This window comes from Oryx dammah, unplaced genomic scaffold, assembly GCF_014754425.2.
Source record: "Oryx dammah isolate SB20612 unplaced genomic scaffold, SCBI_Odam_1.1 HiC_scaffold_4, whole genome shotgun sequence".
Taxonomy (NCBI): Eukaryota; Metazoa; Chordata; class Mammalia; order Artiodactyla; family Bovidae; genus Oryx; species Oryx dammah.
In genome coordinates, this window is record NW_024070188.1 from 73,549,343 (window position 1) to 73,621,431 (window position 72,089).

General features: G+C 45.7%; 2 protein-coding genes across 3 annotated transcripts in view; both read right to left on the reverse strand.

The window, feature by feature from the left end:
* Window positions 1–3,379: 3,379 nt before the first annotated feature.
* On the reverse strand, window positions 3,380–27,422 carry ZC3H12D (zinc finger CCCH-type containing 12D). The gene is made up of 5 exons (XM_040238657.1): window positions 27,056–27,422; window positions 14,603–14,742; window positions 10,715–10,949; window positions 7,611–7,717; window positions 3,380–6,135 (listed from the first exon to the last, which is right to left on the reverse strand). Exons 1-5 carry the CDS (start codon window positions 27,358–27,360, stop codon window positions 5,345–5,347), a joined length of 1,578 nt encoding a protein of 525 aa, XP_040094591.1. The 5' UTR covers window positions 27,361–27,422; the 3' UTR covers window positions 3,380–5,344.
* A 26,596-nt stretch (window positions 27,423–54,018) lies between these two features.
* PPIL4 (peptidylprolyl isomerase like 4) overlaps window positions 54,019–72,089 on the reverse strand; it is a 38,198-nt gene continuing 20,127 nt past the window's right edge. For both annotated transcript variants that reach the window (XM_040238658.1, XM_040238659.1), the window contains exons 11-13: window positions 68,804–68,900; window positions 63,106–63,253; window positions 54,019–57,697 (exon numbers count right to left, since the gene is read on the reverse strand). In XM_040238658.1, coding sequence (XP_040094592.1) covers window positions 57,446–57,697; window positions 63,106–63,253; window positions 68,804–68,900 — 497 coding nt within the window. In that variant the 3' untranslated portion in view covers window positions 54,019–57,445. The remainder of the gene's footprint in view (window positions 57,698–63,105; window positions 63,254–68,803; window positions 68,901–72,089) is intronic.

The following is a 72,089-nucleotide window of genomic DNA, read 5'->3' on the forward strand; positions in this document are numbered from 1 at the left end:
CCTTTGACTCTGAGGAGCTGCTTCCTCCCCTGCAGGGGTTCTGGCAGTCTCTCAACTAACTACTCACCTGGCCGCAGTCCCAAGACTGGCAAGACAAACACAATGATACCTCAGGCGCTGTGGTGACAGGCCCTCCCATCTTCTCCCAGAGAAAGCTCTGCTCTGTGCTGTCTGTGGATGTGACTGATGGGGACAGAGAATAAATAGCAGCTTCCTTCTCAGGTAGGGCCATCGTTGAGGGTACTAGAGGGTGAGGCCGTTCTGAGCCCTGAGGCACAGGGACCTTCCTCAGTGCAGACCCAGAGTGTTCGCCATCTCTTGCTTGTAGAAAAATCCCTCATCTCCGAGGCTTCCCTGAGTCCCAAAGAACAGACTCAAAGTAGTTAATGATTGTTGTTGTTGTTTAGTCGCTCTGTTGTCTCTGACTCTTTTGTGACCCCATGGACTGTAGTTCCCCAGGCTCCTCTGTTCATGGAATTCTCCAGGCAAGAATAGTGGAGTGGGTTGCCATTTCCTTCTCCAGGGGATCTTCCCAACCCAAGAGTGGAATCCACATCTTCTGTGTTGCAAGCTCCTTCTTTACCACTGAGTTACTGGAAAAGCAGTCAACTCAAAAAAAAGTAATGATAACCTAAATAATAGATGAGCTGTAAAAGAATCACAAGACTTCTAGTTTTCCTTGCGGGATACAGACAACCTTCGGATCACATTTTTAAGTTGTTTTGACAGAAGCCAGGATCCCATCAGGTGAAAACTGCTGACCACAAACAGGTGGATCCTAGACAAGCTGAACTGGTAGTCTGACAACTGAGATTTTTAGAACACCACACTGTTACCTCATCACCAACCAATCAAAAATTTGTCTAATGTTGCCTTTTAAAACCCTTGCCTGAAAAACCATTGGGGAGTTTGGGTGTTTTGAGCATCAGCTGCCCATTCTCCTTGCTGACACCATCCAATAAAACTGTACTTTCTTTCCCCACGACCCAGTTTCAGTATGGGATTCCCCAGAGGCTCAGTGGTAAAGAATCTGCCTGTAATATAGGAGCTACAGGACACTCGGGTTCGATCCCTAGGTTGGGAAGATCCCCTGGAGAAAGGAATGGCAACCCACTCAAGTATTCTTGCCTGGAGAATCCCATGGACAGAGGAGCCTGGGTTCCAGTCCATAGGGTCACAAAGAGCTGGACACGACTGAAGCGACTTAGCACGCACAGTTTCAGTAGATTGCCTTTGCTGTGCATCAGGTATTTGTTTTGTCTGCCTGGACACTGTCCCCACTTCACTGATGGCAGCTCTCACCAGCTCCATCAACTCCCCGCAAACCATATAGATCCAGGTATGAACTGACAATCAGTGTGCCCCCTCACTCTGCCCACAGGTGGACCTGAGGCCCAGCTGGACCAATGGCAGATCTTCTAGGCAACCAGTTGGGGTGGACATGTGATCTAAGCCTGACCAATCAGAATTCTTCCCAAAAGTTTTCTTAGGCTGCCTCTTGAGTCCTTTAGCCAGAAGGATATGTGCCTGTATGGCAACAGAGTCGGAGAAGGCAATGGCACCCCACTCCAGTACTCTTGCCTGGAAAATCCCATGGACAGAGGAGCCTGGTAGGCTGCAGTCCATGGGGTCGCTAAGAGTCGGACACGACTGAGCGACTTCACTTTCACTTTTCGCTTTCATGCATTGGAGAAAGAAATGGCAACCCACTCCAGTGTTCTTGCCTGGAGAATCCCAGGGACGGGGGAGCCTGGTGGGCTGCTGCCTATGGGGCCGCACAGAGTCGGACACGACTGAAGCAACTTAGCAGCAGCAGCAGCAGCCAACAGAATGGATTTTGTTGTATGCTATGTGCTAAGTCCCTTCAGTCGTGTCCGATTCTTTCTGACCCTACGGACTGTAGCCCACCAGGCTTCTCTGTCCATGGGATTCTCCAGGCAAGAACACTGGAGTGGGTTGCCATTTCCTTCTCCTTCATTGTGTAGGGAAGTCCTCAAATGGGAGAGAATAATCCCACATATGGAAGAAAACAGATGAGAGTGTCCTGATGGGGTTTAAGCCCCTAATTTCAGTCAGCCCCATAGCTGCCCCCATCCTAGCTCCCACCATTATCAGGTTTGTGAGCAGTGCTTGTGAAAAACCACCTCACCTGATACCAATGAGCATGCTTGCAGCCCTGTTAGAGCCACCCCTACCTACATCTTCTACGTACTTGCAAGTGGCCAATCCAGTGTGTGGTTTGCCTAAGCCTCCCGACTTCTCTTCTTCAGCCCCTTGCATCAGAGGTGGGCACTTAGAAGGGCTTGTTTCAATGCTTAGTTGGCACTATCTTGAAATTCTTATATATATAGTATTTATTTACTTATTTATTTATAGCTGTTCCAGGTCCTCGTTGCTACTCGTCGGCTTTCTCTAGTTGCAGCGATTGGGGACTGCTCTCTAGTTGCAGTGTGCAAGCTTCTCATTGTGGTGGCTTCTCTTGTTGCAGAGCACAAGTTCTAGAGCCTGCTGGCTTCAGTAGTTGTGGCACACAGGCTTAGTTACCCTGGAGCACGTGGGACCTCAGTTCCCAGACCAGGGATCGAACCTGTGTCCCCTACATTGGCAGGCAGACCACCAGGGAAGTCCCAATGTCTTGAAATTCTTGGTCACTTTTAAACACGGAGCCCTGCTTTTTGATTTTGTCTATGTCTCACAGGTTAATTTTGCACAGGGTCACACATTCCCTCTTGGTGGGATTTGTGATTCCCCTTCATTGCTCCAGTTCCCAGAGCTCATTCTTCCATCACCCACTCCTTAATGACCCTTCCATTCACCCCCTCCCCTATCCTGCTCTCCCCCACAGGAGACTTTTTTTTCCCAGAGACAGGGAGTCATACCCGTGCCTGCTGGCAGTTGGCTCCTTGCTCCCCGTCCAAGTTCTGTGTAAAATCCTGAGAGCAGGGATTCACTTGATCTAGAACAATGCTGACATGAGTGGCTTCTCTTGCTTCTACTCCTCAACCTCCAGAGTTCTGCAGTTGTGTCTCAAATCACCTCCTAGAGGCTTCTGGGAAAGCTATACCATGTGGTTAAATACGGTCCAGCCCTTGGCGCCTCAGATTCAAGCGATGGAGAACTCTGCAGGTTTCCTTGGCAACAGCCTGCTGAGCATCCAGCAAAGGCCCATCTCACCTTGGGCCATGCTGCGTCTCCTTGAAAATATGAATTCCAGCCCTCTCCCACCTCCTGCAAGGGATAAATAACACTGAATAAAGCAGACATAGCCCCAGCCTTCACACACAGAGTATCTAATGTGAGGAACCAGCCCTGGGCATGGGGGAGGTGGCAAGCTGCCACAAGAGAAACGGATACGCAGTTTGACAATGGAGAGTCCAGGTGTTGGAAAAAAATGATTTATTCTTGGAACACAATAACAGCTATGCAACTAGGAACATTTTATTCCCTCCCATCCCATTCATGTTTTGTGTCACAAAGACATACCAAGACTTTGGAAAAAATTCCAAAGGGGATTACTTTGAAATGTGCTGTTTCTTCACGTATTTTTGTGCTTGTCTTAATCACAGTGAACCAAATAAAATAGCTTTACAGCTTACTAAAACTCAAACCTGTCCTCAAAGGAAGCAGTTTAAACAGTCCTCACTGTATATCAGCAACACAACAATTCCAAGTCAGGACATAGACCCAAGAGACAAAAGCAGCTCTACCAGAAAGCTTGTCTTGTCAAAAAAAACAAACAAACAAACAAAAAAAAAACCACCGTGAGGAAAATCCAGTTTGTCTAGAAAGACTGGGTCTTCTTCAGGACCGTGGTCTCAAAATACTAAGGTACAATTTTGTGTGTTTCCTCTTTGGAAAAAAAGAGGCGAGGAAGAGATCTGACTGAAACCACACTAAGAATCTGGTTTAAAAAGATGAAAGGATTTTCAGGAAATACATCATCTCTGTATCTCTAAAGGCAGCATTGACCACACTGAAGGGCGCAGAAGCAGATTCTCCAGGGACACCCTGGGAGTGCTTGCCAGTCTTCAGTCTTGCCCGGGTCTGGGAGGTGGATTTCCACTGGGAGGTGCCTCACAGTCTTCTCAGGAACAAAGCAGCCAAGATCTGTGAGTCGGACTGGTACCCCAGAGTGAATGGGTGGATGTCACCCGGAGCTGCCAGGGCCCCAGAGGACGCAGGGCCTGGGTCCTGGCAGCACTGCCTCATCTCCCCTCCCCAAACTAAAAGCAGTAGTTAGCTAGGAGAAACAGCATGGCTGAAGTGGCGAGAAACCTCACAGACGGAGAGGCTCGTCCGAGCGCCCCTCAGATCCCCCTGGAGGTTTCTGAGCAAAAGTCCTAACTCACTGGGATTGGGCTCAGCTGTGAGGTGTGGCTCAGAAGGCTTGGCCAGTAGAGGGCCTGGGCTGGAAACTACCATGATGGACGGCTGGCTGAAAAATGAGGACACTTAGCCCTGAGTCAAGTGGGGGGTGTTTGGGTGTAAGGGCCGGGTACCAAGTGACCCGCCACACCTCCACAAACCAGCACAGCCACACAATCTCAGAGTGACAAGCAGGGCCCATACATGGAAGCTAGAACTCTGGGTTCCCCTCAGAGGTTAAAAACAGCTCATATGGCCAACATCTCCACTGGCCAATTGACAACAGATTTCAAATTTGATCTGCTGCAATGAAATCCAAGGCCTTTTACCAGTTTCCCCCCTTTTGCCCATGACCCACATTAAGTTCACATGGCTGTGTGTGTGTGTGTGTGTGTGTGTGTGTGTGTGCGTGCTAAGTTGCTTCAGTCGTGTCCCACTCTATGCGACCCTATGGGCCAGCCAGACTCCTCTGTCCATGGAAGCCAAAAATATATATGGCTACCAAGCACACTGGTAGCTAACAGAAGAATTTCCTACTTAGCCTGTTTAAGTGGGGTATGCTCTGCAATTTCCTATTTCACTCTATTTCAGGTATCACTCACTAAACTGATCTTGTGACCAACTTAGAGCTCCCAGGTGTAGCTAGATAGAAACAGCCATGGAGTGCTCTGGACAAAACCCTGGGGCTGCAGTGGGCCTCCTAGTCTTCAGGCAGGAGAAATAACTCCTGCCACTTAAGGTCAACCTTATTCTGCAGGACATGGACTTTCAGCAGCAGGCCCTGTGTCATCAAGCACCCACCATGGGCACCACAAAAGGTGATGAAGCTGGCTTCCTCCAGGGAACTGATTATCTTTAAAGCAAAAGGGGCTGGCTCCACAGGGTGGGCAGGCCCAGGTGCAGGTTGATGTCTGCCACCAGCCCAGTTAGGGTACAAGTCAAGACTGGGTCATTACACGCGGTGGCTTCCACTAGCTCCTCAGCGCTTCCCCACGGGCGCACTGGACCTTTGGAATCTCTGGATGAGGAGCATGAGCCTGGCCACGTCGGAGAGCTCGGGGAACAGGGCCATGATGCTGTCCACCTCGTGGGGCGGGAAGATACTGCAGAGCGAGGTGCGCGCCCTGGCGCGCGCGTCCACCTCGCCAGCTACAGCGAGGGGCGCGGGCCTCAAGGGCCCCCCGAAGGCACCGTCGTCCCAGTCCGACTCGGCCCAGGCCGAGCGGCCCGGGAGCTGGCCAGCGCCTGGAGGAAGGACCCACGGGTCGCCGGGCTGCTGGCGCGGGGAGCGCCGGTCGCTCTGCGGAGCGCGGGCGCCATACCCACCCCGCAGGCCGGGCGGGCTCAGGAGGCCGGGTGGGGCTGGCAGGGACGACAACGACCCGGGCGCCACCCAATCGGGACCGGGCGGCGCGGGCGCGAGGCCGCAGCCAGGGCCCCGAGGGGGCGCCCTGAGAAGCCCCGGGTCGTCGCTCAGGAAGAGCCGCGAGAAGCTGCTATCGAGAGTCGCCAAGCCCGCCGACCGCCGCGCGGTGGGCAGGCTGCGCGTGCCGGGCTCCCGGGCGCCGGGCCGGGCGGCGGGGGCGTCCCGGGAGCCGCCCTGCTCCGCCAGGCTGGCCGCGCGCGCGCTCCCCCGCCGCTCCTCCTCGCCGCCCGCGCCCCGCCAGGCCCGCGTCTGCGCGCGGAGCTCGTCGGCCACCGCCAGCTGGGCCTGGTGCGGCCTCTCCGGGTGGTAGAACTTGCACTTGATGCCGTAGGTGCATTTCTTGCCTGGAAGGGATAGAGTGGGGGTGGAGGGGGGCGGGGCGCCTGGTGAGACCTCCGGTGAGGACGCCCGTGGGGTCCCGGCAGCCCCGCGCAGCCTTTCTTGTTGGCGATTCCTGGGGGGAAGGCCCCCAGGCCTGTTGCAGCCTTACAAGGTTTGGGGTGAGAGGAGGTGGCGGGCGAGAAGTGCCCTGCGGCGCCGACAGGACGGATGCGGGCGCAGCACCCTGCTCCTCGTGGTACTGGGCGCTGCACACCGTACCCCAGGGTCACCAGCTAAGGCAAGGTCGTGTCTGCAGGCACCATAACCAGAGACTGAGACCAGATCTCTGGGTCCAGTGCCCTTCAGCCTCTACTTCCCCAGGGATCCTGTGGATCCTGCCAACCTCGGAGGTGAAGAGTAGGTGCATATGGATGGGCCTCCACTACTGACTCGGTTTCCTCCCTCCCCCACCCTCCGTATTCCCCCCTGCCTCCGCAATCCACATCCCTTGCCCTATTCCTTATAGACTGTTTTAACAGAGGTGATCGAATAATTTATCATCCAAACCAGGGCCCTTCTGAGAGTGGAAGGGAGAAGGACAGGCCACCAGAATGTGTGTGTGAGCACCTTAATTCTAACAAGAAATGACTTTCAGTATCACTTAAGACGTCCTAAACTTTTATAGGCACAAAGAAACCAGACCTGGGTATATTAAATAACTTGATAAAGCAAGCTAGTGAAAGAGTTGGCTAGAAGGCTGGTGTCCCTGGAGGGCTCTGGGATAGAATCCTCCATTCTTAGTGGACAGCACCAACCAAAGTCTCCTACCAACCAAAGTAGGAGGGTAGGGGAGACTGTGGGGCAGGATAGGGGCACAAGGTGCCAGAGAAAGGGACTGAGAAAGGAGAGCTTGGGGGTGCACACAGACAGCAATCCTGGTTCCTGGACGTGGCTATGCTCTGTGGGTGACCCCTGCATCCAGCCCTCACAAGCCTTATGCAACAGGCGTCTGGGATGGCAGTTCATCGTTACAATGACAATAATTACAGCTTTCTGACTGCCATCCAGAGAGGCTCATTTACCTCCCCAGGGTCACACAGCTGACTAAGGGCAGAACCCGGGCTAACAGTCCACACTGCTGACCATCAAACATCTCATCAGGATGAAACTCTGGTTCTCTATTAGGTATTTGCTTAATTTTACAAATCTTAACAGGCTTATTTTTAGCAACACTACACATCAGATACAATAACAACCTTCTCATCTGTTAGACACATTTGCCAAGACGTGAATTACGGATGAATCATGCGATGTATACATGCAAACAGAGCCTCTGTATTCCTCATCTGCTTATTAATACACATAGGACGTGGCCTATATTACCTTACACCTTTCTAGAAACGTGAAATATTGGAACCCAGGCTAGAACCCATGCTGTTGACCAGCCAGCCAGCACTTCTGACCTGAACAGGGCCCACAAATGTGGGGCGCTACCCACCGTAGGGGCAGTGCTGCCAGGACGGCTCTGGGGGCTTTGGCTTCCTGCTCAGGAAGTTGCTCAAGGTGGGTCCCCGACGGCCCAGCGGGTCATCAGGAGGCATGAACCTAGAAGACAAGCATGGGGGTGGGTGACTGTAAGCCACACAGAAACTCACCGCTGGCACCTGGTGGAGGGGGAGGAGGGTAGCACCAGGCCTGGCTTTGGCCTGGCCTCTTGGTTCGGGGCTCTTTCTCCCACCCAGGAGTTGCAGCGTGTTAGAGACGCCCAGCCTTTGTCCACACTGACTGGCACAGAGCTCAGCAGGGACAGCTCGCAGGACAGCGGCCCCGGGCCTCGTCCAGGTGTTTCTCCTGCTGAGTCAGCAGCGTCAGACTCACTCAGCAGCTCCTTGAAAAAGGCAGGCTCCAGGCCTCACAAGAGAGCTGCTTAAACAGAAACTCGGGCTGTTCAGGAATCTGCATTGTAACAGTTTCCCAGGTGGATTTTAGCCACTAACAATGAAGCAGAAGTGCACCAGGCCTCCCCGGGACTTAGCCTGAAAGTGGTTCCGTGTTGTCGTCCAATGTCCTCGACAGGTGGCTAGAGACCTCCGCGGGGCCACAAATGGCCTCTTGTCCTGTGAACTCCATTTCTCCTGGGTCACCCCACAGCTCTGGGCCTCTCAGGTGCAGGATAAAAAATTTACAGAGTCTAAAAGGCCAGTCAGCAGGTCAGAAAGGCAGAGGATACAGGTGCGGCCTGCACACAGGTATGGCCTGGGCTCCACCCCACAGCCCCGAAAACCTGGGGTCTGGGGAGGGGGAATGTTACTATGTCACTCTCTGACATCACCCTGCCCCCTTCCAGCCCCTTCCCTTCCCCGGCATTAAGGAAGAAGGGAACACAGCCACAGAGCCCAGAGCTCAAGAGGGAAAACATTTCTCAGAAGGAAAACTCCCTCATTTAGCACAATCCATTTTTTTTTCCTATGTGAATACTTTCATTCCCAGGAGACACTCGAAGGTCATACAAAGGTTCCACAAGAGAGGGTGTGGATTCTCATCGGGGGCCTGTTTTTACAGACTGGCTTCCCCCTAAGAGTGGAGGGTCATGCTGGGGTCCCACCCTGCAGACCATGTCCACCAGGCCGGCCCTGAGCTGGGCGATCCCCGGGCGAGGACAGCCTCTGTGGCTGAGATCCCAGCTACACAGCTGGCTTCTCAGAGTTGGGCCCTGACCAAGAATCCGGGGAGCCACCCAGTGCAGTTATTAAAAGTTCCCTGAGGCTTCACCTCCTGCTCTTTCCCGGGCCTCACAGCCGGGAGCTGGGCCAAGATAGCCCTGTGGACATGCCCTGGGTGCGGGGAGGGCGTCCTTGCCCTCAGGCAGGCGGCAGGCTCTGCACTCTGGCAGCTGGGGACCTCCGGGTAGGCCCTGAGCGGAGGCCAGTGCGTCAAGAGGACTTGGCCTGGACCCCGAGCTGTCGGCAGGCCAGAGGCGGCCATGATCCATCAGACCTCAGTGGGGATTTTCTGGATCCCATGATGACCAGCCATGCCAGATTTCCTCCAGGGCGGAGCCAGAGAGAGTGAGCTGCCAGCCTTGAGAATGTGGACATGACTGTGGGGTTACTGCAGGGTAGCTGCTGTGACCATCTGCCCTGGGGCTTAGCAGCTAGCCTCTGCCTCCTTGACTGTGAGCCTGGGGGTAGTGGGGGCACTAGCGCCCTCCTGGAGGCACATGTCCCGGCCTGACCTAAGAGTAACCACAGCCTCTACGGGGTACAGTCCTCTCTGATCCTCCAGATCACCTAAGAGGTAAGAATGACTAATCTGTGCGTGCGTGCTGAGTCGCTTCCGTCATGTCTGGCTCTTTGCGACCACATGGACTGCAGCCCGCCAGGCTCCTCTGTCCATGGGGTTCTCTGGGCAAGAATACTGGAGTGAGTAGCCACTTCCTCCTCCAGGGGATCTTACTGACCCAGGGATAGAACCTGCGTCTCTTATGCTTCCTGCATTGGCAGGTGGGTTATTTACCGCTAGCACCACCTGGGAAGCCCTTTGACTAAACCAAAGTGTGGTAAGTTCAAGGTGAAGAACACTCAGCCCAGTGAGGTTGAGAGTTCGCCCACCGCACGCAGCTGGTAAATGGCAGAGCCTCAGCTTGAAACCTCATCTGCTGCTTCCAGCTCTTTCCACCACACACGCAGCCCCTCAGGTCCCAGGGCCGCATGCAGCGGCCGTGTGGCCTCTCTGTCCCCATCTTCCCTTCCTTAGGGCTACAGCCAGTGACAGTCACTCACTATCTACAACTTATTCCTAGCCATTGGGTGCCCATGTGTGCCAGGCTGGCTGGGGGCTGTGGCAGATAAAACACATACATGCCCTGCCTTCACAGAGCTGAGCAGCTAGCTTGTCCTCGACCACATTCTTAACAGCCAAGGAGAGAGCCAGGAATGAAGACCGAGCTGTCATCCCTGGAACAGAAATTGAGACAGGAGCCAGGTCTCAGTGGCCGTGCCCTCCCCGACCTTGTCCCACCCTGTGACCACGCCCACCCCGCCAGGCTCCTCCCCTTACCCCTCAACAGGCCAGCCGTGGATCAGCCATCACTCCTCCCACCTTAGCTCTGCCAGGAGGCCCTTGTCCTGCACCTGCTATCTGGTCTGTACCTTGTGACCCCGACCGCACCCTCCCCGTCCCACCCACTGCCCTGTCGCTGGTTGGTCCAGGGTGGACCTGACCCAGGGCGGGCAGATGAAATCAATCAGATTCTCTGGAAAATGTTCACCAAGCCCTATTAAGACAGAGTCAGTTCCAAGATCTTAAACAGCTCCAAAGAAAAGAGGATGTTGCCCGTGCCTGGACACCTGTCAGGCAACTGGGTGCTGGGTCAGCCGGATGTGGGCATGGGAACAGAAAAGTCACAGGCAGTGGGGACAAAACAGCCCCAAGGGGAAAGCTGGTCGCGCAAGAGCGGAGAACCGAGAGGGCGACAGAGGTGGTGGAGGGGGGTGTTTTAGAGCCCGTGACTGAGCCCCGCGGGCCCAAGCTAGTTGGAGCGGTTTCTGCCGGTCACCGCCCCTGTCCCACGCACCCTGGGACCCCGTGGGCACCGCTTACCGATCGTTGACGAAGGAGAACATGAGCAGCCTCTGCTCGATGAACCACTTCCACTCGGGGTTCTCACTCTGCAGGTCGCGGTAGTTGTCGTTGGAGACGATGACGCCGTCCAGCTCGTAGGCCACCTTCACAATGTAGCGGTCGTCATAGCACACCACGCGCTTGCCGCTCACCTTGCGGGACGGCGTGTACACCAGCACTGCCTGCCTCTCCAGCTCCTCCAGCACGTGCTGCTCTGCAGACCGCAGAGGGCACCGCATGGAGCATCTTCTCCGGGTAGTGGGACTCCCCACCCCCAGAACCAGCCCCAGACCCGGGGCAGGTCCAGCAACTCCAGGCTCCTCTCCGATGGCCCCCTCCTCCCCGCTTCTTCCCCCTCCCCCCACCTCCATCTACGTCAAGGAGGAGACTCAAGTTTGATCCCTGGGGCGGGAAGATGCCCTGGAGAAGAAAGTGGCAACCCACTCCAGTATTCTTGCCTGGGAAATCCCAGGGACAGAGGAGCCTGGCGGGCTGCAGTCCATGATTGCAGAGTCAGACACGACTGAGTGGCTAACACGTGACACTGGGGTGCTTTGCCCCTCGCTGAACATCCAGTTTTACATTTATAAAATAAGGAAAATGACTCCTGCACCTGCCTCACAGCACCTGCGGGGAGACTGAACCAGTCCATGTATGGCTGGCGAGCCCCCAGGAAACCTGGGAGGACGAAGTATGTCTTAGGTGGTGCAGGCGTTACAAGGTCTCTTAACAGGAGCTAAAATCTGCATACCTGGAAGGTCTACTCTGTGATCTTAGCTTCGAATTTGGAGACAAAAGAAATCCCTTCCACGTGAAACAGTTACTCCCAGGGTGGAAAAATATGAGCATGTTCTTCACAAATCGTTTCTCCCCTCAAGTCTAAGTCCTTTGCTATGTGACATGGTTCCCAGACTTTTAAAAAGTGCATAATGCATATAATGGCACAAAAGTCACTTAAAAAAAATTACATGTGTGCATGATGATCATTTTGTGATGTATACAAACATCAAATCACTGTGCCGTATACCTGAAACTAACGTAACTGTGCTCAGTCATGTCTGACTCTGCGGCCCTGTGGACCGTAGCCCGCCAGGCTGCTCTGTCCATGGGATTCTCTAGGCAAAAATACCGGAGTGGGTTGCCATGCCCTCCTCCAGGGGATCTTCCTGACTCCGGGACTGAACCCACGTCTTCTGCACTGTGGGTGGATTCTTTACCATTAGCACCACCTAGGAAGCCCACTAATATAATACTGTAAGTCAATTATACTTCAATTTAAATTTATAATTAATTCGTTAAATGCCATGTGTGCCTCACTCCCTTTGAGAACAGAGCACAGTTCGTGCTTTGAAGTCCCCATTGCAGCTCCCAGCTCCCTCCACTCCCTTTAAGATGACCCAGTTTTTAGAACTTTGTATTTATAACTCGCTTGCTTTTACTTTTTAGGATGCATACATATGTACCCTTCAAAGGGATTATTTCCAACGTGATTATGAATCTCCAGACTTTACACAAATGGAGTCCTCATGCATACGTATAGCCCATGCAATTTGTTTCTTAGTTGAACATTGTGTGGGGGAGGTCTGGCCATGTCAAGGTTGTCAGTTTTGCACAGAAGTCTCCCTGTACAGGAGACAAGGATTTCTCCAGGGTCTGTCTTAAGAAGTGATATTGCTGAGTTGTAGGGAAAGCTGCCTTACGAGACAATGCTGAATCATTTTCCAAAGTAGTTATATCAAGTTACTACTCAACACAACATCTACGATGAACTTGCCGGCACTTGACATTTGCAGGATTTTAAATTTTTCCCGATCTATATATAGATTGGGGATAGATAGATAGGGTATAAAGTAGCCTCTTGTGGTTTTATTTTGCATTTCTCTGGTCACTAATACAACTGAACACCTCTTCATATGTTTATTTGCCATTTGTGTTTTCCATCAAAGGCTTATTCATGCCTCAGCACATATTTCTATCTGTCCTTTCAGTCTTACTAGCTTGGAGAAGTTCCCTGTAGATTCTGGACTGTGATCCTTCATCAGGAATATGTGATGTGTGGCCTCTCCCAGTCTGAGGCTTGTCTTTTCATTCTCTTGTTTTTGCGGTATCTACTAATGAACAGAAGTTTTTATTTTAGTGTAGGCAAATTTATGACTCTTTCCCATCTCCTGACACTTCTTGTGGCTTGTTTAAAAATTCTTCCCTACCCCAAAGTGAATTCCCTACACTTTACCCATTCTGTGTTGCATAATATATATTGCACAATATTGCACAACTGTTGAAAGCCACCATCCTCCACATTCAGACCATAAAGAGTAATCTGGGATGAGAGGTCCATGATGAACACAAATGTTCATTCCCTGGCTTCTCATAATCTCATTGAAAAAGCAGTGAAAAAGTACAGAAGGGGGAAAAGATCCATAATCACATTTAAAATCACATTAAAAAAAAACACCAGCAAAATCAAATTTTGATAAATTTTAGGAAGACAGAAAGCAGGTAGGACTATACTGATCCTACATTACAGAGGGAGCCATAACCTCCAAATGTGTACAGAGGCTGAAGCAGAGGTGGAGCCTGTTTTCTGCAAAGCCCTGCTTTCCAGCAGGAGTGGAGAGTGGGGAGAAGTCAGATGATTAACTGAAGGGTTACTATGGGGCAGCCCTATCCACCCTTTCCTGTCCCTGACTCTATAAGGGAAGTGAAGATGTAACTACAAAGGAGGAGGCCTTTGACCTCTTACAGTAAAACATCACGCTTGTGGCAATGCCACTTCCAGTTCCAACAGCTGCCTCTTGCCTGTTGCATGCAGGGTGCAATGAAGCAAACTCTGCTGGTCAATATAGTCAAAGGTCAGCCTTGACTTTGGGGAAAAGATCCAAATACCAGGAGAGAAAGTCTATGGAAATTGCACATGTGTATATTTAACCAGTCTGGTTCTTTATTCACAAGTAAACACTAACAAGCAGAGGATCACCAGACTTTTGGGAAGAAGATTTAACAGCAAAGAGAGAAAAAGAGAAGGGAACAAAGAGAATCAGAGAAAAGAAATATGATTCATGGACCTTCAGAGAACTTTTTCAAAGTCTGTGTTAGTATAGGAATATTCAAGAAGATACTATAAAACAAGAATAGCATTTCATTTAAAATAGAATCAGAAAGAGAAGAAGAAGCAATTGGCTAACACTGATAGAACTGAAAACAAAACAAAAAACTTTCAGTTAAAAGACTGGAAGAAAAACTCAATGAAACCTCCCAGGATCACTAGAGGTCAGTCATACCATCGCTAACATTGGCTGACACAACACCAGTAATATCTTGGGATGGGACCTCTTCTTATAAGAAAGTCAGACAAACAAACAAACAACAAAAAACCTGTTTATTTAAATGACCTATTCTGTTCTTTGTAGCTTAAAATATTCCTAGCTGATGTAAGAATTAAAAATAAAGAATTCCGTGGATGCCAATTTCCATTTTTTTTTTTTTTTAATGAAGAGATTGGACTAGATAGTCAGTGGACCAAATGGATGTCTCTTTCATTTCCTATACTCTTTTAGGGGTGGGAAGCAGACCAACTTTTTATGCAGAGTGTTAAAAGTTATAAAATAGTTTTTCAAAACTTAATCTTTCACACTAAAAGAGTAAATATGCCCAATTGCCTGTTCAACAACTATTAGGCACCTATGAGACATGCCAGATATTACACTAGATGCTAGGGTTCTGGTTGTGCTTTCATGGAGCTTAGAGTTCAGCGAGGAAGACAGACACCATCAAACAAACGGTAAGCAGATAGCTGATTGCAACTGTGGGGAGAGCAGCGGAGGAAAGGTGTGCAGTGCGTCTTGAGAGTGCAGCGCTCGAGCATACCTCTAATCGGGGCGTCAGACCTTGGTGGCTCTTTCCTCCAGGAGGGGACAAAAACTTTGATGTAGGTGTGTCCTCTGTCCCTGAACCAGTCCACGGCTAGCTGGATTCCCCGGCAAGAGAAGATTTCTTTATTCCCATGGCTACAATGAGAAAACAAAGGGATCTGTAGAGAAACAGGCAGGGTTTCTCAAGAGTGGTTTTTCCTGGGAATAGCCTGGATCCTAGTCTCATCATCAAAGGGGATCAGGCAAATCTGCATTTTGAAAATAGGTCATTCTTTACACAAAATATATCCCTTAATCGGAACCAATTAGCTTGTGATAACATGCAGGGGGTCTCAGGCTCCTAGGGGAGTACATTCATTCCAAGGATGAAAAGACAAGCTCCTCTTATTAACTGAAGCTTATAAGGTTCAAGAGAGGGTTGTCAATGTGATGGTGGGCTTCCCAAGTCCAAGTAACAAGGTCAACATGCCCCACAAATTCCACTGAAATCATCCATGCAGGCAGAAAGGAGAGAGTGGTGTGAGAGGTTGCTCAAAGTTACTGAAGGTTTGTCTTGCTCCTAAGAGGAATAAGAAGCCATAGAAGGATAAGACTGGGGGTACATATGGTGTGTGGTGGCTTGGAGGTAAAGATGCTGCCTGCCAATGCAGGAGACAAGGATTCAATCCCTGGATTGGGAAGATCACTGGGAGAAGGAAATGGCAACCCACTCCAGTCTTCTTGCCTGGAGAATCCCATGGACAGGGCCAGGTGGGCTATAGTTTATGGACACGATTTAGTGACTGAGCAACAGAGCAGGCATGCTTATGTGATCTGAGCTGATCTGATGTATGTTTCAGAGCTCCACCTGGCAGCACAGAGGACAGTATGTTGGAAGGAGCAAGAATGGAGGGTGGACAGCAGTTAAGAAGCTGCCGGGGTGACTGTCAAGAGCAGAACCTGATGGTGATCTGGCCCCAGCTGGTGGTGATGAAGAGGAGTGAACTTGAGAGACAGATACTCAGGAGGTACTATCTCCAGATGCAGTGATCAGCTGGATACAGGGATGATAGTGAAAAAGACATTGAGGAGCTTCTAGATCTCCAGCTTGTATAAGGGGAATGCAGGGCTCTGAGACAGACCCTGGTCTGGAGGAAGACAGGATTTAGAGAAAAAGATCCTGAGTTTGGTTTTGGACACATGTTGAGATGGGAAAAGCCTTGGTGACCTCTAAATGGAAATATTAAATAAACAGCCAGGGTTCAGAAGACAAGTCTGGGTGATAAAACGTGTGACTCATCTGTTTAAGTACTGGTTGGAGCCACCACGTGGAGAGAATTGCCCGATCACCCAGACAGGGAGTGAGTGGCCGGGGAACTGGGCGTGGAGGAGCTTCGGAGCTCAGCAGCTGGTCGTGGGTAGAGGAGGACAATCAAACAAGAGACAAAAGGTGTCTATCAGAAAAGAAGTGGGAAGGGGACTTCCCTGGCGTTCAGTGGTTAAGGCTCCATGCTTCCAATGCAGGGGACCCAAGTTCAGTCCCTGGTCCAGAACTAAGACAAAAGATATATTAAAAATTAAAAGTAAAGAAAAGAAAGGAAGCGGGTAAAACAAAAGAGACTGCACTGTGGGAGCCTTGAGAAAGAAGCAGTCAAATGTTGCTCTGAGAAGACAGAGCATCCCTTAAAACATCCCTCAGACTCAATAAGTAGAGGTCAGCAGTGTTTTGCTGGAGAGGGAGACAAGGGAATGGATTTGAGATACCGAGAATGCACACTCAATGAATGCAGCTGTGGATGGGCCACAGACCAGCTTAAGGCCAGATTCGCCACCCTCTGCTCACGACTTCCACCCCATCGCAATCCTTCAACCCTTCATCCTGGCCATGCACCTCCCTCCACTCCCACTGCAAGGCCTTTGTACCAACTATTTCCTCCCCTCTTCGCCCAGTCCATTCCTCCCTCTTCTTTCGATCTCAGCTTCATCACCACTTCCTTAGGAAAAGCAGCTCCATCAGATTCCCCTGTTACAAGCCTCACAGCAAGGACACGTCCTTGTCCTTCCTACACTTACCACAGCTGAATGTGCACGTCCACCATGGGATAAATCACCCCTGCCCCCCTTGCTAGATCATGGGCTTCCCAGGTGGTACTAGTGGTAAAGAACCCACTTGCCAAGGCAAGAGACATCCCTGGGTCGGGAAGGTCCCCTGGAGGAGGGCATGGCAACCCACTCCAGTATCGTTGCCTGGAGAATCCCATGGAGAGAGGAATCGTATGGAACCCTACAGTCCAACAGGGTTGCTGAGTCAGACACAACTGAAACGATTTAGCATGCATGCATTTCTAAATCATAGGTTCCTGTTTTTGCCCATCAAAATCCCAGCACCTAGCACAGTGGTGTCTGATCATTGATAAGGATTCAATAAGAACATGTCGAAGGAATGAATGACTGAGAAGAAGCAGGCCTTGTGAGCAGCTGGAGGAGAAGCAGTCCAGGTGCAGGGAAGGGTTGGCTGGAAGGACCCTGATGTAGGTTTGCGTGTCCAGGGACCAAAAAGAGGACAGTGTGGCTGGAACGTGTGGAGTGAGTGAAGGGGAGGTGGGGAGGCGGGAGGGGGCGCAGCTGGGTGCTCAGAGAGCCAAGGTCCCCACGACTCCCGCACCCTCTTCACATCCAAGCAAGGCCAACATATCAAATCCCCACGTCTGTGCTTTCTCTGGTGCGTGGCTCCTTCTGCTGTTTTCTCAGAGAGGGTTAGGAGGGGTCCGGGTTTGTCAAGAGAAAAAGGGAGTCTGGAGACGCTCATCAGTAGTGTTGGAAGCCGGGCTTTGTGGAGATTCAAGAGGACTCTACACCCCAGGGATGTATCAGAAACCAGGCCTTGACCCCTAGGTCCATAGGGTCTTCCAGCTTAGGGCAATAGCCCTTTGGCCGCTGAGGCTAGACTGTGAGGCTTCTGCAAACAGTAAGCAGAAAAATATCAATGGGGCCGTCCATGGAAAAAAGGAAGAGGAAGTGGAAAGCTAGTCCCTTCTGCCCCAGCAGAAATTGAAAAAAGAAAGGAGATGGAGGAAGAACGTGGAGGCCATTCACAGGGTCCTTACCCTGCACCCTCCAGGCATGCCCCACCCACTGAGCCATGAGGGGCTGAAGAGGCTGGAAACACTGGGACGGGTGTGAACAAGAGGCTGAAAGCTTGTCTCTCAGCACAGCCTGGGCGAGTTGCAAGCCTCTCAGAGAAATCCTGGTTTCAGCAGATGTAGCATCCCCCAGGACTGCCGGGCCGTCGTGAACAAAAGTGGTGTCTAGGTGAGCCCGAGGCAACACCCCTGGATTCCCTGCTTCCCCTGGAGGATTGTGTGTGGCCTGGGAGTGGACGAACAGGGGGTGTCCCAAGTGGTGCTAGCAGTAAAGAACCCACCTGCCAATGCAGAAGGCATAAGGGTCACTGGTTTGATCCCCAGGTCGGGAGGATCCCCGGGAGGAGGGCATGGCAACCCACTCCAATGTTCTTGCCTGGAGATTCCCATGGACAGAAGAGCCTGGCGGGCTACAGTCCACGGGGTCGCAAAGAGTCGGACACGACTGAAGTGAATTAGCACAGCACATACACAAGGGGATAGCACTAAAGCCAGTGTGGCTTCCCCAAAGGCCAAACAGGACCAATGTCCCTCTGCTGACCATTCCGGAAGCAAGGCCAGCCTCGTTGCTCTGCAGCAGAGTCCGGTGAGGGTCCCAGACCCCTCTCCCAGGTAGCACCAGGTTTCAGAAGCTTCCAGATGCCATTTGGGAGAGGAGCGGGAGAAGGGAGAGGAAACAGGGAGCTGGAGTCGTCCAGAAGACAGAAGAGGCTGAGGCACCACACATGAGCAAGTGTGAAGCTTGCTCCTTCCTGGTTCCTAGAAGGTAGCGAAGAGATTTCATGTGTCACAGAAAATAGTCTATGTTCTATGCAGTTGCAGCAGTGATGTGAACATTTTATGACACCACACTCCTACCTTGCCCCGCAGCACAGGTATCTCTTGGCTACAGCAAAGTCTGTGCATGCATGCTCGGTCACCTCAGTCATGTCTGACTCTTTGCAACCCCACAGACTGTGGCCCGTCAGGTTCCTCTGTCTATGGGATTCTCCAGGCAAGAATACTGGAGTGAGTTGTCATGCCCTCCCCCAGGGGATCTTCCCAACCCAGGGATCGAACCCATGTCTCTTGCATCTTCTTCACTACAGGCAGGTACTTTACTGCTGAGCCACTGGGAAGTCCTGCAGCAATGTCTACCCTCAGACAGTTCTCAGAAAAACAAATCATTGCCACAATTCTTTAAAATTTGTTTCTATGGCATGCCGTGTGGGATGTGGGATCTTAGTTCCCCGATTTGCATTTGGGAGCGTGGAGCCTTAACCACCCGACCGCCAGAGAGATCCCTACAGTTCTTCCCTTGGTTGCTCTCTTTTCTGTGACTACGTCTATATATCTGTTCAACTGTTCAAACACCAGCTTTCCATCCCTGACGCCTTTGATGGGTGTGTGATTTGGGGCAGGGATGGGGGTAAACAGAACCCAGTGCCTGTAGGCGGACAAAGATGACAGGTGTGACCAGTTCCAGTGATTCTGGAAGGGCCTCAGCATGCAGTGGCCCCGGCTGGAGGCAGGTGTAGGGGAGGGGGTTGGAGGTTCAGGAGTTCAGGAAGAGAAGAGCTAAGGAATGGTGCCATAACAGCTTCATGCAGCAAAAACTGGCCCCCCAGCTTCTCGGACACGAGACTCCAACCAAGAACCTCCAAAGAACAGGTTAAGTACCACCTAGGCCAGCTAGGCCAAGGCAAGAATGGAGGAGGTGCATGTCTGTCCACCAGTTCATCCAGGACCTTCCCTGTCTCCCTAAGAAGTGCCCTCTCTTCCAGTTGGAATTCCAGGCTCAGGGAGTTCAGGGACTGGCCCTCTCTGGAATGGAGTATTTTCATTCAGGATTCATTCATTCACTCATTCATTCCCGTTCTTGCATGGACCCTACCCCAGCTTCAAGAGCCTCTGGTCTCTCGAAATGTGAAGATTATCTCTTGTTCCGTCCTTACCATGTTTCTTTTTTTTTCCCTAAACCAACCTCAAAACCCCACCATGGCTGCCCTAGTTCTGGTCACAGAACACCCTGGGCAATGGCAGTATTGATGCCACAAGCAGGGGAGACCTGCCCGCCACGTGGGAGCAGGCAGAGCTCTGGTCATAAAGCTCAGCGGTCACCCTGGGAGCCCAGGCCCCGCATTCAGAGGGAGGGACCTAAGCCAGAGGCACCCTCCCCTGTGTGTCTCCTCCACTCGCTCAGCATCCAGGTGTGAGCAAGCCTCTCCATCAATGGGGCACTGTGCTTGGGGGCCTGGGGAGCAGCGAACAAACAAACCTGCCCCCAGCCTCTCAGAGCTCATTTCTAACAGAGTCTGCGTACCTGGCCACTTTGCACATGGGCCTGATTGAATCACTGCAAGGAGCTCTTGAGGACCCTTGAGGAAACTAAAGCAAAGCCATGTGCCCGGCTCACAGATCTTGCAGTTGACCTCACAGCCTGATCTGTTGGGCTGCAAACTCTTCCCCTACCCCATCTCTGTTTTTTTCCTCTTTATTCCTGGGCCTTTCTAGTCTCCACCCCTGGGATCCAGACAGCGGCTCCTTCAGCACAAAAATTACCAGCTGGTAAAATGCTCAAGCTGAGGGAGGGAGCCTAGTGCTTATTAACAGTCAGCGAGAACCAGCTCATCAGGCAGCAAGCTGAGCAGCGGGCCCTGGGAAAAGGCGAAAGGAGTGGTAGGTTTTGAATAAAGGGAGGTGGTGAGGGAAGTGGGTTGGTGCCCAAAGCAAATTCTGCCTACATGACAAATGTGCCAGGGGCACCTGCCCATTAACGTGTAGCCATCTACAGTAACTGACAATCCTACTGAACACTTCTGTATCATTAACTATTGCCCAAAAAATCTCTGCAGAAATTAACAGCTCACAAGATAGTCCTGTGTAGAGTGAGGCGGTGGTTTTGGGGTGGGACGAAAGGAAAAGTTAAGCAGTGATTCCTTTGCGGTGTGAGATATAAAGGCCTAACACTGATTGAATTGTGTTTCTTATTTGGGGTTAAATTACAAACACTCTGAAGCTGGAGTTTATACCCATTTCACCAAGAAGTCTCTCCCCAGCTCAGGTCTGGGGGGTGACTTCTGAGAGAGGGTGCTCCCTTATCTCATAATAGGAGAAATGGGTACAGACTTAGGAACCCAAGGTCAGTGTGGTCAGAGTCCACTCAGAGGCTGAAAAACAGGTTGAACCCCCTGCCCAGGAGTGCGCCCCCATCAGTAGCCCTTGATGAAAACGTCCATTGCTGATCTGAGCTTTATCATCACTGAAGATTCATTTCTCCACCATATGCCAGAATCTGTTAAGGTCTTTAAGAGTTTAAAAAGGTAAACAATAAGTTTAACAAAAAATCCTGTACAACCCAAGGCAAGGACACATTCAGATGAAACCCTTGTCAAGGCCAGTAAGAGGATGGGAAATTACCAGGTTGTTTTTCCCCAAGCTGACGGCCCTCAGATGGCTCCTTTCTAAATTTGCCTACAGAGCGCTCACCACTTGTGCTTGTGAGCGCATGTGTGAGTATTTGTGAGTTTGCCAGGCAAGAAAAATGCTGACAAGAGTTGGCAGCGAGAATTAATGCTCTTCCTGAACACCATGGTGCAGCTGGTCACAGGCTTTCAATGGTCATGTTTTTTTTTAAAGGCATCTTTTTAAAACCTGCTGGACCATTTTCTTAAGGCCAAGCGTACAGCAACTCCAGGGCTCAGCTCACATCTCCCTGTGTCCTGCACGTACACACACCCGCATACACACGCAGAAAGGTATAGAGATTGTGCCTGGAAACCAGTCTCTGTGCTTCTGGTCAGGCAGAGCCACCATGCGATGCACCCGTGACCTTCTGCGGGCTCCCTACAGGCTAGGACCCCCAGGAGGGGCGTGCTGGCCCCTGGGGAAGGAGTGAGATACAGCATCTCCTGCCTGGATTAGGCCGGTCTAGGCCTCATCACGCCTGGGAGAGCTCGGTGGAGCACGTGCAGGCTCTCGTCCCAGGGTAGCCTGCCCTAAGACCAAAGATGGTACAGAATTTTCAGCCCAAATATACCCGGTGCCAGAGCAAATGGAAAAAGCACTGAATCCAGAGCCTGACACTTACTTCTCTGTGACCTTGAGCAAGTTACTTACTCTCTCTGAACCTCTGTAGAAGGTTCATATTTCCTTCTTTGCATGCATAAAATAATCACCTGAATCCTAGAATGTCAGAAATGAAAAGCTACTTGAGACTATTATTACTCAGCGCAGCCACTTAATTGTAATAAACAGGGCTCAGAAATGTCAGATGACTCACGAGGAGGTCACACAGTGGGTAAGATGAGAAACTGGAGCTATACCAGCTGTTTTGTACCATACCACTCACCACATGTGGCTATTTACCCTTCAAGTGAATTCTAAAGAAATAAAATTGGAAGTTCAGCTCCTCTGCCACACCAGCCACATTTCCAGCATTAGGTCACCCCGTGTAGCAAGCAGCCACCACAATGCACAGTGCAGGTACAAAACATTCCATTTTCACAGGGACTTCATTGGGCCGTCCTAGGCTAGAGTTGGTGCTAGAGGTAAAGAATCTGCTTGCTAATATAGGAGATGCAAAAGACACAGGTTTGATCTGTGAGTCATGAAAATCCCCTGGAGTAGGAAGTGGCAATGCATTTCCATATTCTTGCCCGGGAAATTCCATGGACAGAGGAACTAGGGGGGCTACAGTCCACGGGGTTGCAAAGAGTCAGACACAACTCAGCATACACATACACACACAGGCTAGAGGCCAGAACGCAGGTCTTCAGACTGTAAGCCCCATGTTCTGTTGCCTGCTTCTGACCTCCCTGGTTTCCTACATGAAATACAAGGGATTTGGCGAAACTGTGCTTAGTTGCTCAGTTGTGTCCAACTTTTTGCAACTCCATGGACTGTAGCCTGCCAGGCACATCTCTCCACCAGATTCTCCTGGCAAGAATCCTGGAGTAGGTTGCCATACCCTCCTCCAGAGGATCTTCTCAACCCAGAGACTGAATCCAGGTCTCCCACTTTTCAGGCAGATTCTTTACCATCTGAGCCACCAGGGAATCCAAACTAGGCAAAACTAGGGGTGAACATAAGGTCTGGCTTCCCGGGTCGCCATCTTATGCCTGCACCACTGCAACTTATTGATAGAATTCTCACTGAAGTTGACCTGCCACTTAGGAAATGATAAATGAAATGAATGTTCCTGCTTATAAGAGCCAAATAGACTCTTGTTGGTTCAGTGGGGAGATGGAAGACTCTTGGAATTGAGTGGTATGGTCCTGTTGAAATGACTTGAACAGGACTGTGTGCTCAGAACAAATACATTCCCACTTCTTTTAAACCATTTGGTCAGTGACCCTTGCTGCCACTCTTCAGAACAGCCACCCAGATAGCCTTGGGCTACCCATTCTGAAAACCTGGGGAGAGGGGCCGATGGAAACTTCCACAGTGGTGGCAAGGTGAGAGCACAAGGATGAAGCCAGGGTCTGATGCAGTCAGTGCTGACCTTGGCCAAGCCCATCCAGGTCATTTCTGTGCTGCTGCTTCTCTCAATCTAGATGTCCAGAGGCAAGGACAGATGACCCCCCTCTCACATTCTCTGAGCTAATGGAGAGGCTTAGCACCTCCTGTAAAGCATGACACTACCTATAACTGCTCATTCTACGTCAGTGGTTCTTTATGTTTTGGGGATCATAGACCTTCTAAGTGCCTATTGGAAGCTTCAGACCTTCTCCCCAGGAAACCACAGATATGTATACTGATTCCACATTGTGTATATCATTTCAGGCCATTGCTGCTTTGGAAGATGGAAGAGGCTGCATGCCAAAGAATGCAGGTGGCCTCCAGAAACCGAAACAGGCAAGGAAACACATCATCCCCTAGAGCTCCCAGAAGGAAACACAGCTCTGCCATCACCTTGATTTCAGCCCAGGAAAGCTCAGGCCAGACTTCTGACCTCCAGAACTACAGCACAATACACTAGCATTGTTTTAAGTCACTACATTTGTGTGGTAGTTTATTATAGCAGCAATAGAGACTAATACAGATTTTGATCTTTTTAAGGAAACACCACTTCCAAAAGAAAATGAGAGGGAGAAAAAGAAAACTGTGACTGAAAAGTGAGGCTGGGGCTTCCCTGATGGCTCAGTGGTAAAGAATCTGCTTGCCAATGCAGAAATCACGAGTTTGACCCTGGTCCAGGAAGATGCCACATGCCACAGAGCAGCGAAGCCTGTGTGCCACGACTGTTGAGCCTGTGCTCCAGAGCCTGGAAATCGCAACTACTGAGCCCACGAGCCCTAGAGCCCTTGCTCCCACCACAGCGAGAGTCCTTACACTGCAACTAAAAGTAAAACTCTGTGGCTGCAACTAGAGAAAAGCCTGCGCAGCAACAAAGACCTCGTAGAATCAAAAATAAATAAATTAGAAATTTTTTGAAAAGTGAAGTAAAACTTTAAAAATAAAGTAGCCCTGAGCTAATTTTTAGAGAAAAGAAAAAACGAGGCTATTCGTGAGCAAAGGCAGACTTCAGAGGACAGACCCCAGACAGCAAATCGGCAACAGGCACCCTAGAGGATGCTACTGCCACCAGAAGACGCGCCTCCCACCTGCTCAGGACAGAAAGGAACACGCGTCCCAACCTGTCTTTTAAGCTCCTCCCCCTCCTTCCAGGACCAGACAGCACATGAAGTAGAAGCACCTTCGAAAGCAGAGAATGGCAACACCTGCAGTACTACAAGACCTCAGAGGAGGAGAATTTTCAGGCTGAGTTTTGAGGTCAAGAGATAATTAGATTCCATGCTGGGTTTCAACCATCTAGCCCTGCTAAAGGTGCGCCCCACACTGGGATCTATCCTTCACAACTGAGAACCACACAGTCTGAAGTGAAGGGGTCCTGTTGAACTCTGGTTGGAGGACCAGGAAGCGTTATTGCAGAAGGAACAGGGCTGGAGGTGAATGTCTGACCCACTCTCTCCCAGATGTGCCTTTGGACCAATGAAGTACCATGCATGGGTGGGAACTGTGGAAATTTTTTTCCTAACTAAAGGGATGCAGGGGGCAGGGGAAGGGATGTTTGTGTATATGTGCATACGTTTACAGACACACAATGAGAACACACACACAGACATGTGTTCTGGGCATTTGAGGTGGTTTTAAGACAGCATGAGTGTGAAAGAATGAATGTTCTGACACATTCTTTAGAATAAGCCTGAGAGATGGTTTCTATCTGTTACCCACACAGACTGTGCATGAATAGAGAAGACCAGTTACAGTTGTAGGAGGTAGAGATGGGGTGAGACTAAACCCCCACGTTCCCAGAATTTACCTGGAACATGTCAAGGTCACATGCAAATAGAGGACATGGCTTAAATTTTAACTCCAAGCAGCAACAGAGACTTTCATCAATAGAAAACGCTCCACCACCACCCGATTGTAACCATTCCTAAAAAATGTCTGGCCCCCAAAGAGAGAATGCTTTCCTGTAGCACCAGAAGTAGTTTTTTCACCCTATAGCCACTCTGCTTCTCTGAGCTGGAATCAGAGAGTTCATATACTCTTAGGGCTGAAAAGGTCTTTGATTTAAACAGTATCATCTCACTTTATCAAGGGGTTCTTGAGGCAAGAATACCAAGTGGTTTGCCATTCCCTTCTCCAGTGGACCACATTTGGTCAGAACTCTGCACCGTGACCCGTCTGTCTTGGGTGGCCCTGCACAGCACGGCTCATAGCTTCACTAAGTTATACAAGGCTGTGATCCACGTGATCGTTTTGCTTGACTTTCTGTGATTGTGGTTTTCATTCTGGAGGCTATGGGATTGTAGTTCTTGCTTTAAAATGAGGTGGTTGGATGGCCTCACCGATTCAATGGACATGAGTTTGAGCAGACCCCAGGAGATAGTGAAAGACAGCCTGGTGTGCTGCCGTGCATGGGTCACAAAGAGTTGGACACAACTGAGCGACTGAACAGCAACCGTCTTACTTCAAATGTGAGCGGGTATCTTTCTACCGATGTCCAGAGGAAGAGACATCTCATCCAGATCAGACAGAGGCCAGGCCACCTCTTAGAACCCAGCAGACTTTCTTCCTAGGACCCTCAGAAACTACTGAATTCTTAAAAATCCCTTTAATTCACTCAGGAATGTTGAATTAGTAGGATTTCAGAGGCTCACCTACCTGGTGCCTACACAGAGCATATGTAAGAATGCTTTACAGACCCAAGGACCAGCTCCTAGGCCACAGGGAGAAGGCACGGCTCTATTGCCTGTTGATATAATCAAGCCCAGGGAGACCTAGGTGGCTTGAATGAATGCTTGAACAATCTTGCCCTACACATCAAGCGGGGAACCACCCCCAAGGCTGGGCCATCTTGAGTTAACCCTTCCAAACTTCTCTCCTGCAGTGCCCAATCCAGAGTGAGCCCAAATTCCTAGAGAAAACCACTCAGCTCCTCTGTTGACATATTCAGCAGCGGTGACACGGATTTTCTCCATGCCCAGCATGGCTCAGCTTTTGGAAAGGGACGTGCGTCTATGTGCGGCTCTGAATGACCAACTCCCTATGGCTCTGCCCTCAGTTGGGCTGTAACTTAGCCAAACAGAAAAGTAATGCACTTGTTTGGGCAAAGCCTTCTCCATGCCCAGTGGTGGGTGTGGGTGAGGCTGTGGAACCCCTTTCTCAGCGGAACTTAACCTCTCCAGGAAAGATGAGGCCCAGCATGGAGCTCTCATCACGGCAATACACGAAGACGCCAACGCATCAGTATAACTACTGCCTCTGTAGCTCAGGGACCACAAATACCACCCACCCACCCTAGCTAGGGAGCTCCACCACCTCCACCACTGCTCCCCATCCCCAGCAGAGGACTTTCGAGGTGGTTCAAGTCCATTTTCCATCTGACTCTCATAACCTTAAGGGAAGCTAAAAAGCTGTCTCTTGACCTGTGTCACAGAAGGGGAACTTGAGATAGCCAGCTTTCCCAGAGTCATGCAGCCGCTTAGGGACAGACTCCAGGCCAGAAGCCACCTTCTCCCAGCCCTAGGTTTCTCGCCATTTATCCCTGCTGGGATAAGAGGGGGAAGAGAGCCCCCTCTGCCTTAACGTGAGAATAACCTCCCTCTGTTGAACACTTACTGTGTCAGCACTGTCCTAGGCATGTCCGACAGTTCCAGTTCTTAGGACTAAACTTCTAGGGAGGTTGTAGACCCACCTTACAGATGGAGAAAGTGAGGCTCAGAGCGGTTAACTGACTAAGCAGCTACTGAGGGTTGAACCGGGGGTTCCCACCCCCACGCACTGGCTCCAAAGCTCCTTGGACCAAACCACTGACAAGAAGGGGTGAAGGACGCTACCTCATGGCCACGTTGCTGCCGTCGATCACTATGGGTCTCAAGGAGCTGGCAGGGTCTCCGCTGTCCTCTCCGGGGTCCGCTCCCAGCCCGCACTGCACAGAGTCCAGGGTCCCGCAGGAGCCCCTGGGCACGAGCAGGGGTGCGGCGCTGCCCTCATGCGCGCTGGGCCGGCTGCCCGTCTGGATCAGCTCCTGTAGCACGTCATTGACCAGGGCGTCCTCACCCAGCTTGCCTAGCACCCTGGCCACGTCCTCCCGGCTGTAGCCCAGCTTCTGGAAGAACTCCATCTTGCTCGAGCGCTGCATGCTGTGCCAGCCAGGCCCCCCGCAAGGGTCCTGCCGCCGGCTTCCTCCTGGCAGTGCCCTGCTGGCATGAGCTAGAGAGAAGAGGCAGCCATCAGGTGTTTGCTGGGCCACTGGAGCCCGATTATGTGTGCTCCCCACCCACCTTGTCTGCCAGGAAGTCACATCGGGGCCTTGTGCCCTGGGGAGTTTCAGTTGCTGGTGTGGCTGGTGAGCCGCAGATGCAATCTCATGGCCTTCCTAGAGGGTGCTCCCAGGCCTTCACCCCAACCCAGACCTCATGAGGGTCACCCACCTGAGCAGGACACCCAGAGCTCAGGACATTCGTGCACAGGCCACAGAAGTGCTTCTGAGGCTCTGCTATGGCTGGACTCTGTCCCTGCCAAGTGCATATGTTGAAGCCCTATCCCCACTCCACCCCTCAGCATGTGACTATTCCGAGATAAAGTCTCAAAGAGGTGATTATGTTAAAAGGAGGTCAGTGGAGCGGGCCCTAATCGAATGTGACAGGTGTCCTCATACAAAGAGGACAATTGGACACACATGGGTACCGAGAGAAGCCGCGAGGAAACACAGTGGAGGGAAAAGGCCAATAGCCAGCTGAGGAGGTGTCAGAAGAAACCAGCCCACCGACACCATGATCTCGGACTTCCAGCCACCAGAACTTCGAGGAGGTGATGATGATGATGGTGATAATGTTAAATTTTGAAAACGGTGGATCAGGCGATCAAGAATCTGCCTGCAATGAAGGAGACCCAGGTTCGATCCCTGAGTCAGGAAGATGCCCTGGAGAAGGGAATGTCTACCCATCCAGTATTCTTGCCTGGAGAATTCCATGGACAGAGGAGCCTGGTGGGCTACAGTCCATGGGATCACAAAGAGGTGGACACAACCAAGCAACTAACACAAAGTCATCCCTCAGCTGCGGGAAAGGTCCAGGACCACTGAAGATATCAAACTCCATGAATGGATGGTCAAGTTCCTTATATAAAATGGCATAGTGCTTATATATAACCTAAGCATATCCACCAGGACTCTAAAGCCTCTCTACATTGCTTATACTACCTAATACAGTGTAATGCCATGTAAATAGCTGCTGGAACATGGGAAAGTCAAGTTTTGCTTGTATGACGCAGGTCTCTGGCTTTAGGAACTCTTTGAGGATGATTAGGGGTTCAGGGGAGAAGGGGGTCAGTGATGACAGAGGGAGCAGCAACAGGTAGGGATTCCTCCTCCCCCGCAGATCAGTCTTCCCCCTCAGTCAGGCCCCACCAGACCAGGGAAGGGGGACAGGAGGCAGCGTGGCTTCTCCAGGGCCCGGGACAGGTGAGGGGCTAGGCCTCCCAGGGCCTAGGAAACTTCTGGGATTCTTTTTTTTTTTAATAATTTTAATCCACAATTGGTTGAATTCGAGGATATGGAGGCCCAATTGTTTACATATTATATATAGGTCGTAAAGTGCTATTCACTCAGTAGTGTCCAACTCTTTGCAACACCCTGGACTGTAGCCCACCAGGAATTCTCAAGGCAAGAATACTGGAGTAGGTTGCCATGCCCTTCTCCAGGGGATCTTCCTGACCCAGGGATTGAACCCGGGTCTCCCACATTGCAGGCAGATTCTTTACCATCTGAGTCACTAGGGAAGCCCATATATATCCAAAATAAAAACCAGCTCTGTGGTATTTTGTTATGACATCCATAGCAAACTAATACAACTCCTCGAATTAAACAGGGGAAAACACCCTCTGGTGAATTCTATTCCCAGAAGCACATGCTTTGACCAAAATTCAGCTCTGTGCACCAACACAGTTTTCCATAGCAGTTAACTCAGATAGTACTGAACCTCTAAAATAAGAGGTCCTAACTCAAATTTTATTCTTTCCACCCAGCCGTCACTTCCTGGCCTGCACCTTTGGGGTAGTTGGGAGCAGGGGGGTGTAGCCTGACACATGTTTACAAGAAAATATGGCTGAGTCAAAAGGAACACTCTGGACAGACTGGGTCTCTCTTTTCACAAAGACCTATATCTTTCAAAAAACTTTTAAAATACAGAAGTCATCCTGAAAATCTATAGACTATGAAAACCTGAAATAATGTAGAAGTATAACGCATGAAAATATATAATGTCTCTTCCTACAAACCCCAAACCCTGCTTGGCTCTCCTATCTCCTTCTAGCACTTTTTCTATGTATTTTCTTGCATGTCTAGCAGATACATGCACATACTGTTTAAGGGAGGTTGTTTTTACACAAATAATTTCATACTGGACTTATTATTCAGCAAGTCACTTTTCTTATTAAAGAGTCATTTTGGAAATCATCCCCTGCCAGTTTAGCTGTTTGGCTGCCCACCTTATCCACAGTATTTGGAACAGTGCCTGGCACAGCTGAATCTCAATGCATATTTGTCTAATGGATGAACAAATGAAAGATGGTATGGTGTTTATCCATATGCCAAATGATGGAAATTCAGGTTTCCCCTACAAACGGTGCTCAGCACACATTCACACACATCTGTCGTTCCACCCCATCCTCTTCTCAGTATTACGGGTTCTTCATTTTCAGTTCCTAGCCTCCTATTGGAATCCTCTGCAACACTCTCTCTTCTGGGTTCCCAGCATGGCCTCCTCTTGTCTTGCAGAGCCTCTCCCTTAATACAAGAACTTCAGTAGAACTCATGATGGGGCTGGCAGGTCACAGACATTTATCAACCAGCCTCCTGGATAGAAAATTTTTGTGGATAATTCTTCAAGAGATGGGAATACCAGACCAACTTACCTGCCACCGGAGAAATCTATATGCAGGTCAAGAAGCAACAGTTAGAACTGGATAGGGAACAACCGACTGGTTCCAAATCAGGAAAGGAGTACATCAAGGCTGTCTATTGTCACCTGCTATTTAACTTATGTGCAGAGTACATCATGCGAAATGCCGGCCTGGATGAAGCGCAAGCTGGAATCAAGATTGCCAGGAGAAATATCAATAACCTCAGATACGCAAATGACACCACCGTTATGGCAGAAAGTGAAGAGCTAAAGAGCCTCTTGATGAAAGTGAAAGAAGACAGTGAAAAAGTTGGCTTAAAGCTCAACATTCAGAAAACTAAGATCATGGCATCTTGTCCCATTACTTCATGGTAAGTAGATGGGGAAACAATGGAAACAGTGTCAGACTTTATTTTCTTGGGCTCCAAAATCACTGCTGATGGTGACTGCAGCCATGAAATTAAAAGATGCTTCCTCCTTGGAAGAAAAGCTATGACCAAACTAGACGGCCTATTAAAAAGCAGAGATATTACTTTGCCAACAAAGGTCCGTCTAGTCAAAGCTATGGTTTTTCCAGTGGTCATGTATGAATGTGAGAGTTGGACTATAAAGAAAGCTCAGTGCTAAAGAATTGATGCTTTTGAACTCTGGAGTTGGAGAAGACTCTTGAGAGTCCCTTGGACTGCAAGGAGATCCAACCAGTCCATCCTAAAGAATATTAGTCCTGAATATTCATTGGAAGGACTGATGCTGAAGCTGTAGCTCCAATGCTTTGGCCACCTGACATGAAGAGCTGACTCATTGGAAAAGACCCTGATGCTGGGAAAGATTGAAGGCGGGAGGAGAAGGGGATGACAGAGGATGAGATGGTTGGATGGCATCACCGACTCGATGGACATGAGTTTGAGCAAGCTCTGGGAGTTGGTGATGGACAAGTGAGCCCAGCGTGCTATGGTCCATGGGGTCACAAAGATTCAGACACGACTGAGGGACTGAACTGACTCCTGAATAGAGGCTCCTCTGCTGCAGCCACCACTTGTCGGTTGCTACCCGCCTGGCCTGCTGATCACGCCATACCGAAATTGCCCTCAAAGTCACCAGTGACCTCCTAACTGCCAAAGCCAGCAGCATCTTTGCACTCCTTGCCTTGGGCAGCCTCTCTGCTGCTTTTGGCTCTGTGGCCCACATCCTGACTAGAGATTTTAAATCCAAAAATTGTGGACCACCTCCTGCTTGATACGCTCTTCTCCATTAGGTTACACAAGTTCGCCTGGGTCTCCTACTTCTTTCCAGCGCTTTGCTTAGCCTCTGGTGCCTTGTTCAATGTCGGAGTCCTGCCCAAGCCATCTTCCCTACCCCGCATGCCCTTCACCCGCCCCCTAGATCCATGAACCCACAGCTGCACTTCCAGCTCAGACTTCTTGCTAAGCACCAGGCACACACAGCTGTAAACCTGTGAGATAAATGCCCTGCATGCTATTTGGTAAAACACTGTGGGAACTCAGGACATTTGCTGAGTCGGCCTCAGTGATTCTCAAAGTACGGTCCAGAGGGAGCCCAAGACCCTCCCAGGGAGTGTATAAGGTAAAACTATTTCCCTACTAAATGCTAAGTTGTAATTTGCTTTTTCTTCCACTCATCCTCTCCCGAGTGTACCATGAAGTATCCCAGAAGCTACATGTCATTGTGATATTGCCAACAGCTTGAACATGGAAGCAGGTATGAGAAGCCAGCTGTCTTGTATTAAGCTGGATATTAAAGAGATTTGCAAAAATATAAATCAGTGCCAGTCTTCTTAAAAATTTTAGAGGTTTGGAAAATAGAGTTCTTTCTCATAAAATACATCATTTATATTAATATGATTGGTTTACCCTGATTTTTAAAATAAATGATTATTTTTAAATTTCATAGTTTTAGTTTCTAATAAAGTACATATCAACAGATAGATATAAACAAATTCGGGTGGTGGTGGTCCTTAATAGTTTGTGAGAGTGGAAAGGAATTCTGAAACCAAAAACTCTCTTCTTAAATCCAGAGCTTTTCAACAGCTTTTTCCATGTAGACGGTTCTGTGTAGGGGGCCTACAGACATGTCATCCAGGGCCCCCGACAGAAGCCCTATGTCTTTCCTTCCTTCAGCATGGCCCCTCTCACACCCACCTCCTGCCCACAAGCCCCACCCAAGCCTCCATGCCTACCTTCTGCATCCCACCCCCAGTGCAGGTCACAGCTTCCTAGGGGCCCCTCCTCCATCCCATCTGGCCCAGCTCCCATTTGTAGCCAGCACTGAGTTTCTAGAACAAGTTTGAACATGTCACCCCCTGCTTAGAAACACCCTCTTACCCCATGTTGACCTCAAGAAAGACATCAAGTTCCTGAGCAGATAGCTGAGCTGTCAGGATGCATTGCAGGCCGCCGTCCACCTCTCGCCCACAACTGCCCTCTGGCCCTTTCTCTCCAGCCATACTGAAGCTCTTTCTACTCCCCACTCCGAATATTCCTATCATTGCGCTTTTGCATATGATGTCCTGTCTACCCAGAGTGATCTTTTGGGTTTAAGATTCGACTTGAAAAAAAAAAGATTTGGCTCAAATGCGCTCACAGTGGTCATCCATGACTCCCTGTCAGAATGAGTGGCTTGGGCCTCTCAGCTCCCAGGTGTGTGCACACACCTCTGTAAGGCATATGTAGCTGTCAGGTATCTGCTTCTCAGACTGTGAACTGCCTTCCAACCTGTCTGTCTCAGAGTCACTAGCACTGAGCATGTGTGTTCTAGTCGCTCAGTTGTGTCTGACACTTTGTGACCCCATGGCCTGCAGCCCTCCAGGCTCCTCTGTCTGTGGGGATTCTCCAGCCAAGAATACTGGAATGGGTGCCATGCCCTCCTCCAGGGAATCTTCCCAACCCAGGGCTCAAACCCAGGTCGCCCACATTGCAGGCGAATTCTTTACTATCTGAGCCACCAGGGAAGCCAGCACCTGGCATAATGCCTCATATATGTGAAGTGTTTAGTAGCTTTTTCTTTAATAAATGCCCAAAGCTAAAATTATCTTCCCTCCTGGAATATTTTTTCTTGAGTTCCCATCTCACTGAATGGCATCCCCCAGAGATCCATAGAAGCAAGCATGAGGTCAGCTTTGACTCATCCCTCTCCCACACTTCAACATCCAATGAGTCATTAACTCCGCTTCCCTGACATTTTCCACAATCATGCCCTCCTTTACACTCACACCACAACTGTCCAAGTTCACTCATCCATCCATTCATTCATTCTTTCATTCATGTAACTAACACTTACTGATCACTTCCTAGGCACCAGGCAATGGGCTGGGACCCAGTTCTATAAAGACAAAATAATCCACAGTCTGATTTCTCTACAATCTATTCAGGGAAACAGACAAAAAATGTAAACAACAAGTCATACATCATGATGATAAGCACAATACTTACTATTAGAAAAATGTGTTTCCAAAACTCAGGAGAGGACGAGGCCAGACGGGCCCACACAGAGCTGGACGACCGAGGACCAGCTGGCCTCTCCCAGCCACAGACAGGCCACATCGCCATCTCCCCAGAGCTCCTGGGAGGGCCACCTCACCACACTCCCACCCACAACTGCTCTAGTCAAGTTAGACTAGACTGATCAAGACTTCCGTGTCCCCCCAAAATGTCCATGTCCCTCCATCCTGTGCAGAGCAGATGTCAAAGCTCCTCAGCATGAGAAGCAAGACTGATCACACCCAGGACCGAGCTCCTCTCGGGTTTCCACGGCCACGTACCTCTAGTCCAGCCTCACCTTTTCCCTGGCCGGTGCCATTCTTTGCTTTCAGGGTGATTGTTTTCTTGGACCAGGGTCCAGCTTTGACCCAATCTCCATAGAGGAAGGTGACACTCACCCACTTAGTAGGCCAGCTCACACCAGGGACTCCGCACTGTCCCCAAACGACCCTAGTGTCTCAGACCTGGAGATCACACCTGGGCTCTTCCCTCTGTGGAACCCCTGCCGCTTCTCCACCAGACCTAATCTCACTGTCACCTCCTCCACGAAGTCCTCCCAGACCTGACGGCTTCAGTTACTCCTGCCCCACCCCTCCCTTGCTCTTTGTGCATGCACTGTGGCTCTTATTTGGATTTGAAACAAGGAAACAGGAAGCTTGAGAGAAGAGGGTGGGAGAAAGAAAAGAGGGAGGGAACTAAAGTGGAAGAAAGACAGTCCAGACCACATGAACATAAACATTTATATTCACGTTTTTCTTCATTGTTTCCACTCACTTTCTTGCAGGGGCTCTTGCTTGAAACTTCCCATTATCCCTGCTGGGTCGACCAGGTGGATAAAAAAGTATTCCCTGCTCACAGATGAAGACAGTAAGGTTCAGAGTGGTACAGAGTGAGCCCTCTACAGCTAGCAAATGGTAGAGACGACCATAAGTAGATGCTCCAGATAAGGGGTTCCTTTGAGCTGCGGTTCAAGAGAGCAGCAATACCTTATCATCCTAGAAATGGAAACGTCAAAATATGACGGGGTCAGGCGACTTCTCTTGAGTCACCTAGTAAGAGTTACGTGGAGAGTCCGAGTTTATTTTGTCACTTTGCGTTCTGGTAGGGCAGAAGCATGAACATTTTTGAAGTGAAAAACCTTTCTCCTGGGGAGTGGGAGAGGGGTCCCTGCCTTGGCAGCTCCCCACAGACCCTTCAAGCTTCAACAGAGCTCCTTTTCTGAGCGGAATTTTGTAGGGTATGTGTGGGACGGGAGGGCTGTTTTCACACGAAATTAACTGAAAGAATTCACCTACCTCAGAGGCTTTTTTTCCCCCCTTGAGACTCTAAAATAACTTCATTTCCTTTTAAAATTTCTAAATAAGGGAGAACACTAGGGTGGGGGGCTGCTCTCTGGAGCCCCGAGTCACAGCCCGCCCCCCACCCCCCACCCCCAGCTGTGATGGTCTTTGAGCCGCTCGGCTGCTGGCAGCTACTTTTTCCATTCTATTTTTAAGACCTGAAAGTATGAACAATTTCATCTTGGTTTTCTTCCTCAATCTTGACTGGAAGTCACAAACAGCACAGATGGCTAGTAACACTTTGAAAGCCTTCCCAAGTCTCCTGCACTCTGCCAGGGGTCGGCAGGGCACGCTGTCCGATGCTCAGTGTCGAGGCTGCAGAGGGTGGGCTCTGGACCTGACGACCCAGCAGGAGACAAAGGGAGAAAGGGGAGGGGGCACAGGGGACCCTCGCGGGTGGAACAAGGTGGGTCAGATCTGGGTTTTAGCATCAGTCAATGAGGAAGGAGGGGCTCTGGGCCAAACAGTCTGGCTGGAAGAGCCCCTAGGGGAGGAAAAAAACACGGCACACTGAAGCATGAGCAAATAAGAGCAATAAGAACTGCAGAGAATCAGCAGCTCACAGCGACACCGTGTTTTCTGGTTACAAGGTGCCTCCTTGTGTGTCCTCTTTGGGAAATCCCAAAGTCCCTGCGACATGGAAAGAGTTACTCAGGTTGCAGGTGACAAGACTGAGGTTTGCCTGACTTACCCAGGATCTCACAGCTGGATGGGAGACTCCCAAGGGTGGCAGCTCCTGCCAGAGGGTGCTGCCCAGGGCCACTCGGGGGCCACAGAGCAGGGCCAGCCCTCCTTCAACACTGGACCCTGACCTCCAAGTCCGTTCCCAGGTCGCCTTGGCCAGTTGCAGAGAAATCTCCCGCACACACCCACTGGAAGTCACCCACCGTGGTGAGGGGACGGTTCTAGACAGAGTCCCTGCAGAAGTTTTCTGGTTCAGCTTAGATCTAGAAGCCCTCAGGGGAGTTGTCAGAGTTTGAGGAAGTCACAGAGAGGCAAAAACTTCAGCCCATGAGATTTGTGGTTTGGGCCTGACTTTTTTTTTCCCCTTAACAGAATTATAATTTTCAAAAATTGTGGCAAAAGAGTCGTAGCATAAAATTCACCATTTTACCGATTCTTATGAGTGCATTTCAGCAGCAGTAAGCAACCATCATCACCCTCCATAGTCAGAGCATCTTCATCTTCCCAAATGGAAACTCTGTCCCCATTAAACACTAACTCCCCATCCCCCCGCCTCAACTCCTGGTAACCACAGTTCTACTTTGCGTCTTTACGAATTTGACGATCCTTGCTGCTTCATGCAAGTGAAATCACACAGTATTCGTCCTTCTGGGTCTGGCTTGTCTCACTTGTCATAGTGTCTTCAAGGTTCATCCGGGTCCTATAAACCACACTGTGTATCCTTCCATTCGTCCAGGGACGCTTGGATTGCTGCTGCTTGGGGGCTGTTGTGAGTAATGTTGCTCTGAGCCTGCGGGGACTGGGCTGGCCGTTTGTTTTCTCCAGCCCTTGTGTGCGCTGTAGGTTGTTTCAGGTGTACACACAAGTATTTACAGCCCTGATCGATACCCCAGGGCAACTCTGAAGCAACGTGTAAAACAAAACCCTCTGCTCAATGCCCTCCCAACCTATTCACCTGCCAGGTGTTGGCACTCCTGGCTTGGCAACATGTGGCCCTGAGGTCACCTCTTGGAGTTAGTGGCCAAGCATTCTAGAATGGCCCCGGGGCATTAGCCAAGATTATATTCACTGCCATCAGGTGAAGACTTATTCCAACATCCTCGTAGGCCTTCTTGAAGCCCACAGGGCCATTCTCTAGAAGACACGGCATTTGGGGCCCTGCCAAATGTTCCCGATCTGCCAAAAAACTAGACATCCACCAGTCACCATCTCGTCTACAAGATGCTCTCAAAAGCATGGAGACAGGTTTCAGATGTGCTCCAGAGTTCTGTGTGTGCTTGCTAAGTCGCCTCAGTCATGTCCGATTCTATGAGACCCTAGTCCTTCTGATTTCATAAAATTAAAACATCTTTAAAGCAGGAGTTTTTACTTAAACCTAAGACTTTCTTCTGATTAATCTTTCTCCAATAAAAGCCCTCTTGACATTAAATGCAAATTTGCTAGATAGAGCAAGATTTCACCCAAAGGAAATTAAAGATGCTTACCTATTTTTTTTCCCCCCACCAAATCCTCAGAGTAACTAAGGGAGATGAGATTGTTGCTAGGATGCTTCCCATCCAAGAACACATGCCCTGCATCCTGGCCCCCGCCTCCCCGAGTGCGCTGTCTCTGTCCTCCCGCCCCCACCGCAAGTCTGACAGCACTCTGTCACACTGACCCACGCCAGGGGACATACACTCACCAGCAGGGCGCGTCGAGGGCCCTCGCGGTGGACACCCCGCTCCCCTCAGCTGTCCTCCCAGCTGTCCAGGTGTCCCCGAGGCCCGGAGAGTCACTTCAGGCCGAAGTTCTACTTCCTTTCACCATTCACATTCAAAGCTGCAAAGGTAGTTTTGCTTTGCCTTTTTTTTTTTTCTTTTAAAGGAGAGGAAGAAAGCAATCAGATGAGGGAGGGAGATGAAGCTTGCACCTCAGTATGAGTCACCGAATCAAAGTTCAACAACCACATGCAAAACACACTCCGTGAGGGCAGGGCTGGGGCAGACGAAAGTATGAGCTCTCCGCCTCCCCCGACCCCTGCCCTTGTCAGTGGACACGGTGGGCGCGGCAGCTCCAAGTTCCCACTCGGGCCGGCAGCTGAGAAGAGCATCCGATCCTAGATGCTTCTTAGGAGGGTGGGGGCGCACAACTTTATACACAAAATTGCAAGTTACACAGAGCCAAGGCAGGGGCAGGGCAGGGACAGCACCTGGGTGCACGGGCGTGTGGGCATTTCCCCGCCATCACAGGGGTCCCAGGCAGGCCCCAAAGTCCTTCTTGCTAGAGGAGCAGGGCACTGGCCTCTGTCAGGAGATTATACGGCCCAGGGCTTCCCTCTCTGTGGCCTCACATGGGGTGGGTGGTTTCTTCTCTCACAATGGCCGGAGGAGCCTGACCCCAGCATCCTGCGACCCCAGCATCCTGAAGCCCAGTTTGCTGCAGCCTCAGAAGGTACAGGCAACAGACCCCAAGCTCTGTGATTATTTCCAGCACTGGGGGATGCTCATCAGAGGAAAGAACACAAGCAAACCCCAGAGCAACCCACCTGCACAGCAAATCCCAATGTCCCTAATGTGACCAGTCCAGAAATATACAGTGATCCAGTTAGTCAAGCTGAGTTGAGAGCCTGGGAGTCAGTGCTGAGGAAACAAGAAAGCCACAAGCTATCAGACTTTCGATGCTCTGCTTTCTTTATTTCCCATCTGTGCCACACAGAAGATGAGAGGCAGTCTGCAATATTAAGGCACGTATAGACTGGATGTGAGAGTTGGACTGTGAAGAAAGCTGAGCACCAAAGAATTGATGCTTTTGAACTGTGGTGTTGGAGAAGACTCTTGAGAGTCCCTTGGACTGCAAGGAGATCCAAACAGTCCATTCTGAAGGAGATCAGTCCTGGGTGTTCTTTGGAAGGACTGATGCTAAAGCTGAAACTCCAGTACTTTGGCCACCTCATGCGAAGAGTTGACTCATTGGAAAAGACTCTGATGCTGGGAGGGATTGGGGGCAGGAGGAGAAGGGGACAACAGAGGATGAGATGGCTGGATGGCATCACGGACTCGATGGAAGTGAATTTGAGTGAACTCCGGGAGTTGGTGATGGACAGGGAGGCCTGGCGTGCTGTTGATTCATGGGGTCGTAAAGAGGGACACAACTGAGTGACTGAACTGAACTGAATAGAATGCAGAAGTACAGTGGGGAGGGAGTGAGGGATAAATTAGGAGTTTGGGATTAACATAAAGACACTACTATGTTTAAAATAGACAGCTGGTGGGAATTTGCTGTATGACTCAGAGAGCTCAAACCCAGGCTCTGTGACAACCTAGAGGGGTGGGATGGGGTGGGAAGTGGGAGGGAGGTTCAGGAGGGAGGGGACGTAAGTATACCTATGACTGATTCGTGTTGTTGTATGGCAAAAACCAACACAATATTGTAGAGCAATTGTCCTTCAATTAAAAATAAATAAATTGAGATGTTTAAAAAATAAAATAGATAACTAAAAAAGATCTACTGTATAGCACAGTATACAAAATATTCAATATTTTGTAATAACTTATGAAAGAAAAGAATCTGAAAAACAAACTTGTGTTTGTGTATAACTAAATTACTTTGCTAAACAACTGAAACTAATACAACATTGTGAATCAGCTATACTCCAATTCTTTTTAAATGATGAAAAGTCATACAATTTTTTTAAAAAATTTAATAATTAAAAAACAAAAACTATAGTCAGAAACCATTCAAAGAAAAAAAAGAACATTATACTAGAACCTAGGTTAAAATAGTCACTTCACTTGAGCACTGATCCTAGCTTTGAAATTTGGGACACAATGGATTTTCTAAAAACAGCTACCATTTGTTCACCCCTCCAGTACATTTGGGGGCTTCCCTGGTGGATCAGACGGTAAAGCGTCTGTCTGCAATGCAGGAGACCTGGGTTCAGTCCCTGGGTTGGGAAGATCCCCTGGAGAAGGAAATGGCAGCCCACTCCAGTGCTCTTGCCTGGAAAATCCCATGGACGGCAGAGCCTGGTAGGCTACTGTCTATGGGGTCGCAAAGAGTCAGACACGACTAAGCGATTTCACTTTCACTTCCAGAATATTTGCTAAGTTTCCATCAAAGTTTCCTAATCCGCACAACAACTCTACAGCACAGGAAATATTCTTCCCAGGTTTGAGATGAGGTCATCAGTATTGAAGGGCTTCCCAGGTGGTGCTAGAGGTAAAGAAGCCACCTGCCAATACAGGAGACACAAGCAACATGGGTTCAATCCCTGGACTGGGAAGTTCCCCTGGAGGAGAAAATGGCAACCCACTCCAGCATTCTTGTCTAGAGAATTCCATGGACAGAAGAGCCTGGGTGGGCTATAGTTCATGGGGTTGCAGATAGTCAGACACGACTGAGCATGCACGCACACACACAAACACACACACACACACACAGAGAGAGAGAGAGAGAGCAGTGTTGAGAAAGGGTAACTAAACTGCCCAAATTCACTCAGTAAGTGGTTTGAGTCAAGAGTCAAACCCAGGGCCATCAGGCTCCAGAACACACCCTTTATCTGGCCGTGTGTAGCCTCTCAGCTCTCAAACACCCGGTAAAACATGCTTGGTTTTCAAGAGAAATAAAGATTTTCCTGGTAGGAAATTTTAGGAGAAATCTAAGTCCTTATGCTGAGTGATGTATCAGATAATATTTTCAGCTCAAGTCCTGTAAAAGATGCATGCATGTATGCTAAGGCCCTTCAGTTGTATTAGATTCTTTGCTGTCCCCATGAGCTGTCACCCACCAGGCTCCTCTGTCCACGAGATTCTTCAGGCAAGAATACTGGAGTGGGTTGCCACGCTCTCCTCCAGGGGATCTCCCCAACCTAGGGACTGAACCCACGTCTCTAATGTCTCTTGCATTGGCAGGAGGGTTCTTTACCACTAGCCCCACCTGGGACATCGTAGTACATGCTAGGGCATCAAGTGCCCATTCTTCACTGGAAGCCTCTGTCCAAGCGGTGGTGTTGCACCTCAGTGCAGGGAAGGGTTTCTGTGTGGAAATGACCTGATGTTGTCCAGGAGCCTTGTTCTCTGACTGTCTGGCCGAATAAAGCCACAGAACTCAGAGCTAATCACTGCCAAGGGGTTCCTTGGACTCTCTTGCCCAAATACCAGATTCGGAGGTGCAATATTTCTATGCACAGGATAGCAACCCATCAAGGAAGGAATTCTCTGCAGAGGTTGCCAGGTGCCACCACGCTGCACACTTAACAAAAGATGAACCTGAGTAATGAAATTTCTGAATCCTGATCTGTATCAGTCCAGGGTGATGGACGCCTCTGCACAGGTCAGGCAACACAGTGGCCAGCAGCAAAAGCAAAAAAGACGTTAGAACCTGCTCAACTATCAGGCATGTCAGCATTTTTTTGGCAGAGACCCCAGAATTCTGTGTCTGAAATCTCAAGAGACATTATGTAGACCTGAAAAACAGCTACTCTGTGGTCTTCATAAGAAAAGAACCACCATCTGGTGTCTTTATGGTATCTGATTTAGAGAAAACTCATCTTGGTTTCTCCACAACTGAAATGACTTAGCTGCTATGACTTTCAGGAGTTGAAAGAGTCGAACCACTGTTTAGCAAGCCTGTGTGTGTGCATGCTCAGTCGTGTCCAGCTCTTTGTGGCACCATGGATTGTGGCCCGCCAGGCTCCTCTATCCGTGGTATTTCCCAGGCCAGAATACTGGAGTGGGTTGCCATTTCCTCCTCCAGGGGATCTTCCAGGCCCAGGGATTGAGCCCACAGTTTAGCCTATTTCTCCCTAATTGTAACCTGCTAGAGGTTACAGAGGTTACTCAATATGCCAGCAAGTTTGGAAAACTCAGCAGTGGCCACAGGACTGGAAAAGGTCAGTTTTCATTCCAATCCCAAAGAAAGGCAATGCCAAAGAATGCTCAAACTGCCACACAATTGCACTCATCTCACATGCTAGTAAAGTAATGCTCAAAATTCTCCAAGCCAGGCTTCAACAACAAGTGAACTGTGAACTTGCAGATGTTTAAGCTGGCTTTAGAAAAGGCAGAGGAACCAGATATCAAATTGCCAGCATCCACTGGATCATCGAAAAAGCAAGAGAGTTCCAGAAAAACATCTATTTCTGCTTCATTGACTACCCTAAAATCTTTCACTGTGTGGATCACAATAAACTGTGGAAAATTCTGAAAGAGATGGGAATACCAGACCACCTGACCTGCCTCTTGAGAAACCAATATGCAGGTCAGGAAGCAACAGTTAGAACTGGACATGGAACAACAGACTGGTTCCAAATAGGAAAAAGGAGTACGTCGAGGCTGTATATTGTCACCCTGCTTATTTAACTTCTATGCAGAGTACATCATGAGAAACGCTGGACCGGAGGAAGCACAGGCTGGAATCAAGATTGTCGAGAGAAATATCAATCACCTCAGATATGCAGATGACACCACCCTTATGGCAGAAAGTGAAGAACTAAAGAGACTTGATGAAAGTGAAAGAGGAGAGTAAAAAGTTGGCTTAAAGCTCAACATTCTGAAAACGAAGATCATGGCATCCGGTCCCATCACTTCATGGCAAATAGATGGGGAAACAATGGAAACAGTCGCTGACTTTATTTTCTTGGGCTCCAAAATGACTGCTGATGGTGACTACAGCCATGAAATTAAAAGACGCTTACTCCTTGGAAGAGAAGTTATGACCAACCTAGGCAGCATATTAAATAGCAGAGATATTACTTTGCCAACAAAGGCCCATCTAGTCAAAGCTGTTGTTTTTCCAGTAATCATATATGGATATGAGAGTTGGACCTTAAAGAAAGCTGAGTGCTAAAGAATTGATGCTTTTGAACTGTGGTGTTGGAGAAGACTCTTGAGAGTCCCTTGGACTGCAAGGAGATCCAACCAGTCCATCCTAAAGAATATCAGTCCTGAATATTCATTGGAAGGACTGATGCTGAAGCTGAAACTCCAATAGTTTGGCCTGATACAAAGAAGTGACTCATTTGAAAAGACCCTGATGCTGGGAAAGATTGAAGGAAGGCAGGAGGAGAAGGGGATGACAGAGGATGAGATGGTTGGATGGCATCACCGACTCAATGGACATGAGTTTGAGTAAACTCTGGGAGTTGGTGATGGACAGGGAGGCCTGGGGGGCTGGAGTTCATGGGGTCACAAAGAGTCGGACACAACTGAGCGACTAAACTGAACTGAGAGGTTACAGTTTTAGTTACTGCATCATTGACCCTAAACTCTGCCCAGGAGACAGTGAAAAAAGAACAGCAGCTTCCCACTTGCAGCAGTAACTTGGGCCCTTGTTTACATGTCTCCAGAAGCTATTAGGGGACTTCTCTGGCGGTTCAGTGGTTAAGACTCCGTGCTTCCAGTGGATGGGCCGTAGGTTCCACCTTAGGTTGGGGAACTAAGATCCCACATGTTGGGTGGCTAAAAAGGAAAAAAAAAAAAGCTATTAGACTTAGAGAACAGTGGGACCACGAGCGTTGCACACTTCCCTCTTCTGCTGTGCTGAAGATGGGCATGGAGTCTGCCCCGAGGCTATTTTTCCTCCACTCTGGCCCTTTGCGGTGAGAGACAGAGGTCTGTGCTTTCAGGAAGCAGCCTGGAGGTGCTGAGACAGTGGCTCTTAGATGTGGAGTATGGACCCTTTGCAGGGAGGAACATAGGAACACGTGGGCAGATAGAGTGGGCTGTTTCAGTGGTTCACGGACCCAGGGCAGAATCCTTGGCTTGGCTGCTCCCCTGTATGAACAGCATCGAAGAACACCAAGAACAGTCTGGATTGTATGATCTGTTTTCCCAGTGAAGTAAAACAGTGTAGGCATTTGTCACTCTGGTGGTTGTCACCAGCTTCCTCCCATCGACTCCTCCACTGGCAGTGTGTGGGAGTTCTCTTTTCTCTGTCACCCCACGAAATTTTGAGCCTGTGATTCTTTTTGCTTTTTAACAGCCCGATGTGTGAGACATGGTAAGTCATTTCTCATGGTTGTTTTAACTTTTATTACCCTGATTACAGCGGTAAATAATCCACCAGCAATGCAGGAGACACAGGAGACAGGGTTCTGTCTCTGGGTCGGGAAGATCCCCTGGAAAAGGAAATGGCAACCCACTCCAGTATTCCTGCCTGGGAAATCCCATGGACGGAGGAGCCTGGCAGGCTATGGTCTAAATGGTCACAAGGAATTGGACATGACTGAGCTCCTTCCGGAGCAGTAAATTGGAGGATCTTTTCACATGCCTACGGAGCATCCAGTTTCCTTCTTTTTTTCCTCTATTGACCTTTCGCCTACCGTGTAGTCTTTTTCTTATTAGCTGGTATTGATCTTCAGGTATTCTTCATACCAATCCTTTCTCTTTTATATATGTGTATCCTTGGTAACTTTCAGCTCCCAGTCAAATGCTTGTCTTTTTAGCTTTGTTTATGATGTTTTGAGACCTGTGGATGTCTTTTCTCTCATGGAGTCAAACTTGTTTTTTCCTTTTTCACTTGTGAATTTTGAATCTTGTTTAAGAAGTCCTCCCTTACCCTGAGACTGTAAAGATATTTTCCTATATTATCTCTAAAGTTTGTAAGTTTCCCTTTTTTGTGATCAGATATTTTATGATGATGTGGAATGGTATGGTTTATAAATGGTATGAGAAAAGATCTAAGCTTATCAGGATAGCCAGTGTGGTATCATGAACTTGAAGTCAGACTGCCCTGCCAATTATTAGCCATGTAACCTGGAGCAAATTATTTAGCCTCCCTGTGCCTCCATTTCCTCATATGTAAAATAGGGAAAAGAACCATACCCACCCAGGACTCCCCTGGTGGTCTGGTGGTTAAGACTCTACACTGCCCAATGCAGGGGTGCAGGTTTGTTGGTAAGGAATCTAGGACCCCCATGTGCCATGCAGTGCAGCCAAAAGATAAAGAAAAATAAAAACAAACAGTAATCATGAAGAAAACGGTTAGGGCATTCCCTGGTGATCCAGTGGCTAGGACTTTGTCCTTTCACGGCAGTAGCCTGGGTTCAATCCCAGGTCGGGGAACTGAGAGCCCATAAGTCACGTGGCCTAGCCAAAAAATAAATAAATAAATAAAATGGTCAATAATAAATAATGCTTTAAAAATAATTAATTACAACTATCTCATCAGGATATCCTGAGAATTTAATTAATGCACATAGAGTGCTTGGAACACTGCTCGGCATCGAGTAAGTCCTTAATAGTTAGCTGTTATTATTACAAGCACTAACTTCTATGAAGATAGGATAACTAGAACTTATAATGGAAAGTTTAGGACCCAGAGAACACCACAAAACTGCCAGGGCTACAGAGACAAGCAGAACAACCTTCTGGACCTTCAACAGCCACGTGTACACCCACAAACCCACACAGAAGCAAGTGGGAAATTCACTCTCATTGTTTTTTTGCTTAGGCAATAATCTAACCAGTTATTATTGGCTTTGCAAAATAATCTACGTTTAAAACGATTTTTGTTTATTAAAATCTACCTTCTCTGAGTTCCACCTGAGATGTTACCACAAACAACTGCAGGGATCAAGGCAATAAGAACATTGCTAAATTCATTTCAATTTCATTTCACACTGCCCACCAGCCTGAGAACATAAACACCAACTAAATAAAGTTTCTGCCCCTTAGTGACATGACTTTCAACAAAGAGGGCCAGTCACTGTAAACATTAGTGTGAGGCAGACCTGCGTGCATGCATGCGAAGTCATTTCAGTCATGTCTGACTCTCTGCCACTCCATGGACTATAGCCTGCCAGGCTCCTCTGAATCTCCATGGAGATTCTCCAGGGAAGAATACTGGAGTGGGTTGCCAGGCCCTCCTCCAGGGGATCTTCCTGACCCAGGGTTTGAACCCATGTATCCTATGGCTTCTGCATTGCAGGTGGATTCTTTCCCACAGAGCCACCAGGGAAGCCCAAATCAGACCTAGATGAAAGCAACCTCACTACCACTGATGTTTCAGGCTGGAGAGTTCTTTGCTGTGAAGGCTGCCCTGTGCAGTGTAGGATGGCAGCCAGCCTCTACCCACTCCATACCAGTGGCACAACCCTCCATGTGGTGACAATTAAAAATGTGCCCAGTGGCTTCTGGGGGTACAATCTCCCCTGATTCAGAAGTGCTGGATCAGAGGTCCCATCAAAGGGGAAGTGCTGACTGCATGAGGGGCAGAGGAGGCCTTGCAGAGGAAAGGGTGGCTTGGTGGACTTTGAAGGAGAGTCTGAAGTGTCCTGGGAGAAGGGGGTTCTTTGGAACATTTCAGATGGAGGGAAACCCAGGCAGAGGCTCAGAGGGATAAGAAACATGACTGACACTGTGGCTGAGGTTCACAGGAGAACAATGCAACTTGGGAGGAACTGAGTAAGCTTTGTTTGTTTGTTTGTTTAGAAAGCATTTTCATTTTTAAAAAATAACAATTAATTGAATCATTAATATGTTTTTCACACGTGGGTAGTTTTGTTGTGATTTCCTCTTCTGGGTCATCATGAAGTCACCAGGTTGGGAAAACTGAGTCTCAGAGTGCTCAAGGTTATCAAGAGAGGGGCCTGGCTTTTGAAAGGTCGTCTAGACTTTGAAGCATCTCAGACCTGCTTACCCACCAACAGTAAGAAAAGTAACAATTTTCCAGGGTGCTGTCTGACTGACTATTCTTTCTCCAACCTCTGTTACCGAATTCACTGTCCTATCGTTTAGTATCTGAGTCACTGACTGAGGGCTGGAGACTGTCTCTACTTAGACTGTGAGACTATGTCTATGTAATTAAAATAAGTTGGCATTTTGAAAAGTTCCCTAATCTGCCGCAACCACAGTTTCAGTTGAAGTTGACTTTGGAGAACCCGCTTTTTCTGGAGTCCATAGTTCTCTCACAAAAAGCCTTGAAGGAATTATGAGATGGTCTCACACACTAGTCATTGTGAGGAAGAGAGACCATGAACCAACAGGTGTGAAGTTAATGGGAAACAGGCAGAGAAACCCAGGTTAAGGGCACAGAAGGAGTGATGATAGCTGTGTTAAGATCAGGCATTCTCCAGGGCTAATGACAGCAAATTAAAAGTGGTCACATTTGAACACTTGCAACACACTCTACCTCTAGAAACTTGCTCTCTAGGGCTCAGCTCTGTATCTTTGCTGGCCTCTGGCCTAAGTGCTGCAGAAGCTTTTCTTGAATGTGGTAAATACCTCACCTCTTGCAGTGTGTTGAAATGATATATTCCAAAAAGATAATGTCCAAATGTCCTAACCTCCAATATCTGTGAATGTGATTTTATTTGGACATAGAGTCTCTGCAGATATAATCAAGCTGACTTGCTATCAGACTGGATGAGGGTAGCTGTGGCATCCCGTGACTAGTGTCTTTATAAGAGAAAAGGTTTGGATCGAGAGACCCAGAAGAGCCACAAGGAAGAAGGCCAGGTGAAGAGAAGCAGAGATAGGCGTGATGCAGCTGTGAGTCAGGTCCACACCTGAAGCTAGGAACAGAGGAGCTAAGATTCTTCCCTACAGCCTTCAGAGGGAACACAGCCCTGCTGATCCTTTGCCTCTGGACTTCAGGCCTCCAGATCTGTAAGAATCAACACATGTTGTTTTGGTGGTTTGTTTTAATTTTTGTAATTATTTATTTTAACTGAAAGAAGAATGACTTGTTTTAAGCCATCCAGCTGGTGATACCATGTGACGGCGGCCCTAGGAAATGAGTAACCCCCACAACGCCTTCCCTCAGAGCCTTCAGCCGAGGTCACCATGGACTCCACTAAGCTCACTGCTCCTATGCAGCGGGAAGATAAGTAGGGGCCAGAGCGAGGCCCTGGGCCCAGCGGCTGGCAGCCGGTCGAGGAGCGGCTGAGTGCATGTTCTTCTGCCTGCCCTGCTCCTGCACACGCCCGGGGTGTGCCACGAGAAGACAGCTGAGAAGCCTGAAGATCAAGCAGGGAAGCCCACGACATCCTTTCCCATAAGCATACGCTCGGGGGGAAAGGCCACGAGTGTGTGTCTTTGGTTTATTTTTAGAGAATGAGTAGTAGATAATTATCAACATAATAATGAAACACCACTTACAATAAAGTTACAAATACATACTGCCGTCAGCTGAGATGGCAGAATCTGTGGGGCCAGTCTCCTCCTGAGGTGAGGCACTCTCCTGTGTGTCAGATGTGCAAAGATGAATCTGGACAGTTCCAGGCTAGCCCTCTGCACACATCCTACCAACACAGCACAAAGTGAGCACAAAACTGGGGCTGTGGGGGCGGGGGGCAGTGTCCATTCCAACCCTACACGAGATCAAAGTTTCATTCAAAGTATGTCGAGCTCCCACCATTCCAAAGATATTTGAAGTGTGTTCTGTAATGTCCAATGAGTGATTATGTCACTAAGATAGTATGACTTTTACAGTTGTTATTGTGTGGCCCATTGCACATTCCAGCACTGCACCAACCTGGATAACAAACACAGAAGGTGTCAACGTTATTCATCGTCTCCTCTGGGAAGCCCACTTTGATGTAAATCTGGATTGGGGGCTGTGTGTAGATAGATGGCAAATGAGTTGCGTGCAAGGCCATCCAAGGAACTTGGTGCCAACCCTTGGATAACTATACATAACTGCCAGAGTGACTTTTTCAAAAGTCCAGTTGACTTTTTCAACTGCCTTTGTTAGACATATATTCTGCTTTTCCCCTGTCTGGAAAGCAAGTCTCAGTTTTGCATTCAGCTCACTCCCCTCACCTTTCCATGCTCTCTACTTGTGGTCCTCGCTTCAGCCAGACCACCATATTACTCTCCCTCTTGCCTTTCTGTTCTGTTTATTTTTTTGGCTGCAGCAGCTCTTAGTTGTGGCATGCGGAACTTTTAGCTGTGGCATGTGGGATCTAGTTCCCTGAGCCGGGCCCTCTGCTTTGCCAGTGTGGAGCCTTAGCTGCTGGACCACTGGGGAAGTCCCCCTCTTGCTTTTTGAGTCATTTTCTGACTTGGAATCCCAAAGTTCTCTTCTCCAGATCACACTGACTGAAGGAAACAAAATTAAACAAAAAATTTTCTCTCTTTCAGGAACCAGAGGTCATTGTGGTCTTGTTCTAGATTCACAACAACAAAACAGCACTTTTTTAACTTCTCATTTTATCCAAGCTCTCTTGCTCGTAAGTTACCATATTTTTGATCTTTTAGGTATTTTCAGCATCCCTGTGTCCTAGGTAAAAATAATAGCAATACAACCTTGTAATTGCACATAAAACATCTCTGCAAAACTCTGCCCAGCTGCCTTTTTAACATGCAAGGAGAGGAAGCAAAGATAAAATTAAACATAATTAGCAGTTCTGGGTAAGTAAGATAGGGTAAGAAGAAAGAGTCTGTCCCCTTAGAAAGAATAATTGAGGTTACTTGCTTTTAAAAAAGGGCAATTTTGAAAATTAAGGGGATCTCCATATTCTATCATTTAACAACAGGAAGCACAAACTTCTCTAAAATTTCCCATCAAAACATGGTTTCATAGCAACAGCCACTGAAAGGTAAGTCTTCTGTGATTTCGATTTTACTATCTGTAATATATTCTTTGTGACTCAGTCTTGATGCAAGTAAGAAATGTCAAACTTGAGACTGAAAACTTTTTATGATGAGTGGAAAACATAGGTATGAAATATATCTTCAGTAACTAAAAAGCAACTAATACATTAAAAGACATTTGTGAAAGTATGGACCTACTTAAAGTTTCTCTTCTTTTAGCCTTTAATAGTTCTATTCAAAATCTTTGAAAATTCAACTGGTAAGGGAGATCAAATCTGAAACTTGACAGCAAAGTTATAAGTAGTGAGCAATTTTAGTCTCATAACGGCTATTTTATCCCTCTGAAAGATAAAAATATATACCTATAGCTATTTTTTTAAAGAAAAGTAAGATATTACTGGAGCTTGACCTAAGAGTTCACCTAATACCTAGAGAAGCAAAACAGAAGCAGGAAACACAGTTACTTTACCCTAGATGTTAGTCGTAGCAACATAGCACCATGATAGCCTTGTATCTAGTCAAGGAGACTTGATGGACATTCTATTTAGAGGTCACCACCGTTAAAAACAGTTTCTGATTAATAGGACTTAGTGTTTCCAAACACACATCTTTGCTAAAACTAGTCTTTCATACCTAAAATATCATCTGTGGCAATTAAGGATAGCTTTTCCTTGAAACAATAGGTTCAGAAATTTTTACTACTTTTATTTTTCCCACTGAACCTACTGAATTCAAATTTCAGTTGTCAGTTATTGCTTCTCAAGACTCCTGTCATAGTCAATCATCATTTCTTCCTTGCTCATTCATTCAGAACAAATTTAGAATCTTCTGTATTCATCTTCTGTAATTTAGAATCTTACCTTTCTATATTCAGGATGATAGTTTTTTATGCAATGTCTATACAGCTTTCTTCTATTGATGCCTAAGAATTACATATGCTACCAGAGAGACACCTGCTCTTAGCAGTATGCTGCTACTGCTAAGTCAATTCAGTTGTGTCTGACTCTGTGCGACCCCATAGACTGCAGCCCACCAGGCTCCTCTGTCCTTGGGATTCTCCAGGCAAGAACGCTGGAGTGGGCTGCTATTTCCTTCTCCAATGCATGAAAGTGAAAAGTGAAAGTGGAGTCGCTCAGTTGTGTCTGACTCTTCGCGACCCCATGGACTGCAGCCTACCAAGGCTCCTCCATCCATGGGAGTTTCCAAGCAGTATGCTGCTGCTGCTGCTGCTGTTAGGTCGCTTCAGTCGTGTCCGACTCTGTGCGACCGCATAGATAGCAGCCCAACAGGCTCCCCCGTCCCTGGGATTCTCTAAGCATGAACACTGGAGTGGGTTGCCATTTCCTTCTCCAATTCGTGAAAGTGAAAAGTGAAAGTGAAGTCGCTCAGTTGTGTCCGACCCTCAGCGACTCCATGGACTGCAGCCTTCCAGGCTCCTCCGTCCATGGGATTTTCCAGGCAAGAGTACTGGAGTGGGGTGCCATTGCCTTCTCTGTCCAGGGAGTATAGTTGCCTGGATATTCTGAACTGTAACACCTCCATTCCCCTCTTGCTACTCTCTGTAAAACATCCATATGCCAGATAAATCAAGATAAGTTATGGCAGTCGCACTTTAAGTGAACTGATGAGACTGTAAGACAGTTAGGGGAATTTCCTCAAGACCAAAAATATATGAACAAAGTGATAAGTTAACCACCAGCCATGAAAGTAGAGCTTTGGGGACTAAGGGCCTCAGGCCACATGATCTTCACATGAAGGGCTCTCCATCAGAGAAGGACTAGGCCGGGGTGGCGGAGGGGGTGGGGGAATCGGCAAGCATCTTCCCAGCTCTGCAAGGATGGAAATGGAGATAGATCATAATAACAGATTTATTTCCCTTGAGATTTTGTATACTCTATGTTTTATGGTTCAAAATTACACTATGTATGCACGCACATGGAAATTGTAAGCCAAGAAATTAAAGTGGCCCTAGGTGACAGCATCACCTGAAGACTAAAAAACAAATGTAAATCTTTAGAGAAAAGCATCCTCAGTTTAGATACCTTCAGTTCAGTTCAGTCACTCAGTCATGTCGGACTCTTTGTGACCCCATGAATCACAGCACGCCAGGCCTCCCTGTCCATCACCAACTCCCGGAGTTCACTCAGACTCACGTCCATCGAGTCAGTGATGCCATCCAGCCATCTCATCCTCTGTTGTCCCCTTCTCCTCCTGCCCCCAATCCCTCCCAGCATCAGAGTCTTTTCCAATGAGTCAACTCTTCTCATGAGGTGGCCAAAGTACTGGAGTTTCAGCTTTAGCATCATTCCTTCCAAAGAAATCCCAGGACTGATCTCCTTCAGAATGGACTGGTTGAATCTCCTTGCAGTCAGAGTCCCAAATTACATTAAAAAAAAAAAAAATCAGAAACATATAAAAAAGAAGCCACTACATATAAGTTAGCAGAAAAAAACTAAAGATTCAAATTCTCAAAAAATTTAAATGGGAAGCTATGAATCAGCAGTTAATTTGTTCCAGGTGGCACTGGTGGTAAAGAACCCGCCTGCCAATGCAGGAGATATAAGAGAGGCAAGTTTTGATCTCTGGGTCAGGAAGTTCCCCTGGAGAAGGAAATGGCAACCCACTCCAGTATTCTTGCCTGGGAAATCCCATGGACAAAGGACCCTGGTGGGCTACAGTCCATAGCGCTGCAAAGAATCAAACATGACTGAGGTGACTTAGTACGCACATGCAAGGAAATATCAAAGGTTGTGCTTCAGAAAAATGGAAAATGATACTATGTGGAAGATCTGAGATGCAAGAAGAATGGAGGGTAAAAGAAACGATTAACACATGGGTAAATCCAACAGTTACCTGTATAAAAACGGTAATAACGATACAGACTAAATCACAAGCTGAGACTAAAACACTGGAGGATTATAGCACAAAATTAGAAAAGTGGTGATTTTAACTTTAAAGATGTCTAATATCTTCCAAATATCACCTTACATTTTAAGTATGGATGGGAAATTCAAAGGCAATTCTCCACGACAAAGAAGATGAGGAAGAGGGCAGAATATTTTTTAATGTTTTAAATTAATCCAAAAGAAAATGAAGGGAAAACAAAAACCCAAAAAAGCACAAGATAAGGTGGTAGGAATAAATCCAAATACATTAGTAAATAATCAAGATTATACTCATCAGTTACAATCAGATTAAACATAACCCATTTTGCTATGTGCTGTTTCTGAGACACTAAAACATTAGGATCAAGTAAGACAAAATTAAAAGGGCAGAAAAAAATATCAGCTAGGTGTAGTGCAAGTATCTTCACATAAGTTGAAAACATCAATGAAAACAAAACATTTACAGAAAGACAAAGTAACAAAATAAACTCTGAGAGTAACAGAAAAGCTAAGAATTCTATAATCACTGAAATCTAATCATTAGTTAAATTTTCTCACTAAAGAAATGCTAAGGTCAATTTTGTAGGCACCCTCTATCCAACATTCAAGGAAGAGCTATTTCAATCTTTCTCTTCTATTTAATAGAAAAAAAGGGAACAGTCACAAACTTACTCTATAATGTGGACATCAAATCCGGTTAAGAATAAAAAAGAAAAGGAAGATTATAGGAAAGTTTTATCACAGTACTAGAAATTTTAGCCAGCAAGCACTATACGAATACCACTGTCACTTACTGTCTATATAAAAGACCCAAGAAAACCATACAAATTTTAAATATAAGACTTGTAGTAAAATGGCTGGATATTTAATCAAAAATATAACTTCTTTGGTCAAGAAACAGAAAAAAGTCATGTTAGATATCATTTCTATTAGAACATAAATGATTAACTAGCAGTAAATCTAACAAAAGATGTTCAAAAGCTTTCTAAAGAAAATTCTAAGAATTAAATGGAGGGGTTCGCTATGTCTGGGCCTCTCAGCGGGTGCGGTGGTAAAGAATCTGCCTGCCAATGCAGGAGATGCTAGAGACTCAGGTTTGATCCCTGGGTTGGGAAGATCCCCTGGAAAAGGAAATGGCAACTCACTCCAGTATTCTTGCCTGGGAAGTCCCATGGACAGAGGAGCCTGGTGGGCTACAGTCCATGGGATCACAAAGAGCTGGACACAACTGAGCATATGCTTGCCCACACACACACACACAGCCTGTCTGACTAGGAAGATATATGAAGATATTGTTGCCACAAAGTGATTTACTGTTTGAATATAAATACAGTTGAAGTAGCAACAGAATCCTTTGGGAAACCTAACAAGTTGGTTCCAAATATACAGAAAAAATTGCCACAGCACTGCTAATGAAACAGATGGCTGGGGGGTGGGCAGCGGGTGTGGGCGGGGAGTGAGCGGGTGTTGCTTAAATATCAAGATTTCTTTAAAGCCATAGAAGTGTAGATATTTGGTTTTTGTGTTGGAATAAACAATAAACCGATGGAACAGAGAGCCCATGAAACAAAACCCACAAACAAATCTACAGAAACTTATGACAGATCAATGGGAAATAGATGAACTATTCCTAACTGGTTTTTAAAAAGCATTATTTCCCTCATGGCTCACTCAGCTGGTAAAAAATCTACCTGCAATGTGGGAGACCCCAGTTCAATTCCTAGGTTGGGAAGATCCCCTGGAAAAAGGAACAGCTACCCACTCCAGTATTCTGGCCTGGAGAATTCCATGGACTGTATAGTCCATGGGGTCGCAAACAGGCGGACACAACTGAGCGACTTTCACATCATAATAGATTTTGGACAACTGATTAGAGCCATATGTTGGAGGGAAAAGTGAATTTAAATCCCTATTATCACACCACACACACACACACAAACAATTCAATATGGACTGAACGTAAAAAACAGAACTGTATACTTTTGGAATATAGCAGAATATCTTTATTAAGGATTTCTTCAACAAAATACAAAAAGCACAAAACATATAGGGAAAGGTTAATAAATTTGACATTAAACTTAAAAATTTGTCTAAAATGCATAACCTAATTTTAATCAAATATCTAGACTTAACTCACAGCTTATAAAAAGTAGAAAGGATGGAGGACACCATGAAGATATCATCAAATAATTTCAGAATGTGGAATATTCTACAAAGCAACTGGCCTGAACTCTTCAATGTCATTAAAAAAAAAAAAAAAGTGGCTGGTGTGGAAGGATGGCAGGAAAACTCTTAGATCAAGAGAATAAAATGACAACAACAAGCACTACATGAAGCATGGTTGACCTGGGTTTAAAAACAAATCAACATCAAAAAATGACATCCCTGGGACAATGGGAGAAATCTGAGTATGTGTTACGTAATATGAGATTGTTGTTTGTTTTCAGTGTGACAATAGTACCGTGGTTATAGAGGACACTTTGTAGAAAATGCACGGTGAAATACTGAAAGATGAAATATCATGTTTTCAATTTATTTCAAAATTATTCAACCACAAAATGTTACTGTTTAATCTGGATGGAATATATATGGAGGTTTGTTATGTTTATGTGTTTCTACACATGAATGAAACCTTTCATATTAAAAAGTTCGGGGGAGAAAGGTGGGGGGAGGCAGAATTTACAACTTGTGCTCTTCCAAAGGCATCAACAGGTAAAAATGTAACCACGAACAGGGAGAAATGTTTACAACATTTAGTAGTAAAAAAGGACTAGTATCCACAATCTAACTCCTTAAGGAAACATAAAATAAAAAGGCAATAACATAATATAAAATGCCCAAAAGACATGAAATAAGCTTTTCACTGAGAGCATTCAGGAAATGAATATACGTGAAAAGAAGCTCGCTCAACCTTTCAGCATTTAGGAAATGCACATTCAAACAACGAGACTTCTGCTCTGGCCAAACTGGAGTAACAGGGGCAGGATTTCCCTTTTCCATATTAACCAATGCAACACCTGTACAAAATATAGACAACAGACTTTTTCAGACACTGGACAACTGTGCAGGACAGTGACTCTTGAGAGAACAAACAGGGAAAGCCCTACCACTGCCTGAGCTAACTGCAGGGAGAGCCCGGGCGTTCCCCTAGTGGAGCATTTAGGACACCAAGGTAGAATCTGTAGGGCAGAGTACTGGAAATAGCAACCCACTCCAGTATTCTTGCCTGGGAAATCCCATGGACAGAGAAGCCTGGCAGGCCCCAGTCCATGGGGTCACAGAGCTGGACATGACTGAGCAACTAATACATACACTGAGTACTGGAGAGAGGAGGGAGCTACAAAGGGAGAATTCCAGATCTGCAGAGAGTTCCCCTGAGGCTTCAGCTAAACAGTGTATACACTTAAGAAAACTACCCAAAGGTGGGGAAGAACCACCAGAAAGGAATAAGTGGTAAAATTCAAGTTCATACGGGGCTCAGAATAGTTCTCATTCTCCACAGCCAGAGTGGAGAAAACTCATTATAAACCAGGCAGAAGGAGGATTATTCAGGATTATTACCTCAGTAGTGAGCCAAACTAGCTCTAGATTAAAGGTTATTCTGGTCCTAGATCATTAAGAGTAAAAGCAAGCTATGAAAGGATCAAACTGCTTCTAAGTAACTATCTCCCAGAACAAAGCTAAACATATTTAAAGGAATAAGCTCCAGCACCCAACAATGTAAAATCCAAAAATTATCAGGCATGCAAAGAAGGAAATTACAACCTAATAATGACAGGGAAAAAAATCAGTAGAAACTTTCAAGAAATGGTAGATGACAGAATAGTCAAAACAGTAATTACAAATACATGTCAGATGTCCAAAACAGAAAACAAACAAACAAAAATAGAGGAAAGCAGGAGTCTGGAAGGAGAGACACGGAAGACATAAGAAAGACCCAAATGGAACTTCTGAAGATTAAAAATATAATGTATGAGGTGAAAAATACACTGGATGGGATTAATAAGAAATTAGATACTTCAGGAGAAAAGGCTAATGAACTTGAGGACATAGCGACTGAAACCAATCTGGAAGACAGAGGAAAAAAAAAGACAAAAAACAAAACAGAGCACAAGAGTGCTTGCTGCGAGACAGCTGCAAGTGGCCTAACACACAATTCACAGTCCCAGAGGGAAAGAAATGAAGGACAGAGACAAAAAAAATTAATGAAAAAGCCCCCCAAATTCCAAATTTGGTGAAAACCATAAACCTACAGATAAACAGTCCCAGCAGAAGAAACATGAAGGGGAAAACCAAGAAACAAAAACTGTATCAAGCACATCATAATCAAAGAGCTTAACAGCAGTGATCAAGAGAAACCTTTAAAGCAACCAGAGAAAAGGAATTAAAAAAACGTTTTATATAGAAGAACAAATCGAAGAATAATAATAGTGTTCTTGCTGGAAACTACAATAATATACCACGTAACAGCCACTGGACTGGCAAAAGTAAAAAGTCTGAAATTAGCAAGTACTAGATGTGATATGATATGAAATATTATCATGTGAAACAAAGGTAATTCAAATAGTGCCTAGGGGTATGAACTGGTACAGCCACTGCAGAATATAATTTGGCATTATCTTATAAATATGAAAATATCCATATCACATGACCAAGCAAATTACTCCTAGATGAAGAATGTTTACAGCAGCACTGTGTACAACAGCAAAAAAAAAAAAAAACAACCCACCAAAACTCCAAACATCCATCAACAGAAGAATGGATAAATTACGGACTTGTCATATAATACTGTATAGCAATAAAAATGAATGACTTTTAGAAGACACTAAGTTGAAAAAAGCCAGTCACAGAAGTAAACACACATTATACGATTTATATAAAATTCAAAAAAAAAAAAAATACAAAACTTAGTACTTCATTTAGGGATACTTACATATGTTGTAAAACTGTAATAAGCAAGAGAATGACAAACACAACATTCAAAATAATAATTACTTGAGGAGAGGGCACTTTTAAAATGCCAGAAATATTCATTTCCTAAGTTGGCTGATTGGTACATGGACATTTATTATTCTTTATACCTTATATATACATGATTGTGTATTTTTACAGGTATGAAATACTTCATTAAAGATAAAGACTGAAAATATGAAAGACTTTAAAAATGAAAACTACTAATTTATGTATAACAATAAAATTAGTGTAAAAAAGTATACAAAGAAAATGCTCTTTATTGTCTTTCAGCGCCCTATACAATCAATATTAATCTAAAAGGGCCATAATCCTACTATGAAAAAAAATAGCAAGCAGAGTCTTTAACTGCTCTGACACAAAATCTGAACATCTGGTATTCCAAGTTGTACAAGAGTAAATAGATTAGCACTCATGTCTGATTCTTCGACTTTCATCTGTACTTGGATTTTTCTTTATCTTTGGATTTCCTGGGACTCCTGCTTCGGTCTCTCTTTTTACTCCTTTCTCTTTCATAGGGATCTGCCTGGTATTTGGATTTGTGACTGTTACTATAGTGGCCATCCCTTTCTCGAGATCGGCTACGACTTCGGTTCTGAGGTCGGTCCCTCTTTTCATTCTTTTGCTTCTCCCAACAACTTTCTTCTTCTTCATAGTGACCAAAGCCCATTTCCCTGTAGATATCCTATCAAGGAAATAGAGAGAGAGGTATAAGTGAAACAGTAAAATAATCATTTTGTAGGTACTATCAATTCACAAAACTTAAGACATGTCCCCCATTAGCAAGCAGTTTTAACAGGTCAAATCTGAACACTACCACTAATGCCAAGAATCTTGTAAATTAAAAAAGCAAAAATAATTCAGAAAAAGACTTAACCATTTTCTCATTGATCTCACTGCTTTGTATCTACTATTTCAGCTGAACTGAAAGATCACATTTAAAAACAAGGAACTGAAATAGCCCAGTTGAAATAAGTCTTTGGGCAAAATTGCAATACCAAGAATCCTGGTTATGCACAGCTATCGTTCCACTCCCCCTTCCCCACTCCCCCAAAATGTGGTTCCATCACTCATCTACAATGAAACTACTAAAATCCCCATTAAGAATGCTATAAAGAAGACATCATTTAAATAACATATCCAAAAGAGATTTTAGACAGGTCGATCAGTCTAAAGAGGAGACAAAATAGATTCTGAATACTTGGGACTGAGCAATTGTTTTTAAAGTATTTTTTTTATAACAGCTCCTCTCTAAATCTTTAAAGTTTCTTGTTTAGACTAAATGTTTATTAAAATCATTATTAACATAGATGATAAATGTTTTATTAAAATCATTATTGACATAGTTCTTTAAAAAAGAATTCATTGCCCCAAATACGACAAAGTGGGTACATTTACTTCTATTCTCAATAACTAAATAGCAGTAGTCCACGGAATTCTCCAGGCAAGAATGCTGGAGTGGGTGGCCATCCCCTTTTCCAGCAGATCTTCCTGACCCAGGGTCTGAACCAAGGTCTCCAGGATTGCAGGTGGATTCTTTACTGTCTTTACCATCTGAGCCACCAGAGAAGCCCCTCAAGTAGCGGGAGTAACTTTTCCATACAGAAAAGGGCTAGTTATAGCACAACTACTCTCTCTCTGCTCATGTCTTATCCTTGATCAAAACCAGTATCTCAGTAAGTGGCTTAAACCTAAAAATATCAGAGCCAATGCTCTTTCAAGAATAATTGATAAAATTCAACTTTCTTAAAAGATTTCCCAAAAGAAAGGGGAAATTCTGAGGACTGAACTCCTAAGTGCCCAACTCTATTACCTTAGACATTATTACAGTAGATGCAAATGTCAAGGTTTAAAATCCAAGTGATGAATACCCATGGTTATGGACTGGATTTTAAGGAAATGATTCACAATTATTCCATATAATGTCTAGATACTATACATTATGCTTATTACAGGGACTGCAGTATGGGAAAACAGACCAAACAAGACTGTTACATGCCAAAGCATTTGTGGAAGACCTCCTATAAACTGATGCCTGATTTCCCACGATGCTAATAGTTCCTATCATTCTGTATGAGTCCCAGAGGTAGAAAATGAGTAGGTGTTTCAGCTTAAACTTTTACCAATTATTTTTGAGCAAAATGTGACATCCCTAGGAAAAAGACTTTTTTTGTTCTTCCTGTAACATACACAAAATGTAAATATGTATGTACTATTCTGACTGTACAGCAAGTGCTGGTTGAGGCAATAAACTTCTTAAATGGAGAGACTGTTTTAACTGATGGATAATCCTATAAAGTCTTCAGCACATTATTATACCAAGAGGCACTTAAATGGTTTGAGTGTTTAAAATAAGAAAGATTACACAGTACTTAATTCTTTGAAAAAAATTGAGGAAGCTGAAAATCTGAAATGGACTGAAATCTTAAAGCCTCTCCTACTTGGCTTAATTTTCAAAGCTACACAAGCTTTGAAGTCAGGCAGTTCTAGGTTCAACTGGTCTTTGCCATTTAGGAAAGGTGTCAAACAAATCCTCCTGAGGTTAGATTTATCAGTGAAGGTTCACAGAGAAGCTAAAAAGGACTTGAGATGAGCCTCGAAGGATGAGTGAGTTAGGGCTTGGATTGGCTGCAAGAAGGCTAATGCAAGAAGTGTATGTGAAAACTGGAAGCAAGGAAGACTGAGCGCTGTATGCATGAAGGAAAAAGTTTAGGTGAAGCTCAGTGCTCGTGGAGTACAATGTTATCCTCATTCTAAATATAAGGAAACTGAGACTCTAGAGATGCACATATGTTGGAGAAAGTTATTTAACTGATCAGTAACTTTACATATAAAACTGAAAAGGGGGCAGTAATGAAAAAAAAAATACCATATCTGACTGAATTTTTAAAAAATGTTAAAGTTTCAGTCCTCCTACTAAACTATAAGTCCATGGGCTTGTGGGGTCAGGATTTTCATATCTAAGGTAAGGGAAACAACTGAGATGAGCTCTAAGTCGTCTGCAGTATGGATTTTTAGAAATTCTACTCATTTTATAGATTTAAGAAATAAGACATGATGATTAAACAAGCATGCAGCTAAAAAAGAAGAAAGAATACCATAAAATGGCCAGTTTAAGGCAATTAACTGAGCCAGTGACTTCATATAGAGTAGTCAAAAAATTAAAAAATCAACCTTTGCTGAGGTCTCTGGCAGTAAACTGGAGATTTAGTCAGATCTAAATCACTAAAATAATATTAAATGATTAAAATGACAAAAACAGAGTTCCCGATTGTAAGAATACTGAACACCTATGAAAGCCACAGAGGAGGACAGGCAAGCAATCTGATGTTTCTCAGCCAGGCAGCCACAGCTAAGTACTCATTTCCTGTAACCCCAGTAAAACTCAAACATCAAGAACACAATAACCATCTCTGGATTTAAGACACGAGGTGGAAAAATTATAAACAGATTTCAAATTGAACAGTAAGGCTGTCAGTCAATAAAAAAACAAAGCACTTGAAGAAATAAAACATTCTTAGGAAACTAAGCTCACCAAGCAAAAAGACCAAGAAATAGGAAAATTTGAGCTGTACCTGAAAATTACCTAGCACTGAAAATTTCCTTTAATGATTATGTAATACTTTTGAGATTAAACTTGAAAGGATAAAAAGCAGAATAACAGAAAAAAACTGGGCCCACTGAAATCTTAAATATAGATGCTATTTTATTAGAAGGAAAAGAAAATCAGTGCAGCTATATTATTAAATCAAAGTATAAAACCAAAAACAACTGCTTTAATACACTTTGAGGGGACAGATAAAGTTGGAATATTATTGCCAAAAGGGAAGGACATTTGCTGCTGTTACTGTAAAGTCTTAAGTAATCAAACACCAAGATAAAGAAAGATTCACAGAAAGGCAGGGGTGCAAACGTGGGAACCACAGACTTGAAATGCAGCCCATCTTCGGATTTTTTAAAGACTGCTGATTATCTCAAACACATCAATGTGTATTTCAGGCCTAAATTCATCACGGATTCCATGTACAAGTGTAAGATGAGGAGCTGTGGCATGATTATAGAGTTTTAGTGGAAAACATGCTAAATATTCATAGAAATGTGATATAGCTACCATTAAAAAAGACGTTGAGGTGATCGGTGGCTAAATTAATGAGTATAAAAATTAATAGGGAGATGTTCCTATTGGATGACAATGGAATATTATATGACGGGACAAGCTACATTAGAATTCACAACTGGATTTAGGAAAGAAAACTGCTGGCAGGAATCTATTTGAGGGAAGGAGATTTAGGAAGAATTTTGACAGGAATACAGTCCAGGTAAGAGGAGCAGCAGTAGGGGACCCGGTCCAGATTTACACTGTGGTTCCACCACTCACTAGCTGCATTAAGACCACTGGCAAGTAGCTTAACCTTTTTATCTTTTACTTTCTTGTGAATAGAGACAATAGCATCCACCCCGCATTACAAGGACGCGAGAGATGTTACTATCACTGATTCATGTGAGGATTACTGGAGGGACTGACAAGGGTGTAACTTAAAAACAGAGAGCAAGGCATGAATGATGGGACTCTTTAAATAGCAAAAGGGCAACTGAAAGAAGAGAGATCAGATCCTTGCTGGATGACAGCAAGGAGTAGGAGGATATGCTCTCTAGAGAACAGGGTGCTTATACATATAAAACACACATTTGCTGTCATTTTTTAAAACGAAGAAAAAAGCATGAAACACATAAAATGGTTACCTTTGGGGAAAAAAGAAAAGGGGGAGAGGACAGGGATAGTAGCTAGCTGCCATATGTGTGCCACTTTGTAGACTTCACTTTGGAACCACACAATTTTTCAAACTACAATAGAAAATATTTTAAGCGATTTGTAAACATCAAAAGGAAACAGCTGAAATGTGAATCCAGTTAATGGCCTTACCACACAGAGAAATGATTCCAAGTGATTTAAAACATATTGACTGTAAAAATAATAGTTACAGCCAATGTAGAAAATGTTTGTACACACACTTTTTGTTTCCACTTAATCTTAACAACGTGCCTAGGAGACAAATATTATCTCAATTTCACAGAGGAGGAAACCATGGCTCAAGAAAGTTAAATCACGTGATGAGGTCACATTAATGATCAGCAATGTAGGAATCTGGGCTTCCCTTGTGGCTCACCTGGTAAGGAACCCAAACCTAGCTCTTCTGACAGACAAATCCTTTACTCTGCCAGTCACACTGCATCTTTCCATCTCTGTGTCTCTGCTTGACATGCCCACTGCCGTGAGACCCCCCCCAACCTCCCCGCCAACTGAATGCCTCCGCACCTACCAGGCCCAGTTTAAAGGTCCTTGTGTGGTAAAAACCAGAGCAAGGGGCTGTAATGTAATCTGCTTTTCAATTAACTCAGAGCCAAACTGCAGGTTGGAAATGATTTCTTTATAATTTACTTTCTTTGGGGAATTTTTATTATCATTGTCTTGGAAAATTTACTGTTTAGGAAAGCTTTGGGGATGATCAAGCTAACTATTTATTTAATGTGGCTTTTATTTCATATATACCATATGAAAGTGAAAGTGAAGTCGCTCAGTCATGTCCGACTCTTTGTGACCCCATGGGCCGTAGCCTACCAAGTTCCTCCGTCCATGGGATTTTCCAAGGCAAGAATACTGGAGTGGGTTGCCATTTCCTTCTGGGAGGGCATAAATGTTTTTTTCAGGTTCTAAAACCTCAAGAGCTATAAGTGCTGTACATAACACCTGGTAATAAATTAACATGATAAATTAGAAGGATTTTTTTTTTTTTACAATAACTACACTTGTTTTTGATAGGAATGAGTAAGTGTTCATAGGGATGAAAATCACTCCTGCCTCACAATGTGGAACTATATGACAAGTTATTCTGAAAATAATCTTTTATAATCTGTTATATATATTCTTGAAAATTAAAGTTTCATTACCCGAGTAAAACCATTCTACATCTTAAGAACGCATCCATCCCTGTTCAGAAGCATACCTTTATTCCTAAATTACATCATTAAGATGTAATTGACAAATGGATGAAATGTCCTTCTCTACAGCTGAGTCTGAATAACAGTACGTACCTGATTGGTGTTTTTGATTGGCATGTAGTCCTCATCTTCTTTTTCTTCAGAGCAGTGACGGGTCTTCTTCTTGTGTTTTTTACTTGTGTGTGAGTGACTTGCCTTTGAGTCTTCTGCCTGCTCATCTAGTACAAGTTCGTATTTGGCACTGGAGCAGCTAGTTAAGGACAAATGTGAGAACTGACACAGATAATACATCAAAACATGAGAATCTGGTCAACAAAGGAGGCCATGAGGCTAAAGACAACTTTTTAAAGCAAAAAGCATCTCAGAGCATAGAATATATTTCTAAAAGAAAACTAATTCATATTTTACTTCATTACACAGGCAGGAAAAATGGAAAGAACTCTTGTTTCAAATAAACAGTTTATAATGGGTAAGTGGGCAAAAAATACAGGAGAAAAAATTGATTTCATAAATGAAAAATATAAGTAGCATTAAAAAAACAAGGAAACCTATTTGTCAATAATGAAAACATTTAAACTTAGAAAATGAGGCCATATTTAACTTGAAAATATTAAGACATTATAAACCCCAATGCCAGAGAAGCTATGTAAGATGAAAATACACTCACGTGATTCTTCTTTTAAGTGTAATTTCAGTCCTCTAGGAGAAAATTTAGCAAGGCATATCAACAGTTACCATGTTGAAATTCAAATAAGAATTCATAAAAAACTGAAGTGACACTAAGTTAAGTGAATAACGGCACAGCTGTCCCTCACTATCCACAGGGGTTGGTTCCAGAGCCTCCTAAGGAGACCAAACGCCACAGATGTTCACGCCCCTTATATGAAACAGCATAGTGTCCGCCTATAACCTATACATATGCTCCCTTACACTTCAAATCATCTCTAGATTACTTATAAAACCTACGCAATGTAAATGTGATGTAAATAGATGTAAATACAATGTAAATGCTACATAAATACCTAGCTGCCTCCACAGCAAATGGAAGTTTTGCTTTTGGGGACTTTCTGGTATATTTTTGCTGAATATTTTCCATCTGAAGTTGGAGATCCACGGATGCAGAACCTGCAGATGCAGAGGGCCAACTGCATACATAATAGGATTTATCTTAAATAACAGAAACTGAGAATAAGCAGCCTAGTAATAAAGATATACATAAACACATCACAGTACTGCAACATGGAATTATAAAGGAAGTTATTAACAATGACAAATGAATGCTGTTAAATAACCTGGCATGGTGTCTATAAAAAATATAAGTTAAAATAGCTTGAAGCAAAACTTGTATATAACTTTATAAAACTTCATAAAAGATCAACATTTGAAAGGAACAAGGAAAAATAAAATGTATCATTTGCCTAAATGGTAGAACTATGAGTAAATCTTTTAAAATTTCACATAAATATATTATAAAAATTATAATAATGTATACTTTAATTTAGAAATAAGTGTTTAATAAACTACAATATCTGAGAATGAGAAAAAATGTAAAACTATTAGGACCTCTCTAACAATAATCTTAAACCCTACAACAGGCAAGACTAGAATAGTGGTTTTCAAAAAAAAGATTAGGAGGAAGCCCAAAAAGGAGAACTATTTTAGTGGCGTGTGGGACTAGAGTAACAGCAAACACACTTCCCTCAGGACTGGAGTTTCGCGTCTCTCTTCACCTGGCCACGGCTCTATGCCCCCTCAGGGATGTCCTGTGCAGTAGGAAACACTGCACCCTCTGGCTTCTCACAAGGCGGCTGGCGACAGCTAACCAGCCTGTACCGTCCTATCATTACCCCACCATCTCCAACTTCTTTCTCCGTTTAGTCCATATAACAGTGTTTCCATGGTACCTTCCAGATAGTCTCCTTTTCCGGATACAAATCCAATAGCCCTTGCCTATGATTTCACCTCAGTGTTTGCTCTACACATGCTGCTCTGTTCAAAGTGCATCAGAGCTCCTGAGTATTTCTAATTGCTACTCAACAGGGTATAAAATCCATGTAGTGGGTCACTGAAAGCCAGCATTTTAAAATAACATATACCAGAAAACAGAGTACATGGAATCTAATAAAAATAGTATTTTATAAACTTGTCTTTCAATTCTGCGTGTATGTGTATGATTATACTTGGACTGTCCTGAGGTAAGATGTAAACTGTATTCCTTAAATAATGGACCAGAGTTAAAGAAACGAGTACCCCACCTCAGCTCTCATCTACCCATATTCATTGTAGCTTTAATGTCACTACTTATAGTATCATTTGAGGATCCTCTGACCCCTCACCTCTATTACAAGTCCCATATCCCATGAGAAACGCCGGGCTAGAAGAAGCACAAGCTGGAATCAAGATTGCTGGGAGAAATATCAATAGCCTCAGATATGCAAATGACACCACCCATATGGCAGAAAGTGAACAAGAACTAAAGAGCCTCTTAATGAAAGAGGAGCGTGAAAAAGTTGGCTTAAAGCTCAACGTTTAGAAAACTAAGATCATGGCTCTGGTCCCATCACTTCATGACAAATAGATAAGGAAACAGTGGAAACAGTGGCTGACTTTATTTTTCAGTTCAGTTCAGTCACTCCGTCATGTCCAACTCTTTGCGACCCCATGAACCGCAGTATGCCAGGCCTCCTTGTCCATCACCAACTCCCAGAGTCCACCCAAACCCATGTCCATTGAGTTGGTGATGCTATCCAACCATCTCATCCTCTGTCGTCCCCTTCTTCTCCTGCCCTCAATCTTTCCCAGCATCGGGGTCTTTTCCAATGAGTCAGCTCTTCGCATCAGGTAGCCAAAGTATTGGAGTTTCAGCTTCAACATCAGTCCTTCCAGTGAATACCCAGGACTGATCTCCTCTAGGATGGACTGGTTGACTTTATTTTGGGGGGCTCCAAAATCACTGCAGATGGTGACTGCAGCCATGAAATTAAAAGACGCTTACTCCTAGGAAGGAAAGCTATGACCAACCTAGACAGACTATTAAAAAGCAGAGACATTACTTTGTCAACAAAGGTCTGTCTAGTCAAGGCTATGGTTTTTCCAGTAGTCATGTATGGATGTGAGAGCTGGACTATAAAGAAAGCTGAGTGCCAAAGAATTGATGCTTTTGAACTATGGTGCTGGGGAAGACTCTTGAGAGTCCCTTGGACTGCAAGGAGATCCAACCAGTCCATCCTAAAGGAGATCAGTCCTGGGTATTCATTGGAAGTACTGATGTTGAAGCTGAAACTTCAATACTTTGGCCACCTGATGTGAAGAGCTGACTCATTGGAAAAGACCCTGATGCTGGGAAAGATTGAGGCCAGGAGGAGAAGGGGATGACAGAGGATGAGATGGTTGGATGGCATCACCAACTCAATGGACAGGAGTTGGGTGGACTCCAGGAGCTGGTGATGGATACGGAGGCCTGGCGTGCTGCGGTTCATGGGGTCGCAAAGAGTCAGACACGACTGAGCAACTGAACTGAACTAACTGAACTATCCCAAAGATGCACTTCTTTGCAACATTCTAGACATATTTAATTAATGGTGATTATTTAATGTCTGTTCTTCCTCCCAACTCCAAAATACAACACAAGGTCCCCATGGGTAGGGGGCATGTTTCATAGCTAAGCTTCTCTGGGCATATAACAACCAAATAAGTAATGGCTAATTACTTGTAATACTAAGACACTCATTATATCTCTTCTTTCCTAGCTCATCCACTATCTTCTACTCACTACTACCATCAAGACTTTTAGAAGATGTCAAATCTCTCCAAAATCCTATTTTGTTATCCCCCTGACCTCTTTTCTCCAACTACTTCCCAAGGTCTAGTCTAGCAAAGTTAAACTTCCCTCTTCTACCTCTATTTTTGAATCTTATTAATAGTTTTATAGCAATTTCTCTCTCATGATCTATAAAATACATCCCATGTGTTTCTGACTATCAGTACTTAGATAATCTTCAGAATCCTCCTTGTTCACCAGAGTAATAAAGTAATATATATGAAAATATATATGAAAACATATGTTCTGTCCCTCTATTACTGTACCTGAGACAATAAATGTCTTGCTAAAATGAAACCTATCAATTACCAAGAACATAAATATCATTCCACTGGGTCAAATTCATGAATTCCTTTTTCTTGTTCAAGATTCTTTCTCTGAACATGTGGTTTGCACCGGGACATGACTGTCTTCTGTATCAACATCAAAGGGTTAAAGCAACACTGTTTGATACTAGCTATGGGCAGTGGCTTAGATTTAGATGAATGAAAATCTAACAAGCTATAAAATCCTGTTCCTCATTCCACTTCAGACGCTCGCTAGCCACATGTGGTTAGCAGCTGCACTGGACAGGGAGATACAGCATGTCTCCATCACTGCAGGAAGTCTCGTTAGACAGCACTGGGCTGGGTACTGATTCTCAAGCATGCCTAGTTTCTTTCTTAACTCTTAGCAATCTATCACCTTGAATGTAAAACACTCTTAGACTAGGCAGCCTTCCTTTTCAGCCTGAACACCCATGGGCAGAAGATGCTCCTTCTACTTTACACTCCACGGTGACCTTCTTTTCATTTGTCCTACACACACCCCTCTTTCAACTGCAGTTTCTAGTGATTTGCCTCAATTTAATTTCGAAGATTTGGTGAATAAACCTCAAGTGTATCTATCCATACCTTTTATGAGTCTAAGATTTCAATCACACGCCCTCAAATGTTCATCTTTTCAGACCATTCTTAGTTTACTGTCTGGTTTGTCTGCACGTGAAAGCTTCCCTTGTGCTGATTATGTCAGTACACTCCGGACATTATCCAGCTCTAACACCTTACAATGCTTTGTGTACTGCTGCTGCTGCTGCTAAGTCGCTTCAGTCGTGTCCGACTCTGGCCGGCACTGCAGACAGCCAATACGATAAAAAATAAATACACAACAGGTCAATCTGATATTCATCTTTCCTTGATGAATTCTTGGAGAAAAAAATGTTTACACAATATGGGGAAAGAGTATCCCTGAAACACCAATAGAAACTAGGAAACAACAAAACCATTCACCAGAAAGAACTGCAAAAGAAATAACCATGGTGTGGAGTGATAGGTTTATAAGGGGAGTATCAATGAACAAATTAAAATGACATCATATGAAAAATATGTTTCATTGCTTCTTACTTTTCTCAACCTAAAACTTGGACAAATCTATAAAGGGTCAAGTCTTTGGATTTCTTTTAATCCTATAGAAGTCAACTGTTGCACACAGCAGGAGTGCAATAAATATGTGCTGCTAGACCGAGAGTGTATCCTGCAGAAAGAGGGACAGGGAAGCCTGGCACACTGGAGTCCATGGGGTCACAGAGAGGCAGACATGACTTAGTGACTAAACACCACCACAAAGGTTTAGCTTAGCTATAATAAAGAAATTTCTGACTGTGAGAAATTTAAAACATTAAAATTATATATATAAAATACAACTCTTACCTGCAGATCTTCTGAAAATAAGTATTAACCTTAACCTAAGTATAGGGAGGTAAAAGAATTAGGCTTAAAATTTCTCAACCCTAACCTTCTCCCCACCACAAAGAATATATTGAAAAAACAAAGTATACATATATAAAATGGTGAAAAGAGATAAACTGATTTTGTCACAGAGCATCTGGATTCAGGTACCTTGTTTTTTATAGTCTTTTCATAAAATATCACACTGTACTCTCCAGAGTAGAAGGTCAACACATTTGGACCAACTAGTTCTTGTGAAGGATACTCCTGTTTGGGCTTTACTTTATCTTTCAGAACCAAATTAGATGGTTTATCCTGTTCTTTTTCATACTCCTTGAAATCACTCTTGGTGTATTTCCCACCTATTTAAAAAAGAAAAAAGAGCTTAGAAAAATCACCTGATTAATCAAGAGTAACAACTGTAAGAGGTATAATACATAAGAACTAATTTATAAGTGGCATATATATCGAGGTGGGGGTGGCGGCGGGGCGGGGGGCTTTCCCTGGTGGTCAGAGGGTAAAGTATCCACCTGCAATGCAGGAGACCCAGGGTTCGACCCCTGGGTTGGGAATATCCTCTGGAGAAAGGAATGGCTTCCCACTCCAGTATTCTTGCCTAGAGAATCCCATGGACAGAGGAGCCTGGTGGGCTACAGTCCATGGGGTCGCAGAGAGTCGGACACAACTGAGCAACAAAGCACATATATCAGAGTATATAAAAGGCTGAGAAGAGAACAAAAGAATCATGGTAATTCATTCTTCACCATTATTTTAACTGAAATCAGAAATCCATTTAGTTAGGTAGTGATATGCTGCCCCCTAATGATATATATGAATATTACAACACCAAATTTTCAAATCTCAAATTATACAAAGAATACAACCACTGGAAAATAATGCAGGGTTTAAGTAGAGCCATTAAGTCTGAGAATATTAGGCCCACAGGAAATTGAGGGCTTAGGACTTGTACCTGAGATCCAAGAGGCTTATACGTTTAGAAGTGAGAGTTTAAAGATCTCTGATTTGTCAAGAGACACTGCTCAAAATCTCAACAGAGCACCAAGCAAATAGAGGATAGCAGGAAATGTACAGATTTTCACTAAAGAGACGTGAGAGGGAAGGGTTGAAGAGAGCACCAAAGATAAACTGTCTCTGCCTTGAAATTCTTAGGAGCACCGTTACTGTTTTCAAGAACCAAAAATGAAATAAACAATTCCTTCAGAAAAAGAAGACTGTTAACTGGCCTACCGTAGCACGGCATGAAAGGAGAGAGCATTCCATGTAGCCTCTCTACTCTCAAACCTAGTCTCTATCAGATGAGGATCCAGCTCCTGTCTATATCCTAGACCTGCTGACTAACCTGCCTGACCCATCCCCTCAACCACTGTGAGGAAATGTTTGCAGAGGGGAAGGCCTGCTACAGAAGGGTCGCCAAGATTGCATGTGCAAATAAAGCCGACTTGAGGTACGCAGGTGTTTTGATTGAGAAACCTATATACACCTTGACTGTCATGAGGGTATTTAAACAAAAGAGAAAAACAGTAAAAAGAGGGGTAAGCATCAAAGACAAGATTAATCTGTTTGCCAATTTCAGAGGCTCTGGAAACAGAAATAGCCAGCAGACAATGTTTCAGATAAATGTGTAACAAACAACCATAAAGAGTTAAAATACTGGTAACTGTAACAAATAGGCATGGTTTCATTCTGAAAAGGTGTTTGCCATGTGCTTGCCATTAGAAGTCTCACTATGGATGAAGTATAGAAGGAGCAACAGATTAAAGTTAGAAGTTCTGGATTCAAATTCTGACTCCAGTGATAAGTCCTAAGTATGAAACTTCAATTCTCTGAAACGCTCTTCATTTAGGAACTGAAAATAATATCAACATTTCACAGAGCTGTTGGAATCACCACGAAAGAAAAAAGTATTTAGCACCATGAATGGTACAGAGGATGTGTGCTCAGTTGCTCAGTCATGTCCCACTCTTTGCGACCACATGGACTGTACCCTGCCAGGCTCCTCTGTCCACGGGATGCTCCAGGCAAGAGCACTGGAGCGGGCTGCCGTGCCCTCCTCCAGCACAGGATGCTCCAGGCAAGAACGCTGGAGTGGGCTGCCGTGCCCTCCTCCAGCACGGGATGCTCCAGGCAAGAGCACTGGGGCGGGCTGCCGTGCCCTCCTCCAGCACGGGATGCTCCAGGCAAGAGCACTGGGGCTGGCTGCCGTGCCCTCCTCCCGGGGACCTTCCCGGCGCAGGGGTCAAAGCCACGCCTCCTGCAGCTCCTGTGACAGCAGGCAGACTCTTTACCACTGAGCCACCTGGGAGGCCCAGGGCATAGGACAGCACTCAACTTCTTAATTGTGAAGACATAATACATAAAATTATCTCAACATGAACTGAGATTGACAACAAATTACATGTTTATGACAACACACAAGAAACTGAAGCATGTCTCCTATGACACTTTACTGTAAATAAACCACACTGAAACTACTAAGGAAGGTAGTATTATTTCTAAAGTGGATAGGAAGAAAAGAAAATTGAGAGAGGAAAAAAAAAAAACTATTTAGATTCAGGGCTGGTTTAAATCTGGGTAAACCTGACCGTGGGTAAATCACTTCACAAGATTCTGTTTCAAGTTCCCTCTCTGTAATGAAGAATTATATTTGTTTCATATGTATCCCAAATGACAAAATTAGCTTTCTAGGAAAAGAGCTCCATAGAAGAGGTGCTTGGCAGTACTAAGGGACCAGAACCATAACGCATTAGGTCAGTGTTTGTATATATTTCCTGAATGTACTTATTTGATTCTTTTGACCACAAAGCTGCAATTATCACATGTGTGTGTGGGGAGAAAACATTCATAAGAACCATAATCCTAGAATTCCTAGTAAAATTTAGCATTACATAGTGAATAACTGCCAAAGTGTAATCTTTTAAAAACACTGCATCAGTGATCAAAAACCCATATTATTTCAGTATACACAGATTTTACCTAAGTTTTGTATGCTACTACTAGGAGAAATTTATTTGACATATATATGCATTTGTGGGGAATGTCAATATGTATAGGAAGAGCACACAGTACACAGAAGAATAAGATTAGAAACTTGACTGTGCTTTAACAGGACTGGTTCAATAAGCTATGATACATAATTTAAACACTACACAGCCACTGAAAAGAATAAACTGTTACTTTATATACTGTTACAAACTATATCTTAGATATATTGTTAAATGAAAAATGCAAGGTACAGAAACACTATGTATAGCCTGCAGCCATTTTCTTTCCTTTTCTAAAGGAGAAAACATAAATATGTGTGTTTAAAGGAGAAAATTATATATACATATACACACATATATAATATATGTCATATATATGGGAAAACATGAAATGAAATTCTAAACATCAAATAAGTGGCTCAGATGGTAAAGAATCTGCCTGCAATGCAGGAGACTCAGATTCAGTCCCTGGATCGGGAAGATCCCCTGCAGAAGGGAATGGCTGCTGCTGCTGCTAAGTCACATCAGTCGTGTCCGACTGTGCGACTC

Excerpts from the sequence above, each read along its gene's own strand:
- ZC3H12D (XM_040238657.1), bottom strand. The coding sequence starts at position 27,360 with ATGCAGCGCTCGAGCAAGATGGAGTTCTTCCAGAAGCTGGGCTACAGC. Across the intron at positions 14,743-27,055 it reads GGCAGCAACGTGGCCATGAG|CCATGGGAATAAAGAAATCT; the intron begins GTAGCGTCCTTC and ends TTCTCATTGTAG. Across the intron at positions 7,718-10,714 it reads TTCTCCTTCGTCAACGATCG|GTTCATGCCTCCTGATGACC; the intron begins GTAAGCGGTGCC and ends CTTGTCTTCTAG.